Source organism: Lolium perenne, chromosome 3, assembly GCF_019359855.2.
Source record: "Lolium perenne isolate Kyuss_39 chromosome 3, Kyuss_2.0, whole genome shotgun sequence".
Taxonomy (NCBI): Eukaryota; Viridiplantae; Streptophyta; class Magnoliopsida; order Poales; family Poaceae; genus Lolium; species Lolium perenne.
In genome coordinates this window covers 228555105-228626820 of record NC_067246.2, presented here as the reverse complement: position 1 = coordinate 228626820, position 71716 = coordinate 228555105, and the positions used below count along the sequence as shown (strand labels likewise).

The 71716-nt window shown below is 42.3% G+C and overlaps 4 protein-coding genes across 6 annotated transcripts; all 4 read right to left on the bottom strand.

Moving 5' to 3' along the window:
- Positions 1–32106: 32106 nt before the first annotated feature.
- On the bottom strand, positions 32107–35358 carry LOC127343583 (uncharacterized). 2 transcript variants are annotated; one of them, XM_051369725.2, is made up of 5 exons: positions 34999–35358; positions 34136–34838; positions 33456–34044; positions 32889–33355; positions 32107–32799 (listed from the first exon to the last, which is right to left on the bottom strand). In XM_051369725.2, exons 2-3 carry the CDS (start codon positions 34822–34824, stop codon positions 33567–33569), a joined length of 1167 nt encoding a protein of 388 aa, XP_051225685.1. In that variant the 5' UTR covers positions 34825–34838; positions 34999–35358; the 3' UTR covers positions 32107–32799; positions 32889–33355; positions 33456–33566. The 2 variants fall into 2 exon arrangements, with proteins under 2 accessions (XP_051225685.1, XP_051225684.1); XM_051369724.2 differs by having other exon boundaries at positions 32109–32799; positions 32889–34044.
- On the bottom strand, positions 32175–32968 carry LOC139838107 (uncharacterized). Its single transcript, XM_071827459.1, has 2 exons — positions 32889–32968; positions 32175–32799 (listed from the first exon to the last, which is right to left on the bottom strand). The coding sequence occupies exons 1-2, from the start codon at positions 32966–32968 to the stop codon at positions 32175–32177; spliced, it is 705 nt and encodes a 234-aa protein (XP_071683560.1).
- A 2934-nt stretch (positions 35359–38292) lies between the features above and the next one.
- LOC127343582 (protein phosphatase 2C 50) lies at positions 38293–41453 on the bottom strand. Its single transcript, XM_051369723.2, has 4 exons — positions 40835–41453; positions 40396–40734; positions 40204–40309; positions 38293–38922 (listed from the first exon to the last, which is right to left on the bottom strand). The coding sequence occupies exons 1-4, from the start codon at positions 41192–41194 to the stop codon at positions 38579–38581; spliced, it is 1149 nt and encodes a 382-aa protein (XP_051225683.1). The 5' UTR covers positions 41195–41453; the 3' UTR covers positions 38293–38578.
- Positions 41454–61128: 19675 nt separating this feature from the next.
- LOC127343581 (B3 domain-containing protein LFL1) lies at positions 61129–65818 on the bottom strand. 2 transcript variants are annotated; one of them, XM_051369721.2, is made up of 7 exons: positions 65310–65817; positions 62901–62942; positions 62697–62783; positions 62503–62603; positions 62092–62138; positions 61925–62001; positions 61129–61828 (listed from the first exon to the last, which is right to left on the bottom strand). In XM_051369721.2, the coding sequence occupies exons 1-7, from the start codon at positions 65712–65714 to the stop codon at positions 61451–61453; spliced, it is 1137 nt and encodes a 378-aa protein (XP_051225681.1). In that variant the 5' UTR covers positions 65715–65817; the 3' UTR covers positions 61129–61450. The 2 variants fall into 2 exon arrangements, with proteins under 2 accessions (XP_051225681.1, XP_051225682.1); XM_051369722.2 differs by lacking the exon at positions 62901–62942 and having other exon boundaries at positions 65310–65818.
- Positions 65819–71716: the final 5898 nt, after the last annotated feature.

Below are 71716 nucleotides of genomic sequence, written 5' to 3'. Positions count from 1 at the left end.
GGGAGAGAAGAGATATTTTGTTTTAAAAGTCTTAGTGCGAGAATTTGAAGATATAGGTAAAGAAGCTAGAAAAGTTTTTATTAAGCATAATAGGCTTGGCTTTTATACCGACTTTAAAAGAACACTTGAAAAAATGGATACGGATAGAATTAAGTATACTAATAATGTTAATGATAGTGGGGAGATTAAGGCACCAATACCATGTAAGCTCCTAGCGATGCATGAAGCTCTAGATGATAATTATGCTTGACTTGTTCCTGAAAATTTGTTTGATGAGAGTAGCAAGCCCAAGACTAATGAAAAGGGAGCCGCTGAAACTTATGTATCCAACATACAATGCATGGTTGATAAAACTCCCAACACCCCGGGTTATGATGTTGATGTTTCATCTTTTGATAATACTTGATACACACTTTCTGCGCCTAGCTGAAAGGCGTTAAAGAAAAGCGCTTATGGGAGACAACCCATGTTTTTACTAGAGTACTTTATTTTATATTTGAGTCTTGGAAGTTGTTTACTACTATAGTAACCTCTCCTTATCTTAGTTTTGTGCATTGTTGTACCAAGTAAAGTCTTTGATAGTAAGGTTCATACTAGATTTGGATTACTGCGCAGTAACAGATTTCTTTGCTGTCACGAATTTCGACCTGCCTCTCTGTAGGTAACTCAGAAAAATATGCCAATTTACGTGCGTGATCCTCAGATATGTACGCAACTTTCATTCAATTTGGGCATTTTCATTTGAGCAAGTCTGGTGCCATTTTAAAATTCGTCTTTACGAACTGTTCTGTTTTGACAGATTCTGCCTTTTATTTCGCATTGCCTCTTTTGCTATGTTGGATGAATTTCTTTGATCCATTAATGTCCAGTAGCTTTATGCAATGTACAGAAGTATTAAGAATGATTATGTCACCTCTGAACATATAAATTTTTATTGTTCACTAATCCTCTAATGAGTTGTTTCGAGTTTGGTGTGGAGGAAGTTTTCAAGGATCAAGAGAGGGAAATGATGCAATATGATCAAGGAGAGTGAAAGCTCTAAGCTTGGGGATGCCCCGGTGGTTCACCCCTGCATATTTTAAGAAGACTCAAGCGTCTAAGCTTGGGGATGCCCAAGGCATCCCCTTCTTCATCGACAACATTATCAGGTTCCTCCCCTGAAACTATATTTTTATTCCATCACATCTTATGTGCTTTGCTTGGAGCGTCGGTTTGTTTTTGTTTTTGTTTTTGTTTGAATAAAATGGATCCTAGCATTCATTGTGTGGGAGAGAGACACGCTCCGCTGTTGCATATGGACAAATATGTCCTTAGGCTTTACTCATAGTATTCATGGCGAAGGTTGAATCTTCTTCGTTAAATTGTTATATGGTTGGAATTGGGAAATGCTACATGTAGTAATTCTAAAATGTCTTGAGTAATTTGATACTTGATACGTCCAATTTGCATCACTATTTTATATCATAATTTGCTGTTATTCATTGATATATTTCATATTTGGACACAATACTTATGTTATTTCATCTATTTTGCATGTTTCATCATTATTGGAGGATCAAGCACCGGAGCCAGGATTCTGCTGGAAAAAGCACCATCAGAACGCAATATTTCGGAAGATCAACTGTGGAAGGAAATTATACCAAAAATCCTATTTTTCAAGATGACGAAGGAAGCGGAAGGAGGAGGCGAGAGGGCCCAAGGTGGGGCCAGACCACAGGCCGGCGCGGCCCATGGCCTGGCCGCGCCACCATGTGGTGTGGGGGCCCCACAGCCCCTTTCGCCTCCTTTTCTTCGCGAAACCCTTCGTCCCGAAGACCTAAGCCACAGAGGGTACCTCACGAAGGGTTACAGCAGCCTCTACGGGGCGGAGAACACTGATACGTCCAAAACGTATCTACTTTCCCGAACACTTTTGCTATTGTTTTGCCTCTAATTTGTGTGTTTTGGATGCAACTAACACGGACTAACGCTGTTTTCAGCAGAACTGCTCTGGTGTCTCGTTTTTGTGCAGAAATCCAACTTTCGGGAAAATCCTCGGAATTTATGCAGAAGGCCCTATTTTCCCAGAATAATGACGGAGCAGAAGGACAAGTGAAGGGGAGGCCCGCGGGCCCCACACCCGAGGGCGGCGCGGCCCCCGGGGGCCCGCGCGGCCCCCTGCTGTGGCCCCCGCGGCCGGCCTCCGACGCCCTCCTTCGGACTATTTATCGGCCTCGACCTAAAACGCACGGAGAGAAGTCGAAGTCGCCGAAACCCTCCGAACGCCGCCACATCGCGAAACTCCGTCGCGGGAGCCAGAAGTCTCCGTTCTGGCACTCCGCCGGGACGGGGAATTGGAGGAGATCATCACCGCCATCACCGCCAACGCCTCTACATCAACCAGCCATGTTTCCCCCATCCATGTGTGAGTAATTCCCCCGCTGTAGGCCGAAGGGGATGGTAGGGATTGGATGAGATTGGTCATGTAATAGCATAAGATTGTTAGGGCATAGTGCCTAGTGTCCGTAGTTGGTACTTTGATGATATTGTTGCAACTTGTTATGCTTAATGCTTGTCACTAGGGCCCGAGTGCCATGATCTCAGATCTGAACATGTTATTGTTTCATCAAGATAATCATTGTTTATGGTCTTACCTATAAGTTGTATACACATGTCGCTGTCCGGAACCGATGGCCCCGAAGTGACAGAAATCGGGACAACCGGAGGGAATGGTAGCGATGTGAGGATCACATGTGTTCACGGAGTGTTAATGCTTTGCTCCGGTACTCTATTAAAAGGAGTACCTTAATATCCAGTAGTTTCCCTTGAGGCCCGGCTGCCACCGGCTGGTAGGACAAAAGATGTTGTGCAAGTTTCTCATTGCGAGCACGCACGACTATATATGGAACACATGCCTATTGATTGCTTTGTACTTGGACACCGTTTTATTATTATCTGCAAATGCCCTGCTATGATTGTTACATGAGTTTCTCTCATCCATGCAACGCCCGTCATCCGTCCCCGTGCCTACAGTATTTTAATCCTGCTGTTTACTAAAATCACTACTGCTGTCTCATTACTCTGCTGCTTTGTTATTTCACTATCGCATTGCTATAAACCTGTTACTACGATAAACCCTTGCGAGCAAGTCTGTTTCCAGTGCAACTGAATTGACAACTCCGTTGTTAAGGCTTCCAAGTGTTCTTTGTCTCCCCTTGTGTCGAATCAATAAATTGGGTTTTACTTCCCTCGAAGGCTGTTGCGATCCCCTATACTTGTGGGTCATCAAGACTATTTTTAAGCGCCGTTGCCGGGGAGCATAGCTTTATTTGGAAGTTCACTTGGATTAATATTGTTCGCTGCAAATTCTCCATCATGGGTAAACCTCGCGATACTAAGATCGCCATATTACCATCCACTACAAGAAAAGGTACAATTCTGAATACCTCTGCTGCTCTTGATTCACCATCTGTGATTGATAAACTTGTTTCACCGCCACATGCTTCGCATGCGGGTACATCTGCTGAATCTGAACACTCTCATAATATTGATAATGTTTCTGCTGTGCTTGATGATAGTGGTTCATTGGGATCTTTTCTAGATGCTACAATTGCTAGGTCTAGACAAATTGAAAATACTGAAACTCCTAATGCTACTACACCTGTTAGTTCACCTGAACTTGGTTATTTTAGTGATGATCCTGAGGAAGATTATGTGGAGCTTAATGATGATTTTATTGAAAAATGCAATGCTACTACTGATGCAAGAAAAATTAAAAAGTTGCTTGCAGAACATGCTTTGTTAGATATAAACTGTCTCCTGATCCTAAGTTTGCCACATCTCCTATAAACATTAGGGATAAAGATTATGATTTTTCTCTTGATCTATCTCATATAGCTATTGTTGAGAAAACACCCTTTTGTGGTACTGAAAAAGAAAGTGTTGTTGAACACATGGTGAGCTATCTACTCTTACTAGCTTGTTTTTACGATGATGTTAAGATGCGTACTTACTTTGTTGCTAAAATATTTCCATTCTCATTAAAGGATGACGCTAAAACTTGGTATAATAATTTGCCACCTAATTCTATTAAAAGTCCGAAAGAATTGCTTGATGTTTTCTTCCGCAAATACTTTCTGCTAGTGCTCAACATATTGCTTTGCAGAGAATTTATAATTTTAATCAGGGAGATGAAGAGAAATTGCCTGAGGCTTGGTCGAGATTCTGCTCTCTTATTAGAGCTCGACCTGAGCATGATTTGGAAAAGCATGATTTACTTGATATATTTTATAGTGGACTAACCATTGAGTCTAGGGCATACCTGGATAGTTGTGCTGGTTGTGTTTTCAGGAAAAGAACTCCAGGTGCATTTGAAGAATTATTGGCTAAAATAAGCCGGAATCATGATGATTGGACTACGCCTGAACCGACTCCAACTCCAATATTGAAGAAGCGGGGTTTAATTAAATTGAATGATGAAGATATGAGGGAAGCCAAGAAGTCTCTCAAGGAGAAAGGTATTAAATCTGAAGATGTGAAGAATCTACCTCCTATTGAAGATATATGTGAGATAATTCCCCCTTCATCCATGATTGAGGTAAACTCCCTTCAACGCTTTACTAGGGAAGATATTCCGTATTCAAACCTCCTGCACAATGCTTAGATGAGTTTGATAATTATATTGTTAAGCAAGAAAATTTTAATATGAGAGTAGAGAATCATTTAATGGAAAATTCTCAAGCTATTAGTGAATTGCATGATATTGTGGAGAGAACCTCCAATGATGTTAAGATGCTTGTTAAACATTTTCAAATGATTCAAACTCAAATTGATCAACTCACTAAAGTGCAAAATGACTTGTTAGGGAATAATTCTAAAGAGAAACATGCTTATGAAGTAACAACTAGAGGAGGTGTCTCTACCCAGGATCCTCTATATCCTGAAGGGCATCCCAAAAGAGTTGAACAAGATTCTCAACGCATTGAACCTAGTGCTCATTCTAGGAAGAAAAAGAAGAAGAAACATAAAAATGTTGTAGAATCCTCTGAACCTGTTAATGATCCTAATAGTATTTCTATTTCTGATGCTGAAACTGAAAGTGGTAATGAACATGATAATGATAATGATAATGATAAGAATGATACTCCTGATAAAGAAGAGGTTGAAGAAGAACCTGAAAAGCATGCTAAAAATAAAAAGTACACTAAAGAAGATTTTATTGCTGAGAAACATGGTAATGAAAGAGAACCTTGGGTGCAAAAGCAAATGCCTTTTCCTGCTAAGAAACTAAAATCAAAGGAAGAAGAACACTATAATAAATTTTGCGATTGGATGAAACCTTTATTCTTGCAAATCCCTTTGGTGATGCTATTAAATTGCCACCTTATTCAAAGTATATGAAAGATATTGTTACTAACAAAAGGAAAATCCCCAATGAGGAAATTTCCACTATGCTTGCTAATTACTCTTTCAATGGCAAAGTTCCAAAGAAGTTGGGCGACCCTGTATACCTACTATTCCTTGTTCTATCAAAAATAATTATGTTAAAACTGCTCTATGTGACTTGGGAGCCGGTGTTAGTGTTATGCCTTTTTCTCTTTATAAGAGACTTTACTTAGATAAGTTGATACCTACTGATATATCTTTGCAAATGGCTGATAAATCTACTGCTATTCCTGTTGGTATATGTGAGAATGTTCCTGTTCAAGTTACTACTAACTGCTTGATATTAACTGATTTTGTTGTGTTGGAAATGCCTGAAGATGATAATATGTCTATTATTCTTGGGAGACCTTTTCTTAACACCGCAGGGGCTGTTATTGATTGCAACAAAGGAAAGGTTACTTTCAATGTTGATGATAGGGAGCATACCGTTTATTTTCCCAAGAGGATTGAGAAAGCATGTGGAGTTAATACTATTTCTAATGTGAGAACTATCAAAGTGGGAACTATTGATTGTCCTATATATGAGCCTAAGGAAGAATATCAAACTCTCGTGATTGGATCCATATCAATACAATTCAAGGTAACATGATTGATTTGAGGTTTATTTCTTCTTATGATATGTAAAATTTATTTGGTGGCAAGACTTGATCAACCTTGTTAACGAATACCTTTTACATGCATAGAGAGGGTAAACAACATCTCTTTCTTCCTCCACTTGCTCTAGTTGCTGTAGCACTTTTAATTTGCAAAGTTCCTTAGTTATTTGGAGATTTCAAAAATTTTCCTGGCCAGTAATAATAAACTAAATACCCAGAAATGTGCGTTTTTCAAAGTTTTCAAAAATTCACAAAAATTATACCGTTGGTCCTATTTTTTGACGAGGCACCTGGGAGCACCAGAGGATGACCTGTGGGGCACCAGAGGGCGCCAAACCACAGGCCGGCGCGGCCAAGGAGGTGGCCGCGCCACCATGTGGTGTGGGCCCCCCTCTGCCCCACTTTGTCATCTCTTTCGCCCAGAACAGTCTCTCTCCCGAAAAAACTCGTACCAAGTTCCTCTCACTCGCGTTTTTGCTTCAGAACTCCAGATTTTTCGATCTCTTTGCTCAGCCCAGATTTCTGTCTGAAATTTGGCACATTTGCTCTTCGGTATGTGACTCCTCCACCCATCCAAGTAGAATTTCGTTTGGTTGAGTATATCTTGAATATTTTGCTGCTGTAGGTAACATGTTTAGTGAGCTTGCATGCTTGTTCTAAGTGGTAGAAACTAGTTTTGATGCATGATTAGTACTCTAGCAAGTTCCTATGGTAGTTTCCCTCAATTATATGTCACCAAATCAAATTTCTATATTGGTTGTTGAAATTTCAGAAAATGGAGTGGAATAGATATCACTTGAACCAGCAAGAATTGGAAGTCCAACAAGTTATGATAGTCAATCGTGAAGAGGGAGTTTACCCCTCTTACTACCCGTGCGCGGATTTCATGAGAAGCGCGGGGATATTTGAAGATGTTCAAACTCTAATTTCTCGTGCAGGGCTGAGTGACTTTGTTGAAGGAGAGCCAAGACAATATGTGAAATTAACTATGTCTTTTGTGCAGGACTTCAAGTTCAATTGGTCACGATCTAACCCCACGGTCCAGTATAAAATTTACAATAAAGCTGTCAACTTGCCATTTAGTGCTTTCTGTGCAGCAATTAGAGTACCGCAATGGGGATCATGTGAGAAGATAAAGGGATCGCCGCAAGAACTCTCGGATCTCTACAAGATGATTTGCGATGGAAGGAGTTTCTCAGGTGAAAGTGGTAAAATCACTAGTATTCAACTCCCGGCTATCCGCTACTTTGCCTATTTTATTACCAAGTGCGTTCTCGCTAAAAGGATTGGTGGTAAACTTTCTATCCCGGATTTGGCTTTTCTAGCTGCAGCACTGCAAAATAGTAGGTCTTATAATTTGGGGGCATTAATAGCTTATAGACTTGCTACTAACCGTGAGAAAGGTGGAATTTGTGGAGGTCTCATCGCCTCTCGTTTACTAGCTTTTCATAATGTAGAACCTCATCATTTTGATATTCCGTTCCCCATAGAAAAACTTGACATAGCCTCTATGATTAAACATGAATTTATTTCAGATTCCTCCAACTTGGGTAACCTGTATTATAAGATAATATTTTATAAGAAAGTTTGGAGAATAACTAAGAAAACTGAGAAACTAGTAAGATTGCCTGCGCCTGTTCTGTCTAACCTTGATTCCAGGGGAGATTGGTCGGTCACAGAAGGTGCACTGGATGCACACATAGAGAGAGGAGGCCATCATGCAAGAGACGACATAGAGGTCGAGGAGCACCTCGACTCATCATCCGATGCAGCAAGTTCCTCACATCAACATGGTGGATATGCGGAGCCTCCACGCTTTTCTTCTGCACAGGAGCTTTACTATGACTACTCCATGGACTACCCACCGGCGAGGAACAACGACCCTCGTTGGGGTTGAACTCCAATTAGGCCAAAAGCCTAAGCTTGGGGGGAGGTATACCGGCATCACTCATTCTTTGCATATTATGGTTGCTGGATACTTGTACATACTTGTTTTGTTCGTTTGAGTGGTTTTCTAATGAGAGGAAGATGATATTTGGGGAAGTGCTGCCTGAAAACAGATTCTGGAATGTTACCGTAAAAATTCTCAAAAATATCCAGAGCGTCATTTTGAGCTGCCAATTTTTGTGCAGGTTCCCCAGGTAGTTATCTAACTTTCATTAGTTGAACACTTTTCGAGCTGAGCAACGTAAGATTTTTGTAAAAATCGATTTCTGTACTGCTGTCAGGTTTTGGCAGATTTCTGTCGTCCTGCTGTTCTGTGTTTCTTCTAGTTTGCTATTTCTTGTTTTTGTTTTGTTTCTTTCCCATAACACAAAAAGACCAAAAATATTTCTGTTGTTTCTCTTCACCATTTGTTTGCTTTGGTTTCTTGCATTTGTTTCGCTTTATTTGCTATTGCTAGTTTGCTACAAGAAAACCCAAAAAGATTTTGCTTTGTTTGTTTCCTCTTGTTCTTGCTCTCAAATTCGAAAACACCAAAAATATTTGCTGTTCTTCTCTGGTTTGTAAAGTTCTTTATGAGTTCAATGGTCTTCGGTGGCTGGAGCGTGGTTTTCATTTCATATTATCCAAGCTGCACAAGTGAAAAGGCAATAATGACGATCTACGACAATCTGATTGTGGTGAGAGGCTGGTATGAACTCTATTTGTTTTCATTTTTGTACATATACTCATCCATGTGAGCATGCTTAGTTGGTTCATGTGAGGTATATGTTATTTGGGAAAGTCTAGTAGTTCATGACCTCTCATGTTTAGCTCCAATTTATTAATATGAGTAGCATGTCATGTATGTTTGTTTGCATTGTTTTATTCATAAGTAAGTATGGCATTGTGGTATCCTCCTCTGAATAATTCATTTATATCAACTTGGCACATGCTCACGCATGCATATGACTGAACAAAAAGTCAATTAAGCCTCGATGATTTATATTGCTTCAGAGTTCTTGTATCACTTTTATGCCTCCGTTAATTTATTTTGCCGCAAGCATGATTATGACGATTCTTTGCTCTCTTGATTTGTCGCTCCCTAGTCTATTGCTAGCCTTCACTTGTACTGAGCGGGAACGCTGCTCGTACTTCCAAACACATGAAAACCAAGTTATTCCAGAGTGTCCACCATAAATACCTATGCATGGCATTTCAAACCATTCCAAGTAAATTCTCATGCGCTACCTTTAAACCCTTCAAAATGCTTCTCAATTTGTGTTTATGTTTCATAGCTCATGAGGAAGTATGTGGTGTTTAACTTTCAACCTTGTCATTTACTTTTGACGGACTCTCATATGGACTAGTGGCACATCCGCTTATCCAATAATTTTGCAAAAAGAGCTGGCAATGGGATTCCCAGTCCCGAATTAATTAACTTAAATAGACACTCCTCCATGGTTTGTGATTGTTGGACGGCACCCGAAGGACTCGGTTAGCCATGGCTTGTGTAAGCAAAGGTTGGGGGGAGTGTCATCATCATAATAAAACTAAATAAAAAGGCACTCCTTCATGGTATGAGATTGTTGGCAGGCACCCGAGGATTCGGTTAGCCATGGTTTGTGAAAGAAAGGTTGGAAGGAGTGCCAAATAAATATGCAATAATTCATGGGAGCCGCTTGATACGTCTCCGACGTATCGATAATTTCTTATGTTCCATGCCACATTATTGATGTTATCTACATGTTTTATGCATACTTTATGTCATATTCGTGCATTTTCTGGAACTAACCTATTAACAAGATGCCGAAGTGCCGATTCTTTTTCTGCTGTTTTTGGTTTCAGAAATCCTAGTAAGGAAATATTCTCGGAATTGGACGAAATCAAAGCCCAGGGGCCTATTTTCTCACGAAGCTTCCGAAGTCCGAAGGAGACGAAGAGGGGCCACGGAGGGGCCACACCATAGGCGGCGCGGCCCCCTTGGCCGCGCCGGCCTGTAGTGTGGGGCCCCGTGCCGCCTCATGACCCGCCCTCCCGCCTATAAAAAGGCTCCGTGACGAAACCCCCAAGACGGAGAACCACGATACGGAAAACCTTCCAGAGACGCCGCCGCCGCCGATCCCATCTCGGGGATCCAGAGATCGCCTCCGGCACCCTGCCGAGAGGGGAATCATCTCCCGGAGGACTCTACGCCGCCATGGTCGCCTCCGGTGTGATGTGTGAGTAGTCTACCCCTGGACTATGGGTCCATAGCAGTAGCTAGATGGTTGTCTTCTCCCCATTGTGCTATCATTGTCGGATCTTGTGAGCTGCCTAACATGATCAAGATCATCTATCTGTAATTCTATATGTTGCGTTTGTTGGGATCCGATGAATAGAGAATACTTGTTATGTTGATTATCAAAGTTATGCTATGTGTTGTTTATGATCTTGCATGCTTTCCGTTACTAGTAGATGCTCTGGCCAAGTAGATGCTTGTAACTCCAAGAGGGAGTACTTATGCTCGAAATCTTTGGGTTCATGCCTGCATTGACACAGGACAGTGACAGAAAGTTCTAAGGTTGTGTTGTGCTGTTGCCACTAGGGATAAAACATTAGTGCTATGTTCAAGGATGTAGTCACTAGTTACATTATGCACCATAGTTAATGCAATTGTCTGTTGTTAGCAACTTAATACTGGAGGGGGTTCGGATGATAACCTGAAGGTGGACTTTTTAGGCATAGATGCAGTTGGATGACGGTCTATGTACTTTGTCGTAATGCCCAATTAAATCTCACTATACTCATCATGATATGTATGTGCATGGTCATGCTCTCTTTATTTGTCAATTGCCCAACTGTAATTTGTTCACCCAACATGTCGTTTCGTCTTATGGGAGAGACACCTCTAGTGAACTGTGGACCCCGGTCCAATTCTCTTTACTGAAATACAATCTACTGCAATACTTGTTCTACTGTTTTCTGCAAACAATCATCTTCCACACAATACGGTTAACTCTTTGTTACAGCAAGCCGGTGAGATTGACAACCTCACTGTTTCGTTGGGGCAAAGTACTTTGGTTGTGTTGTGCAGGTTCCACGTTGACGCCGGAATCCCTGGTGTTGCGCCGCACTACATCCCGCCGCCATCAACCTTCAACGTGCTTCTTGGCTCCTCCTGGTTCGATAAACCTTGGTTTCTTTCTGAGGGAAAACTTGCTGCTGTGCGCATCATACCTTCCTCTTGGGGTTGCCCAACGAACGTGTGAAATACACGCCATCAAGCTAAATTTCTGGCGCCGTTGCCGGGGAGATCAAGACACGCTGCAAGGGGAGTCTCCACTTCTCAATCTCTTTACTTTGTTTTTGTCTTGCTTAGTTTTATTTACTACTTTGTTTGCTGCACTAAATCAAAATACAAAAAAATTAGTTGCTAGTTTTACTTTATTTGCTATCTTGTTCACTATATCAAAAACACAAAAAAATTAGTTTACTTGCATTTACTTTATCTAGTTTGTTTTATTTACTGTTGCTAAAATGGCCAACGCTGAAAATACTAAGTTGTGTGACTTCACAACCACAAATAATAATGATTTCTTATGCACACCTATTGCTCCACCTGCTACTACAGCAGAATTCTTTGAAATTAAACCTGCTTTACTGAATCTTGTTATGCGAGAGCAATTTTCTGGTGTTAGTTCTGATGATGCTGCTTCCCATCTTAATAATTTTGTTGAATTATGTGAAATGCAAAAATATAAAGATGGTGATGGTGATATTATTAAACTAAAATTGTTCCCTTTCTTATTAAGAGGAAGAGCTAAAGATTGGTTGCTATCTCTGCCTAAGAATAGTATTGATTCATGGACTAAATGCAAGGATGCTTTTATTGGTAGATATTATCCCCCTGCTAAAATTATATCTTTGAGGAATAGCATAATGAATTTTAAACAATTAGATACTGAACATGTTGCTCAAGCTTGGGAAAGAATGAAATCTCTGGTTAAAAATTGCCCAACCCATGGACTGACTACTTGGATGATCATCCAAACCTTCTATGCAGGACTAAATTTTTCTTCGCGGAATTTATTGGATTCAGCTGCTGGAGGTACCTTTATGTCCATCACTCTTGGTGAAGCAACAAAGCTTCTTGATAATATGATGATCAACTACTCTGAATGGCACACGGAAAGGGCTCCACAAGGTAAGAAGGTAAATTCTGTCGAAGAAACCTCTTCCTTGAGTGATAAGATTGATGCTATTATGTCTATGCTTGTGAATGATAGGACTAATATTGATCCTAATAATGTTCCGTTAGCTTCATTGGTTGCACAAGAAGAACATGTTGATGTAAACTTCATTAAAAATAATAATTTCAACAACAATGCTTACCGGAACAATTCTAGTAACAACTATAGACCATATCCTTATAATAATGGCAACGGCTATGGTAATTCTTATGGGAATTCTTACAACAATAATAGGAGTTCACCCCCTGGACTTGAAGCCATGCTTAAAGAATTTATTAGTACACAAACTGCTTTTAACAAATCTGTTGAAGAAAAGCTTGGGAAAATTGATATACTTGCTTCTAAAGTCGATAGTCTTGCTGCTGATGTTGATCTTTTGAAATCAAAAGTTATGCCTAATGAGAATCATCATAATAAAATTGTTACTACAGCAAATGCCATTCAAGTTAGAATTAATGAGAATATAAGATTAATGGCTGAACTGCGTGCTAGGTGGGATAGAGAAGAAAATGAAAAACTAGCTAAAGAAAAGAATATAGCTAAAGTTTGGACTATTACCACCACTAGTAATGCTAATTCTACACATGTTGCTGCACCTCCTACTCATACTAATAAAAGAATTGGTGTTAGCAATGTTTCCACTTCTAATGCAAAGCGCGAAAAAGCTGCCTGAAATCGCTAAAAGCTGAAACTACTGTGATAAAGCTGCTGAAATTTTTTCCAACATTGGGGATGATGATCCCATTGCTTTAGATTATAATGGTTTGAATTTTGATGATTGCCACATCTCTGAAGTTATAAAGTTCTTGCAAAAACTTGCTAAAAGTCCTAATGCTAGTGCTATAAATTTGGCTTTTACACATCATATTACAAATGCTCTTATAAAAGCTAGAAAAGAGAAACTAGAGCGCGAAGCCTCTATTCCTAAAAAGCTAGAGGATGGTTGGGAGCCCATCATTAAGATGAAGATTAAAGATTTTGATTGTAATGCTTTATGTGATCTTGGTGCAAGTATTTCTGTTATGCCTAAGAAAATTTATAATATGCTTGACTTGCCACCGCTGAAAAATTGTTATTTGGATGTTAATCTTGCTGATCATTCTACAAAGAAACCTTTGGGGAAAGTTGATAATGTTCGCATTACCGTTAACAATAACCTTGTTCCAGTTGATTTTGTTGTCTTGGATATTGAATGCAATGCATCTTGTCCCATTATATTGGGAAGACCTTTTCTTGAACTGTTGGTGCTTTGTTATTGATATGAAGGAAGGTAATATAAAATATCAATTTCCTCTCAAGAAAGGTATGGAACACTTCCCTAGAAAGAGAATGAAGGTACCTTTTGACTCTATTATAAGAACAAATTATGATGTTGACACTTCGTCTCTTGATAATACTTGATACACACTTTCTGCGCCTAGCTGAAAGGCGTTAAAGAAAAGCGCTTATGGGAGACAACCCATGTTTTACCTACAGTACTTTGTTTTTATTTTGTGTCTTGGAAGTTGTTTACTACTGTAGCAACCTCTCCTTATCTTAGTTTTGTGTTTTGTTGTGCCAAGTTAAGCCGTTGATAGAAAAGTAAGTACTAGATTTGGATTACTGCACAGTTCCAGATTTCTTTGCTGTCACGAATCTGGGTCCACCTCCCTGTAGGTAGCTCAGAAAATTAAGCCAATTTACGTGCATGATCCTCAGATATGTACGCAACTTTCATTCAATTTGAGCATTTTCATTTGAGCAAGTCTGGTGCCATTTTAAAATTCGTCAATACGAACTGTTCTGTTTTGACAGATTCTGCCTTTTATTTCGCATTGCCTCTTTCGCTATGTTGGATGAATTTTTTTGATCCACTAATGTCCAGTAGCATTATGCAATGTCCAGAAGTGTTAAGAATGATTGTGTCACCTCTGAATATGTCAATTTATATTGTGCACTAACCCTCTAATGAGTTGTTTCGAGTTTGGTGTGGAGGAAGTTTTCAAGGATCAAGAGAGGAGTATGATGCAACATGATCAAGGAGAGTGAAAGCTCTAAGCTTGGGGATGCACCCGGTGGTTCACCCCTGCATATATCAAGAAGACTCAAGCGTCTAAGCTTGGGGATGCCCAAGGCATCCCCTTCTTCATCGACAACATTATCAGGTTCCTCCCCTGAAACTATATTTTTATTCCATCACATCTTATGTGCTTTTTCTTGGAGCGTCGGTTTGTTTTTGTTTTTTTTGTTTTGTTTGAATAAAATGGATCCTAGCATTCACTTTATGGGAGAGAGACACGCTCCGCTGTAGCATATGGACAAGTATGTCCTTGGTTTCTACTCATAGTATTCATGGCGAAGTTTCTCCTTCGTTAAATTGTTATATGGTTGGAATTGGAAAATGATACATGTAGTAATTGCTATAAATGTTTTGGGTAATGTGATACTTGGCAATTGTTGTGCTCATGATTAAGCTCTTGCATCATATGCTTTGCACCCATTAATGAAGAAATACATAGAGCATGCTAAAATTTGGTTTGCATATTTGGTTTCTCTAAGGTCTAGATAATTTCTAGTATTGAGTTTGAACAACAAGGAAGACGGTGTAGAGTCTTATAATGTTTTCAATATGTCTTTTATGTGAGTTTTGCTGCACCGGTTCATCCTTGTGTTTGTTTCAAATAAGCCTTGCTAGCCTAAACCTTGTATCGAGAGGGAATACTTCTCATGCATCCAAAATACTTGAGCCAACCACTATGCCATTTGTGTCCACCATACCTACCTATACTACATGGTATTTTCCGCCATTCCAAAGTAAATTGCTTGAGTGCTACCTTTAAAATTCCATCATTCACCTTTGCAATATATAGCTCATGGGACAAATAGCTTAAAAACTATTGTGGTATTGAATATGTAATTATGCACTTTATCTCTTATTAAGTTGCTTGTTGTGCGATAACCATGTTCACTGGGGACGCCATCAACTTTTCATTGTTGAATTTCATGTGAGTTGCTATGCATGTTCGTCTTGTCTGAAGTAAGAGAGATCTACCACCATATGGTTAAGCATGCATATGTTAGAGAAGAACATTGGGCCGCTAACTAAAGCCATGATCCATGGTGGAAGTTTCAGTTTTGGACAACAATCCTCCAATCTCAAATGAGAAAATTATTAATTGTTGTTATATGCTTATGCATAAAAGAGGAGTCCATTATCTGTTGTCTATGTTGTCCCGGTATGGATGTCTAAGTTGAAGAATAATCAATAGCGAGAAATCCAATGCGAGCTTTCTCCTTAGACCTTTGTACAGGCGGCATAGAGGTACCCCTTTGTGACACTTGGTAAAAACAATGTATTGTGATGACCCGGTAGTACAAGCTAATTAGGACAAGGTGCGGGCACTATTAGTACACTATGCATGAGGCTTGCAACTTATAAGATATAATTTACATGATGCATATGCTTTATTACTACCGTTGACAAAATTGTTTCATGTTTTCAAAATCAAAGCTCTAGCACAAATATAGCAATCGATGCTTTTCCTCTATGGAGGACCATTCTTTTACTTTCAATGTTGAGTCAGTTCACCTATTTCTCTCCACCTCAAGAAGCAAACACTTGTGTGAACTGTGCATTGATTCCTACATATTTGCTTATTGCACTTATTATATTACTCTATGTTGACAATATCCATGAGATATACATGTTACAAGTTGAAAGCAACCGCTGAAACTTAATCTTCTTTTGTGTTGCTTCAATATCTCTACTTTGAATTATTGCTTTATGAGTTAACTCTTATGCAAGACTTATTGATGCTTGTCTTGAAGTGCTATTCATGAAAAGTCTTTGCTATATGATTCACTTGTTTACTCATGTCATATACATTGTTTCGATCGCTGCATTCACTACATATGCTTTACAAATAGTATGATCAAGATTATGATGGCATGTCACTCCAGAAATTATCTGTGTTATCGTTTTACCTGCTCGGGACGAGCAGAACTAAGCTTGGGGATGCTGATACGTCTCCGACGTATCGATAATTTCTTATGTTCCATGCCACATTATTGATGTTATCTACATGTTTTATGCACACTTTATGTCATATTCGTGCATTTTCTGGAACTAACCTATTAACAAGATGCCGAAGTGCCGATTCTGTTTTCTGCTGTTTTTGGTTTCAGAAATCCTAGTAAGGAAATATTCTCGGAATTGGACGAAATCAAAGCCCGGGGGCCTATTTTCTCACGAAGCTTCCCGGAAGTCCGAAGGAGAGACGAAGAGGGGCCACGGAGGGGCCACACCATAGGGCGGCGCGGCCCCCCCCTTGGCCGCGCCGGCCTGTAGTGTGGGGCCCCCGTGCCGCCTCTTGACCTGCCCTTCCGCCTATAAAAAGTCTCCGTGACGAAACCCCCAGTACGGAGAACCACGATACGGAAAACCTTCCAGAGACGCCGCCGCCGCCGATCCCATCTCGGGGGATCCAGGAGAACGCCTCCGGCACCCTGCCGGAGAGGGGAATCATCTCCCGGAGGACTCTACGCCGCCATGGTCGCCTCCGGTGTGATGTGTGAGTAGTCTACCCCTGGACTATGGGTCCATAGCAGTAGCTAGATGGTTGTCTTCTCCCCATTGTGCTATCATTGTCGGATCTTGTGAGCTGCCTAACATGATCAAGATCATCTATCTGTAATTCTATATGTTGCGTTTGTTGGGATCCGATGAATAGAGAATACTTGTTATGTTGATTATCAAAGTTATGCTATGTGTTGTTTATGATCTTGCATGCTTTCCGTTACTAGTAGATGCTCTGGCCAAGTAGATGCTTGTAACTCCAAGAGGGAGTACTTATGCTCGATACTGGTTTCATGCTGCATTGACACCAGGACGATGTGAGAAAGTTCTAAGGTTGTGTTGTGCTGTTGCCACTAGGGATAAAACATTAGTGCTATGTTCAAGGATGTAGTCACTAGTTACATTACGCACCATACTTAATGCAATTGTCTGTTGTTAGCAACTTAATACTGGAGGGGGTTCGGATGATAACCTGAAGGTGGACTTTTTAGGCATAGATGCAGTTGGATGACGGTCTATGTACTTTGTCGTAATGCCCAATTAAATCTCACTATACTCATCATGATATGTATGTGCATGGTCATGCTCTCTTTATTTGTCAATTGCCCAACTGTAATTTGTTCACCCAACATGCTGTTCGTCTTATGGGAGAGACACCTCTAGTGAACTGTGGACCCCGGTCCAATTCTCTTTCTTGAAATACAATCTACCGTAATACTTGTTCTACTGTTTTTTACGCAAACAATCATCTTCCACACAATACGGTTAACTCTTTGTTACAGCAAGCCGGTGAGATTGACAACCTCACTGTTTCGTTGGGGCAAAGTACTTTGGTTGTGTTGTGCAGGTTCCACGTTGGCGCCGGAATCCCTGGTGTTGCGCCGCACTACATCCCGCCGCCATCAACCTTCAACGTGCTTCTTGGCTCCTCCTGGTTCGATAAACCTTGGTTTCTTTCTGAGGGAAAACTTGCTGCTGTGCGCATCATACCTTCCTCTTGGGGTTGCCCAACGAACGTGTGAAATACACGCCATCACCGCTCTTGAAAGTCCGGTTGGCGAGGTAGTTAGTGTACCCATTACCATTCGTTGACAACAACAAACACCTCTCAAAATAATTTTACTCCTGTCTTTATAAAAATGAAAAGCTCTAGCGCATGTTAATCCCTGCTTCCCTCTGCGAAGGGTCAATCTTTTACTTTTATGTTGTGTCTCCATTATTTCTTTGAGCACTATCTTGAGAGCACAACTGTCATTCTTAGTACAATATGCTTGTCTCAAAATATGATTGATTGTGGTATAACTTTGATGCATTTATCTTTTGACAATCACTACTTCTAGTCTTTCTATGAACTCCAGAGGTGCCCGGGCATTTATGTTTTGCCAACCAAATACAGGCCAGCGAGATACCACTTTATCATACTCTCTTATGAACATTGCAATCTTGCTTATATACATGATTCATGATGCTTCTTATTAATTGTTGGTACCTCTCCATGATTGACATAGCTGTTAGATGATCTTATTTGCATGTATCTCATTATGAACTGCTCGAGTATTAGCCATAGCATGAGAATATATACATCATATGAGCAAATGTGTTCGTGAAAGTTCTTTTATCGCTCAGTTGTTAACTGAATTGCTTGAGGACAAGCAATAAGCTAAGCTTGGGGGGAGTTGATACGTCCAAAACGTATCTACTTTCCCGAACACTTTTGCTATTGTTTTGCCTCTAATTTGTGTGTTTTGGATGCAACTAACACGGACTAACGCTGTTTTCAGCAGAACTGCTCTGGTGTCTCGTTTTTGTGCAGAAATCCAACTTTCGGAAAAATCCTCGGAATTTATGCAGAAGACCCTATTTTCCCAGAATAATGATGGAGCCAGAAGGACAATTGAAGTGGAGGCCCGAGGGCCCCACACCATAGGGCGGCGCGGCCCAGGGGGGGCCCGCGCGGCCCTGTGGTGTGGCCCCCTCGGCCGGCCTCCGACGCCCTCCTTCGGACTATTTATCGGCCTCGACCTAAAAACGCACGGAGAGAAGTCGAAGTCGCCGAAACCCTCCGGTAACGCCGCCACATCGCGAAACTCCGTCGCGGGAGCCGAAGTCTCGTTACGGCACTCCGCCGGGACGGGGAATTGGAGGAGATCATCACCGCCATCACCACCAACGCCTCTACATCAACCAGCCATGTTTCCCCCATCCATGTGTGAGTAATTCCCCCGCTGTAGGCCGAAGGGGATGGTAGGGATTGGATGAGATTGGTCATGTAATAGCATAAGATTGTTAGGGCATAGTGCCTAGTGTCCGTAGTTGGTACTTTGATGATATTGTTGCAACTTGTTATGCTTAATGCTTGTCACTAGGGCCCGAGTGCCATGATCTCAGATCTGAACATGTTATTGTTTCATCAAGATAATCATTGTTTATGGTCTTACCTATAAGTTGTATACACATGTCGCTGTCCGGAACCGATGGCCCCGAAGTGACAGAAATCGGGACAACCGGAGGGAATGGTAGCGATGTGAGGATCACATGTGTTCACGGAGTGTTAATGCTTTGCTCCGGTACTCTATTAAAAGGAGTACCTTAATATCCAGTAGTTTCCCTTGAGGCCCGGCTGCCACCGGCTGGTAGGACAAAAGATGTTGTGCAAGTTTCTCATTGCGAGCACGCACGACTATATATGGAACACATGCCTATTGATTGCTTTGTACTTGGACACCGTTTTATTATTATCTGCAAATGCCCTGCTATGATTGTTACATGAGTTTCTCTCATCCATGCAACGCCCGTCATCCGTCCCCGTGCCTACAGTATTTTAATCCTGCTGTTTACTAAAATCACTACTGCTGTCTCTGTTACTCTGCTGCTGTTATTTCACTACTGCTACTGCTATAAACCTGTTACTACTGATAAACCCTTGCGAGCAAGTCTGTTTCCAGGTGCAACTGAATTGACAACTCCGTTGTTAAGGCTTCCAAGTGTTCTTTGTCTCCCCTTGTGTCGAATCAATAAATTGGGTTTTACTTCCCTCGAAGACTGTTGCGATCCCCTATACTTGTGGGTCATCAAACACCAGAGAGAAAAGAGCTCTCCGGCGGGCAGGAATCCGCCGGGGAAATTCCCTCCCGGAGGGGGAAATCGACGCCATCGTCATCGTCATCGAGCTGGACATCATCTCCATCACCATCATCATCATCTCCACCATCATCACCGCCGTCTCCACCGCAGCACCTCGTCACCGCTGTAGCAATTTGGGTTTGATCTTGATTGTTTGATAGGGGAAACTCTCCCGGTATCTATTCCTACTTGTTGTTGATGCTATTGAGTGAAACCATTGAACCAAGGTTTATGTTCAGATTGTTATTCATCATCATATCACCTCTGATCATGTTCCATATGATGTCTCGTGAGTAGTTCGTTTAGTTCTTGAGGACATGGGTGAAGTCTAAATGTTAGTAGTGAACTATGGTTGAGTAATATTCAATGGTATGATATTTAAGTTGTGGTGTTATTCTTCTAGTGGTGTCATGTGAACGTCGACTACATGACACTTCACCTTTATGGGCCTAGGGGAATGCATCTTGTACTCGTTTGCCGATTGCGGGGTTGCCGGAGTGACAGAAACCTAAACCCCCGTTGGTATATCGATGCAGGAGGGATCGCAGGATCTCAGAGTTTAAGGCTGTGGTTAGATTTATTCTTAATTACTTTCTTGTAGTTGCGGATGCTTGCAAGGGGTATAATCACAAGTATGTATTAGTCCTAGGAAGGGCGGTACATTAGCATAGGTTCACCCACACAACACTTATCATAACAATGAAGATTATTTAGCCGTATGTAGCGAAAGCACTAGACTAAAATCCCGTGTGTCCTCGAGAACGTTTGGTCATTATAAGTAAACAAACCGGCTTGTCCTTTGTGCTAAAAAGGATTGGGCCACTCGCTGCAATTGTTACTCTCGCACTTTACTTACTCGTACTTTATTCAACTGTTACATCAAAACCCCCTGAATACTTGTCTGTGAGCATTTACAGTGAATCCTTCATCGAAACTGCTTGTCAACACCTTCTGCTCCTCGTTGGGATCGACATTCTTACTTATCGAAAATACTACGATACACCCCCTATACTTGTGGGTCATCAAGACTATTTTCTGGCGCCGTTGCCGGGGAGTGAAGCGCTATTGGTAAGTGGAATTGGTAAGGAAAACCTTTACTGTTTGTGCTGATTTTATTTCTGCCTGCTGCTATAAGTCATTATGGAGAGATCTTCTCTTCAATTTCTATTTGGGAAATCTACTACTACTGCAACGGTAGTGGATGAGGCGCCAGGTGAGGAAGTGATACCATATAAAATACCTATGAAAATTATTGAACGTGTTATGGATAACCGCTATGAAGGGGATGGAACTGTCCACCCTGGAGATCATTTATTGTTCTTGCATGAATTATGCGGTTTATTCAAGTGTGCAGGTATTGCTATGGATGAAGTGAGGAAGAAACTATTCTCTATATCGCTGTCTGGTAAGGCGGCGCATTGGTATAAATTACTGGATAATGGGGATTCTCTTGAATGGAATGATATTGTGCCCCGGTTTTATTCTAAGTTCTATCCTCCAAGTGAAATTCACAAGGATCGGAATCGCATATATAATTTTTGGCCTCATGATGGAGAGAGTATTGCCCAAGCTTGGGGGAGATTGAAGTCTTTAATGCTCAAATGCCCCATTCATGAGCTTCCTGATAATGTTATTATTGATAATTTCTATGCAAGACTTTCTTTTCAAGTCATGACCTTGCTTGGATACTTCTTGTTGGATCATTTACACGCAACAAAGAAGAGTTTAAAAGGGACCTTCTTGATCGGATCCAAGAAAATCTTTTGAAGGTTGGGAGAACGACAAGGATAGAGTATCAGGTATAATTTATGATTATAAATGCATTGAAGCTTTTATGGATACTGATAAATTTCGTAATATGAGTGCTACATATGGCCTTGATTCTCAAGTTGCTGCAAATCTTTATAAAGCTTTTGCCTCTCATTATGAATTGCCTAAGAAGAATTTTGATAAGTATCATGAACCGTATAAAGATAAAATTGATTCATCTATTAATAAATGCATTGTAGTTGAAACTGCTGATCATGTTATTCCTGAAGCTTATATTGAAAAAACTCCTTTCCCTGCTAAAATGAAGGAGTACTCTGTTATAAATAGTGCGGTTCATAAAAGTGAAAAGAAACCTGTAGAACCTGAAGAACAAATAAAAGTTGAACCTGCTGTTGCAATAGTTAAAGATCTTGTGACTGAAAATGTGGAGGATGGTCATATTATTTTCTGTGAAGATGCTTCTAATATTGTTTCACATCCTAATAAACCCAAACAAGTTAGTGTTCCTATGCTATCTGTTAGAATTGGTGATCATTGCTATTATGGTTTATGTGATATTGGTGCAAGTGTTAGTGCTATTCCTTATGAGCTTTACACGGAGATTATGCATGAAATTGATTCTTGTGAACTTGAAGATATTGATGTGGTTATTCAGATGGCTAATAGAGAAACTATTTCTCCAATTGGTATTGTTCGAGATGTGGAAGTTCTATGCGGTAAGATTAAATATCCTGCTGACTTTTTGGTACTTGGTTCTGCTGCTAGTGATTATTGTCCTATCATTTTTGGTAGACCTTTTCTAAATACTTGTGGAGCTATTATAGATTGCAAGAAAGATAAAATTTTGACTAAATTTGCTGGTGAATCTTATGAGTTTAACTTCTCTAAATTTACCAAAACTCCTTATAAAGCTGATTTGCCTAGTGATGATTTTAAAATGGAGCAGTGTGCATCTATTGTTCTTGTTCCTAATAATCCTTTGCAGCAACATTTGGAGAATAGCGAGAGTGAAGTTTTTAGGAAAGAAAGAGATGAGCTTGAGGAAATTTTTCTTCGCCAACCTATTCTCAAGCATGATTTACCGGTGGAAGATTTGGGTACAACACCGCCGCCAAAGGAAGATCCTGTTTTTGAATTAAAGCCTTTACCTGATAATTTTAAATATGCTCATATTGATGATAAGAAAATATATCCTGTTATTATTAGTTCTAAGCTTTCAGAGATTGAGGAAGAAAGGTTATTGGAAATATTGAAGAAACACCGAGGCGCTATTGGCTACACTCTTGATGATTTGAAGGGGATTTCTCCTTCTATTTGCCAACATGCTATTAATATGGAAGATGATGCAAAGCCTGTTGTTGAACATCAGCGTCGTCTAATTCCGAAGATGAAGGAGGTGGTAAGGAATGAGGTATTAAAACTTCTTGAAGCTGGTATTATATATCCTATTGCTGATAGTAGATGGGTTAGTCCTGTGCATTGCGTTCCCAAGAAAGGAGGAATGACTGTTGTGCCTGATGATAATGATGAGCTCATCCCTCAAAGAGTAGTTGTAGGGTATAGAATGTGCATTGATTTTTGAAAAGTTAATAAAGTTACTAAGAAAGATCATTACCCTTTACCATTTATTGATCAAATGTTAGAAAGATTGTCTAAAAATACTCATTTTTGTTTTCTTGATGGTTATTCTGGGTTTTCACAAATTGCTGTTAAAACTAAAGATCAAGAGAAAACCACTTTTACTTGTCCCTATGGAACTTATGCTTATAGGCGTATGCCTTTTGGTTTATGTAATGCTCCTGCTACTTTTCAAAGATGCATGTCTGCTATTTTTCATGGCTTTTGTGAGAGTATTGTGGAAGTATTCATGGATGATTTTTCCGTCTATGGGAATTCTTTTGATAGTTGCTTGCGAAACCTTGATAAAGTTTTGCAGAGATGTGAAGAAACTAACCTTGTTCTTAATTGGGAGAAATGCCACTTTATGGTTAATGAAGGAATTGTATTGGGACATAAAATTTCTGAGAAAGGTATTGAAGTTGATAGAGCTAAAGTTGAAGCAATTGAGAAGATGCCCTATCCGAGGGATGTTAAAGGTATTCGTAGTGTTCTTGGTCATGCTGGGTTTTATAGGAGATTTATTAAAGATTTCTCCAAGATTTCAAAGCCTCTTACTAATCTTCTTCAAAAAGATGTACCTTTTGTTTTTGATGATGATTGTAAGGAAGCTTTTGAAACTCTAAAGAAAGCCTTAACAACTGCTCCTGTAGTTGAACCTCCTGATTGGAATTTGCCTTTTGAAATTATGTGTGATGCTAGTGATTTTCTTTGTAGGCGCTGTTCTTGGACAGCGAGTAGATAAAAAACTGAATGTTATTCATTATGCTAGTAAAACTCTTGATGCTGCTCAAAGAAATTATGCTACAACTGAAAAAGAATTATTAGCTGTAGTCTTTGCTTGTGATAAATTTAGATCTTATATTGTTGATTCAAAAGTTACGATTCATACTGATCATGCTGCAATTAGATACCTTATGACAAAGAAAGATGCTAAGCCGAGGCTTATTAGGTGGGTATTTCTTTTGCAAGAATTTGATTTACATATTGTAGATAGGAAAGGTGCTGATAATCCTGTCGCTGATAATTTGTCTAGATTGGAAAATATTGCTTATGATCCTGTTCCTGTTAATGATAGTTTTCCAAATGAACAATTGGCTGTAATAAAGGTGAGCTCGCGAGACAGTCCTTGGTATGCTGATTATGCTAACTTTATTGTTTCCAAGTACTTGCCTCCAACCTTTTCAGCTCAGCAAAGGAGGAAATTCTTTTATGACTTGAGGCATTATTTCTGGGATGACCCACACTTATATAAAGAAGGAGTGGATGGTATTCTGCGAAGGTGTGTTCCCGAATATGAACAACAAGAGATATTGAGTAAATGTCATGGTAGTGCTTATGGAGGATATCACGCCGGAGAAACAACCGCGCAAAAGGTTCTACAATCAGGTTTTTATTGGCCAACTCTCTTCAAGGATGCGAGAAAGTTTATTTTATCTTGTGATGAATGCCAAAGGGTTGGTAATATCTCCAGACGTAATGAAATGCCTATGAATTATACTCTTGTTATTGAACCATTTGATTGTTGGGGATTTGACTTCATGGGACCTTTTCCATCCTCAGAAGGTAATACTCATATACTTGTTGCTGTTGATTATGTTACTAAATGGGTGGAAGCCATACCTACAAAAAGTGCTGATGGTGAGACCTCTTTAAGAATGCTTTTAGACATTATTTTTCCTAGATTTGGAGTGCCTAGATATATTATGACTGATGGAGGTTCTCATTTTATTCATGGAGGTTTTAGAAAAACTCTTGCTAGGTATGGTATTAATCATAGAATTGCTTCCGCTTATCATCCTCAAACTAGTGGTCAAGTAGAATTATCAAATAGAGAGATTAAATCTATTTTGGGAAAGACCGTTAATAAAACTAGAAAGAATTGGGCTAGTAAATTGAAGGATGCACTATGGGCTTATAGAACTGCTTATAAAAATCCCATGGGAATGTCACCTTATAAAATGGTTTACGGAAAAGCTTGTCATTTACCTTTAGAACTAGAGCACAAAGCTTATTGGGCAGTTAGAGAACTAAATAAAGATCCTAAACTAGCTGGTGATAAGAGGTTGTTGCAATTAAGTTCTCTAGATGAATGGAGAAGTGAAGCTTATGAAAATGCTAAACTCTTTAAAGAGAAAGTTAAGAAATGGCATGATAGGAGGATCATCAAAAGAGAATTTAATATTGGGGATAAAGTCCTATTGTATCGGTCTCGTCTCAGACTCTTTGCAGGGAAATTACTCTCGAAATGGGAAGGACCATATGTTGTTGAGGAGGTGTATCGTTCAGGAGCAATCAAAATTAGCTCTCTCCAAGGCAATGCCACGCAAGTGGTGAATGGACAAAGACTCAAGCATTATATCTCAGGTGATTCTTATAATGTTGATGTTGATATTATTCAAGTGGAAACACCGGAGGCTTTCATCAAAGGACAAATTGACAGTCCGCCAGAACTCGACTTTGAATAGGTAACAGTACTGGTAATGAAAAGTTCGCAATTTACTTTCCGAACAATATTTTTGCTGTTTTTGGAAAATATGAAAAATTACGAGTTCGAAATGGAGTGGAAAGGACGCACGAGGGCGTGCCACCATAGGCCGGCGCGGCCTGGCCAGGGCCCGCGCCGCCCTATGGTTTGGCCGCCTCGTCGCCCCTTTCCGACTCTGGTTCGATCTGGTACTTTCCGTTTGTCGTGAAATTTTTTGCTATATAATCCCCCGGACCCCTGGAGGTCCGTATATCATTTTCTCGACGTGTTTTGTTTCGAGCTGTTTCTGCCAGGATTTGCTTTGGATCTAGAGCCATCATGTCTTCGTCGGAAACTCCGAAGGACAGCTCCTGCGAGGATGTTGGTAACTTGTACATGGAGGAGCTGAAGATGCACCCCAAGGAGTTGCTGCTCGTTGAAGGAGAACTGCAGATCAAGGATGTCCAGGGTCCTAAAGGAGAAGGAAGCTTGGAAGACAGGATGGAGAAGCTAGAACAAGAGGTTTTCAAATACAAGAAGATGGCTGAGCGTGAGGTGGATATCTTCCACAGGATTGTGTCTGAACTCATTGCTGAACATGAGAAGGAAACTGCAAAGCTTTGGGGCGACATCCTCTCACTTCACGACACCACCAACAAGCTCCAAGCACAACTCTATGACGTTCGAGAATCGAATCGTGAGTATGAAAACAGGTTTAAATACATAAGCCGTGCTGCTAGTTTCAGGATTCCCGAGACCAAGATGTCGTTTCTTGATGGAGAGCCTCTTCCTTGGAAGTTTGATGACGGGAGTTCATCACCACCATCGCCGCAGGAGTAATTCATCATCGGTATTGGCATCCCCTTGGTTTGTTCCAAGCTTGGGGAGTGCCAGGTATCACATCATCGCTACCTTTTACTTTTTATTGTCAAGTAGTGTCATATCATGAGTAGGGAAGTTATCATATAAGATGGGTTGCAGTTTGGAAGTATCTCTCCTTTAGTTGGTTATCTATGTATCCCTTGGTGTGAGTTATCGTTATGAAATATTAATGAGAAGTCTTATCATTTACATATTGCACACCTTATTTTAGTTTGCAATTTCTACTATATGATTGATCTTGATTTTAGTATTGGTACCACTTTGGGAGCATTGAGTAAATCTATTTGGTTTTGGAAAACTTAGCAATGGTCAATAGCAACAACACTTTGAGTTCAAGAAGAATAGAGGAAATACATGTAGAAGATGTTATTATCTTTCTTATCAGTTCTTAGCTTAGTATTCTGAAGTTAAAACTATTTGTACTTACAAGGAAGATGCATGATTGTTTCTATCACATGTATATTTGTTTGTTTCCTTCAACGCTTATGCTTGCTAATTAGCCTTGCTAGCCAAAAACTTGTACTGAGAGGGAATACTTCTCGTGCGTCCAAGCCTTAGCCCGAACCTATGTCATTTGTGTCCACCATACCTACCTACTACATGGTATTTTCTGCCATTCCAAGTAAATACTTCGTGTGCTACCTTTAAACAATTCAAAACTTATTATCTCTTATTTGTGTCAATGTTTTATAGCTCATGAGGAAGTATGTGGTGTTTTATCTTTCAATCTTGTTGGGCAACTTTCACCAATGGACTAGTGGCTTCATCCGCTTATCCAATAATTTTGCAAAAAGAGCTGGCAATGGGATTCCCAGTCCCAAATTAATTAAACTAAATAGACACTCCTCCATGGTATGTGATTGATGGACGGCACCCGAAGGATTCGGTTAGCCATGGCTTGTGTAAGCAAAGGTTGGGGGGAGTGTCATCATCATAATAAAACCAAGATAAAAAGGCACTCTTTCATGGTATGAGATTGTTGGCAGGCACCCGAGGATTCGGTTAGCCATGGTTTGTGAAAGAAAGGTTGGAAGGAGTGCCACACAAAATAAAAATAAAATGGGAGCCGCTCTTTGAAGGTTTGTCTGGCAAGGGGGTTAGAGTACCCGCTACCAGTCGTTGACAACAACAAACACCTCTCAAAATGTTACTTTTATTATCTCTATATGATTTCAAAACTGAAAAAGCTCTAGCACATGATTTAATCACTGCTTCCCTCTGCGAAGAGCCTGTCTTTTACTTTATGTTGAGTCAGTAAACCTATTTCCCTCCATCTCAAGCAAGCATTTGAGTAGTTGTGATCAAACCATTATATTGTGATTTGCTTCATCATGTCCTTTATTCTTCCTTGTTTAGTACAAGTTTTATCTGAATGAATATAGCTTTGCAAGTTATCAATGATCATGAGGACCATTATGATTGAGTATGCAAGTTGTGCCTTATAAACTTTAACATGAGAGTGCTGCTCAATGAGATAAGTATAATCTGTTAATTGTTCTCTGACCAAGAACGAAGTTTGCCATCACCAACTATGATTTCTTATGCACCTTTATTTGTGATTACCTTATACTTGTTTCAAGTTGAATTATATGAGGAAGTTGTTTACTAGAATGTCTTGTGTGAATGAATATGATGCTTCTTGTCCGTATTTTATTTATCGACTCTTCACTCCATAAACATGTGGTCCTGTTTACTGAGTTCAGTTTCGCTTGGGGACAAGCGAAGTCTAAGCTTGGGGGGAGTTGATACGTCCAATTTGCATCACTATTTTATATCATAATTTGCTGTTATTCGATATATTTCATATTTGGACACAATACTTATGTTATTTCATCTATTTTGCATGTTTCATCATTATTGGAGGATCAAGCACCGGAGCCAGGATTCTGCTGGAAAAAGCACCGTCAGAACGCAATATTTCGGAAGATCAACTGTGGAAGGAAATTATACCAAAAATCCTATTTTTCAAGATGACGAAGGAAGCCAGAAGGAGGAGCTGAGAGGGCCCAAGGTGGGGCCAGACCACAGGCCGGCGCGGCCCATGGCCTGGCCGCGCCACCATGTGGTGTGGGGGCCCCACAGCCCCTTTCGCCTCCTTTTCTTCGCGAAACCCTTCGTCCCGAAGACCTAAGCCACAGAGGGTACCTCACGAAGGGTTACAGCCGCCTCTGCGGGGCGGAGAACACCAGAGAGAAAAGAGCTCTCCGGCGGGCAGGAATCCGCCGGGGAAATTCCCTCCCGGAGGGGGAAATCGACGCCATCGTCATCGTCATCGAGCTGGACATCATCTCCATCACCATCATCATCATCTCCACCATCATCACCGCCATCTCCACCGCAGCACCTCGTCACCGCTGTAGCAATTTGGGTTTGATCTTGATTGTTTGATAGGGGAAACTCTCCCGGTATCTATTCCTACTTGTTGTTGATGCTATTGAGTGAAACCATTGAACCAAGGTTTATGTTCAGATTGTTATTCATCATCATATCACCTCTGATCATGTTCCATATGTTGTCTCGTGAGTAGTTCGTTTAGTTCTTGAGGACATGGGTGAAGTCTAAATGTTAGTAGTGAACTATGGTTGAGTAATATTCAATGGTATGATATTTAAGTTATGGTGTTATTCTTCTAGTGGTGTCATTTGAACGTCGACTACATGACACTTCACCTTTATGGGCCTAGGGGAATGCATCTTGTACTCGTTTGCCGATTGCGGGGTTGCCGGAGTGACAGAAACCTAAACCCCCGTTGGTATATCGATGCAGGAGGGATCGCAGGATCTCAGAGTTTAAGGCTGTGGTTAGATTTATTCTTAATTTACTTTCTTGTAGTTGTGGATGCTTGCAAGGGGTATAATCACAAGTATGTATTAGTCCTAGGAAGGGCGGTACATTAGCATAGGTTCACCCACACAACACTTATCATAACAATGAAGATTATTTAGCCGTATGTAGCGAAAGCACTAGACTAAAATCCCGTGTGTCCTCGAGAACGTTTGGTCATTATAAGTAAACAAACCGGCTTGTCCTTTGTGCTAAAAAGGATTGGGCCACTCGCTGCAATTGTTACTCTCGCACTTTACTTACTCGTACTTTATTCAACTGTTACATCAAAACCCCCTGAATACTTGTCTGTGAGCATTTACAGTGAATCCTTCATCGAAACTGCTTGTCAACACCTTCTGCTCCTCGTTGGGATCGACATTCTTACTTATCGAAAATACTACGATACACCCCCTATACTTGTGGGTCATCAATACTTGGCAATTGTTATGCTCATGTTTAAGCTCTTGCATCATATACTTTGCACCTATTAGTGAAGAAACACCTAGAGCTTGCTAAATTTGGTTTGCATATTTGGTCTCTCTAAAGTCTAGATAATTTCTAGTATTGAGTTTTGAACAACAAGGAAGACGGTGTAGAGTCTTATAATGTTTACAATATGTCTTTTATGTGAGTTTTGCTGCACCGGTTCATCCTTGTGTTTGTTTCAAATAACTTTGCTAGCCTAAACCGTGTATCGAGAGGGAATACTTCTCATGCATCCAAAATCCTTGAGCCAACCACTATGCCATTTGTGTCCACCATACCTACCTACTACATGGTATTTCTCCGCCATTCCAAAGTAAATTGCTTGAGTGCTACCTTTAAAATTTCCATCATTCGCCTTTGCAATATATAGCTCATGGGACAAAATAGCCTGAAAAACTATTGTGGTATTGAATATGTACTTATGCACTTTATCTCTTATTAAGTTGCTTGTTGTGCGATAACCATGTTTCTGGGGACGCCATCAACTACTCTTTGTTGAATATCATGTGAGTTGCTATGCATGTCCGTCTTGTCTGAAGTAAGGGAGATTTACCACTCATTTAAATGGTTAGAGCATGCATATTGTTAGAGAAGAACATTGGGCCGCTAACTAAAGCCATGAATCATGGTGGAAGTTTCAGTTTTGGACATATATCCTCAATCTCATATGAGAACATTAATTGTTGCTACATGCTTATGCATAAAAGAGGAGTCCATTATCTGTTGTCTATGTTGTCCCGGTATGGATGTCTAAGTTGAGAATAATCAAAAGCGAGAAATCCAAATGCGAGCTTTCTCCTTAGACCTTTGTACAAAGTGACATAGAGGTACCCCTTTGTGACACTTGGTTAAAACATGTGTATTGCAATGATAATCCTGGTGATCCAAGCTAATTAGGACAAGGTGCAGGCACTATTAGTATACTATGCATGAGGCTTGCAACTTGTAAGATATAATTTACATGATACATATGCTTTATTACTACCGTTGACAAAATTGTTCATGTTTTTAAAACCAAAGCTCTAGCACAAATATAGCAATCGATGCTTTCCTCTTTGAAGGACCCTTCTTTTACTTTTATGTTGAGTCAGTTCACCTATCTCTCTCCACCTCAAGAAGCAAACACTTGTGTGAACTGTGCATTGATTCCTACATACTTGCATATTGCACTTGTTATATTACTTTACATTGACACTATCCATGAGATATACATGTTATAAGTTGAAAGCAACCGCTGAAACTTAATCTTCCTTTGTGTTGCTTCAATACCTTTACTTTGATTTATTGCTTTATGAGTTAACTCTTATGCAAGACTTATTGATGCTTGTCTTGAAGTACTATTCATGAAAAGTCTCTGCTTTATGATTCAGTTGTTTACTCATGTCATTACCATTGTTTTGATCACTAAATTCATTACATATGCTTACAATAGTATGATCAAGGTTATGATGGCATGTCACTCCAGAAATTATCTTTGTTATCGTTTACCTGCTCGGGACGAGCAGGAACTAAGCTTGGGGATGCTGATACGTCTCCGACGTATCGATAATTTCTTATGTTCCATGCCACATTATTGATGATATCTACATGTTTTATACACATTATATGTCGTATTTATGCATTTTCCGGCACTAACCTATTAACGAGATGCCGAAGAGCCAGTTGTTGTTTTCTGCTGTTTTTGGTTTCAGAAATCCTAGTAAGGAAATATTCTCGGAATTGGACGAAATCAACGCCCAGGGTCCTATTTTTGCACGAAGCTTCCAGAAGACCGAGGGAGAGACGAAGTGGGGCCACGAGGTGGCCAGACGCCAGGGCGGCGCGGCCCAGGCCCTGGCCGCGACGGCCTGGTGTGTGGGCCCCTCGTGAGGCCCCTTTACCTGTCCTTCCGCCTACAAATAGCCTTCGTCGCGAAACCCCCAGTACCGAGAGCCACGATACGGAAAACCTTACTGAGACGCCGCCACCAATCCCATCTCGGGGGATTCAGGAGATCGCCTCCGGCACCCTGCCGGAGAGGGGAATCATCTCCCGGAGGACTCTTCACCGCCATGGTCGCCTCCGGAGTGATGAGTGAGTAGTTCACCCCTGGACTATGGGTCCATAGCAGTAGCTAGATGGTTGTCTTCTCCAGGGGCGGATCCAGGATTTGAGCATAGGGGGGGGCCAGGCGACGAAAACATTGACCATAAAATAAAAATAACACGAAAAATAGCAATTCTTATAAGTGTATACTATGGATATTAAAATGTAACAATATACTGAAAAGAGAACTACATTTCTACTAGTTTGAATGTGGATCTACGACCCGGCCTATCAAACAAATCAATAATCTCATTAACATCGATTTTTGCAGCTATGTCTTTTCCAATATACACCACCATGTAGTGCCGAAGAAAGTCGTCACCCATTTTATTTCGAAGACGTGTCTTGATAAGCTTCATTGCTGAAAATGCTCGCTCTGTGGTTGCAGTTGACACTGGGAGAGTGATGACCAAACGCAACAACCTATCAACCATTGAATACATAGAAACTTTACCCGTCTTGACTAGTCCGGCTGTCAAATCAGCAAGTGATGGCAACGACTTCAGATCTGGATGGTTGCAAACATCTAACTGAAAATGTGGAAGTTCTGACTCCAACTGAGCCCGTTCTTGATTAGAAAAATCTGCCGGATAGAATTTTTCTGCAAGCGTGCAAATCTTTGACATGTCAAATGACTCATGTCTTGGATCCAATGATGCACAAAGTGTAAGAAGCTCTGCAGTTTGAACACCAAATCGCTCATTTAGCTCAACCAATTGTTGATCAATCGCCACATTGAACACATCTGCTTTATAATGATGATTCATTGTGGTGTTATCATGTTTGTTCCGAGACTTAGTAACATCAACATACCTACAAATATTAAAAATACAATGCATGTTAGAGAATAGTTTTGATCAGGCATTACTGTACTCTAGATAATATAGAAAGACGGAACTTACTTGAGAGTCATATCAGGGATCTCAATTTCATGTTTCACACAAAAAGCGTTAACCTCCACTAAAAAGAGGTTCCCAACCATCTTCTCTCAGATTGCCCAATAGTATTTTTGTGTTTGAAACTGATTCTAATGCATTTAAAATATCCAATGATTTCCTCTGGAGTGTCTGACACAAGACATCGGTGATTTTCATAATTTTCTCCATGAGGTGCATAATAAATACAAAATCAAAAGAGATGATTATCTTTAATGCGCCTCCAGCATCTCCTCGGGAATATCTTGAGACCGAACGGTCGGTTGCTATACTTCGCAAGACAGAAATTGTAGCACCAAACATCCTCTTCAAGCTCTGAATTGACTTAAAGTGGGAACTCCATCTAGTGTCTCCTGGCCTCTGTAAAGATCCTATCTGATTTGCCCCTTTTCCAGTATCCAAATCCCCCAATTCAATTTCACGTGCAATTTTGGCTGCTTGATTTGCTAGCAACTCATCATTTCGTTTAGATGATGCACTAACAACATTTATAATGAAAATTGCATGCTGAAAAAAATTATGCACTTCCTGTACCTCTCTTGATGCTGCAACAAGAGCCAATTGTAATTGATGAGCCATACAGTGAATGTAATATGCATAAGGGCAATCCTTCAAAATCAAAGCCTTCAGACCATTCCACTCCCCTCACATATTACTTGCCCCGTCATAGCCTTGGCCTCTAATATCTTGCACACTTAAATTATTATCCGCTAGAATAGCGTAAATTGACTGCTTGAGAGTCAATGCAGCAGTGTCACTGACATGAACGACATCAAGGAAACGCTCCATTATAATCCCTTCATTATTGACAAAGCGCAGTACCAATGCCATTTGCTCCTTCTTAGATTCATCACGGGCTTCATCAACCATTATACAAAATTTGCTATTACCAATTTCTTCTCTAATTATTTTTTGTACCTTCCGAGAAAGTAAATCAAGAATCTCCTGCTGAACCGAATGAGCAATGTATTTTGCATTTCCAGGAGCATTATCCAAGACAACACCATTCACCTCCTTATTGTAAGAAGCCAGAAGCTTTACTAGTTCGAGGAAATTTCCCTGGTTTATGGATCCTGAAGATTCATCATGGCCTCTAAAAGCACAAGCCTGAAATGTTAACCACCTGCATCATGTCACAAAAAAGTGTGTTAAATGCGACAACATATACAATACTGTTAATATTGTAATAGAAGATGAAATAAATTATTGCTTACCTGATGGAATCAATTGTAACTTTGAGTCTTAATCTTGCATCTGCAATTGTTTTTGCGGATGATTTCTCAATCACCTTGTCGATATGAGTGGTGCCATCTTTAAAATTCTCAAAACACCGAGTTGAGTAGTTATGGGCTGAACTAGCATCTTTACCCATGTGAGTTAAGAAAGCACAATCTTTTCCACTATTTACCTTCTTCCACCTATCGAAGCCCACAACCGTGAAAGTATCTGAGCCACTCTTTCCAACTGGCTTTTTTGAAAAGAGAAAACAAGGCAAGCAGTATGCGCGCTTTGAAAAAGGTGAATACTCTAGCCAAGGGAATTGCTTGAACCAACTAAATTGGAACCGGCGACGATGTTTTGGTTCATCAGTGTTATATGGATACTCTCTCATATATGGCTGGTATGGCCCCTCAGAAACATAGAACTGACGTGCTTCCACTTGCTTATCAATAGGCAGATCCCAAATCTGTGGACGTTTTCCCGGGTCTCGCTCATATGCTGTGCTTCCAACTCTAGCTTGTTCTGAGACTACGACAGATGACTCAATATTTTTATCCGGCGTTTGCGCATCAACTGCTGTAATCTCCGTCTCCTTGGGTGGATTAGCATCTTCAGCTGTAGAGTTGCAAGTCGAACCAACAGGCTTGAAAAAACTACTAATTGGCGGTGTCTTCCTCTTCATGACAGGCAACTCCACTAGTAAAAATAATTAGTAAACTATTAAAACTGGCAAACATACTAGCAGTAGCACATAGTAGTGATTGGATTTATTTAGTGATCAAACTAGAACATCAGATCCTGTAGAACATGATCTAGTAATACTGCCAATACGTCCAGAGCCTGAATACGTCAATACCTTGGTTTGGCGACGCGGCGCGCGGGACGGCAGAAGTTCCCGTCAGTTATCAGAGGAGATGAAGAGGAAGTCGGCGGCGGCTAAGCAGTGGCGAAACAAGCAGATTGGATCTCGTACAGCTGGGAAACTGAATCGATCGATGAGGAATACGTACCGTGCATCCGTGCATCAGCATGAAGCGATCGCTTCTGTTTTGCCTAGGCCCTAGGCTATTACGTACGTGCCAATGTGGGCTTTAACCATTGACTAATTGCTTTGGGCTGAGTTGGATTAAGAAATTAGTATTAGGCCTTGGGCTAATGGCCGGAGTATTAAGCCTAATGCATGTATATACCTAGTGGCCCCTGCTAAATTACGTTGGGGGGGGGGGGGGGGGGGGGCGAAGCATAGGGGGGCCTGGCCACCGCTCGCCCCCCTGCATCCGCCTCTGGTCTTCTCCTCATGTGCTTCGTTGTCGGATCTTGTGAGCTGCCTAACATGATCAAGATCATCTATCTGTAATGCTATATGTTGTGTTTGTCGGGATCCGATGGATAGAGAATACTATGTTATGTTGATTATCAATCTATTACCTATGTGTTGTTTATGATCTTGCATGCTCTCCGTTATTAGTAGAGGCTCTGGCCAAGTTTTTGCTCTTAACTCCAAGAGGGAGTATTTATGCTCGATAGTGGGTTCATGCCTCCATTAAATCTGGGACAGTGACAGAAAGTTCTAAGGTTGTGGATGTGCTGTTGCCACTAGGGATAAAACATTGATGCTATGTCCGAGGATGTAGTTATTGATTACATTACGCACCATACTTAATGCAATTGTCTGTTGTTTACAACTTAATACTGGAAGGGGTTCGGATGATAACCTGAAGGTGGACTTTTTAGGCATAGATGCATGCTGGATAGCGGTCTATGTACTTTGTCGTAATGCCCAATTAAATCTCACAATACTCATCATATCATGTATGTGCATGATCATGCCCTCTCTATTTGTCAATTGCCCGACTGTAATTTGTTCACCCAACATGCTATTTATCTTATGGGAGAGACACCTCTAGTGAACTGTGGACCCCGGTCCATTCTTTTACATTGAATACAATCTGCTGCAATACTTGTTCTACTGTTTTCTGCAAACAATCATCATCCACACTATACATCTAATCCTTTGTTACAGCAAGCCGGTGAGATTGACAACCTCACTGCTTCGCTGGGGCAAAGTACTTTGGTTGTGTTGTGCAGGTTCCACGTTGGCGCCGGAATCCCTGGTGTTGCGCCGCACTACATCCCGCCGCCATCAACCTTCAACGTGCTTCTTGGCTCCTCCTGGTTCGATAAACCTTGGTTTCTTTCTGAGGGAAAACTTGCTACTGTGTGCAACATACCTTCCTCTTGGGGTTCCCAACGAACGTGTGTGTTACACGCCATCAATCCCATTGCCTTGCATTATGCCACTGAACAATCATTGGCCATAGCACAAACAACAGAACAATCACATATATGGCCTCAAATCAAATGACACCACGATTGATGCTATTCAACCAAGTACAAGGCACATTGAGTTATGTTTCTGCTTCGTACATGGTTGGATACCATCAATTGTGGTGTCATTTCATTCACACATCATATCATTGGCCTAAAACACATCATGGCATCTTGGCATCATAGAACAGATCATAGACATACATGGATCTGAGTTCATACAAATCTTAATTATCCAATATTACATGCCACTAAATCTTTCATCACTCATCACATATAGCCCTAATCCTCTGAAGCTCCGCCTTATGTGCAAAGTCCTGCTTTAGGAGATCAAATATCGCATACTATAACTTTTTCTTATCCTGCTTAAGACCCTCAATTTGTTCCCTCAATGCCTCTCTTTCTCCCTCCCACTCTTCCTTCCTAGACCCCAACACTTGTGCTTGCGTTCGCTGCACATTCTTCAACATAGCCACCTCATCTTTGAGTGCATGCAGTTCATCTTGGCCTCGGTTCTAAACAAACTATAGTACAATCAGGCCTCGTAAATCGTAGCACTAACTAGTGGAAGAGATGCTTGATCAGAATCTTATGCAATATCAAACAACGGACTTCGATCATGGCAGTAGGTTATGAAGAAACATCTCTCCAGGGACTTAGCGCTACCATGTAATCATCGGGATGAACACTGAAACCCCAATCTGCCACAATGTCAACCTAAAACCTAGATCTAGCCAGAACATCATGTTCATTACTGCCAAAACAATGTGCAAGAACACCACTCTACCGATTTGAAGCAAGTAATCTAGCTAGACAAAAATAAGAACGAACTACAACCCAAATCAGAGCAGATCTAATATGCATGCGGCGAATAACCGTAGATCGAACACCAGATAACAGCAGATCTATGAACTATCAAGCCTAAAAGCTTTGGATTAGGGTCTTACCACCATGGAGGTCATCGCCGAGCAGATCTTGAACTGGTAGAAGAAGCGGGCCGTCTATGCGACGACATGATGGTGTCCCCGAATGTCCTCTCCTCAGGCCTGCTTGCGGCGGTCTTCGATCTACCGGCGGCAGTAGAATCGTCGGTGGCGACATGAGAGAGAAGGGAGAGGAGAGGGTGAGTGAGAATTGCCGAGAGTGAGAGGGGAGATGAGCGGTGAGAGGAATTATGGCGCGCCCTCTCGAGGCGCGGCGGCGTCTCCCGTGCTTCCCGACGCGGGCAACATTCACATCTTCCGCGCTCGCCAGCGCCTGACCACGGGAAACCGGCCGAATCGAGCGTTCTTGTTAGGCCAAGTTTTTCATGCATCTGGCCTGCTTTAAGAACCGTGTTGTGCAGGGAATCTTCTGTCTGGGCTACCAAACACGCGAATTTTGGCCCAACTCATGCGAGGCAGGTCGTTATTGGCAACCAATCACGCTCCTAAATTTTGCATGCGTTTTACTATATTCTTTTGTTTAGACGCTGTTAGCGGATCAGAGTGCTGCGAATTTTCTCCCAAGGCTGAACAATGAATTCAATTAAATGAATATACTCATTGACATAATCAAATAGTATGCAAAGTTTCTCGAAAAATGTTTTTAAAGCAAATTCAGTGCTCAAAAACCAAATTTTAAAGTAACAATATATGTCAGACATTCAACCATGTTGAGAGCAGCCATAAAGGGGGTCCGGACATTTTCATCAGCATCCATCTTCTTCATTTAATGATCTCATGTCAAAAAGAACGAAGGTAGTGATCAGAGAAAGCAACACCTATAAGGCTATAAGCACATTCCCTGCTACATATGTAACTTCCGAGTTCCGACAATCATATCAGTCTTTTGCAAGGCTCAATTATTATGCAGATAACATAACATTTACAGGATGTTCCGAAAACAAATGCGAACAGCCCCAAAGCACAAGGGCAAGGGGGTATACATGGACACACACCCCGCACATCAGATCGTTGGAACCACACCTATTAGCATATACACATACAACTCTTGCAGACATCTGAAGAAGAAAAAATGGAGCCATGACGTCTTGCAAGGAAGGCAGACTAGCAGAGGAAACTCTGGTCGCAGACCACGGTCAGCTAGTCAGGTGAGTTAGGAGCATGTTAGGATTTGCCCTTAGGCTTCTTTCGTGATTTCAGGTCAATAACAATGACACTAATGTTGTCATTGCTCCCTTTCATCAGCGCTAGCCTCACGAGACAATCAGCAGCTGCTTTTGCAGCAGGGTTCATGGTGGGTTCGCCGCCGCCCTCATCAGAATATGCACCATCGTTTTTATTCTTGTGCCAAAGAAGGATCTGCCGTCGTGCAATTTTGCATGCGTCCTCATTTGACATGACATCCCATAGACCATCGCTCGCTAGAATGAGGCAGTCATCATCTTTTGCCCGAGGAACAACAGTGACTTCCGGTTTTGGAATCACAAATGGTTTCAGGTATCGGTCCCCTGCAAGAAGAATGTTGAGTTCCGCTTCAAACTGATAAACCAAAGGGAACTTCAGACAGGCAAACAAATGCATAGAGAAATTGGCTGGTTTAATATCTTAGTTTAGTTAACTTCTCACATGGACAGGGAAAACAGAGTTGTCCAAGTTTTAATAACGGAACTATTCAGACGGTGCCAACCGGAAGAAACAACTAATATCTAATATTAGCCATGGCCATAGTTCACAACTATCCGAGGCACTTGCACAGATAACAACATAAGTATATATAGGGTACCTTTGTTCCTTCAGTAAGGGGGACATTTTACTTTGGCCTTCTTAAGGACATCTGCATCCTAATCCGAACACTTTCACAAGAACATATTGAAGTCCACAGACAACTTCATCCCCATCCCCGTATTTCCAGGTAAGGAACCAAGATAAAAATGAGGAACACAGACTAATAGTAGCCATGATTTTTCCCAGATGGGAAAATGAGGAGTTGCAAGTCACTAGTACATGAAATGGATCATTTACAGTTATAATTTACTGCTTGAAATGAGCTAATGTGGTAACGTGATAGCAGATGATCTCATATATTGAAATAGCACCTGAAAGGGAAATTGGCACAGTTTGTACAGAAAAAAACATCCAAGATGTATGATCAAAATTGTGGTGCCAATTCAATTTTATGTATTCACAGGTTCATATGGAGAATGACAAATATTACCTAGATGTTTCACACAATGACCTAGTACCAGCGACTTAAGATGATTGCAAATATTAAGATAAAGGTGATAGGTTTTCTTTTTCTTTTGACAGCACAAAGGCTGATGGTTTCATATAGGCTTCCAGTGATTCAAGTATCCTTGTTTACTGAAATCACAGATGACATATGCAGGCATGCAGCAATACCCCGATAAGGCCATAGGACTACTACTATTGTAATTATATGGATGTTTGGCTGTGCCGATTAAATTAATGCCATATATGCTGCATAGGCAGAAGCAGAACACTTCAAGAGCATATCCTCGTATGATCCTACTTGTTCTGGAGCTTTTTTTTTTTGTCTGGCGTAGCTTACAAAGAGATGCCTCCTAGAGGTTACTAAAGAGCCTTCTAGAGATCATGATAGCAACGGTACATGTTGGGCTACCAAATTTCTATATTTTAAATTTTAAATTGGTCAAAAAGTAACAACAAACATGCTTAGACCTTAATCTTATTTGAAACATTTTTTGTACAGCCAGCTTGGCATCATCAATAATTTCATACATATAATAGACTGGACATGAAAAACTTACCGATTGACCGTGACATTGCGAGTATACCAGAGACACGATAGCCATTCCAGTCAATGACCTTCCCACCTGCGGCCTCAATCCTGGCGAGCTCATCTTTCCTATCAGGCTGGAACATGGAAGCATGATCAGATAAAATTTTATAACTTACCTGGATTAATAAACTTAGCTGAGTGGTAAATTTCCAGTTTGTACTTTGTGATCAATCGAGAGAGCAATCGGCTCCTTCCCGCGGCAGAGCACGACGCGTGAATCTCCACAGTTTGCAGCAATGACATGAGATGAACAGACAATCGCAACAACAGCGGTGGAACCCACGTTATCGGCGGCAACGGGTTCCGCACGGGGCTCCCTGGAGCAATCGGAAAACATGCCGGACACCTCATCGTCGACCTTCTGGAAAGAATCGCCGAAAACCTTCTCCCATGGTTCCTTCACATCCACCTCCCCTAATTCTACTTCCCCCAGCCCCTTGCCGGCTCGCAGCACGTCTCGTAACACGACGTGGATCTTGTCCCGGCAGTAGTTTGCCACCTGCACCAGACAACATGAAGCATGAGCAACAGAGCAAGAGAGGCCTCACGGTCAAATGTGTTTCGTCAGGGCCAAGAATCAGAAAATGAGATAACTTCACCTCCGAGCCGCCGTGTCCATCGTACACGCCGAAGAGGTGCGCCGGCAGCCGGAGCTCGGAGGCGTCGAAGTCGACCCCGATCCCGCCCAGCTCCCGGCTGGTCGCGAGCATCCGCACTGGCACGTCGGCGAAGCGCGGCACGGCGGCGCACGCGTCCTCCATCTCCGCGGCGTGGCCGCGCGTCGCGGCGCAGCCCCACAGCGGCACGCACTCCATGAGGTACACGCTCCTCTTGCCGCAACCGTCCCCGCCGCGCTCCCGGCTCCCAAGATCCGGCGGCAGCTCGCTCCCGGTGGCGCATTCCGCCGAGCAGCCGCCGCGCGCGGCGGCCCCTTCCCCGGCGAACACCGTCGCCGCCATCACGAGTTCACTGCGGTCACAACCAAGAAACTGCGCCACGCGCCTGACTGAGCCACCCACCACCGTAGCGCGCGCGAATCAGGGGGGCAGCAATGGAGAAAGGCAGAAGAAAAGTAAGCGTGGCGAGGAGGGTGGGTGTCGGGTTCGGGAGTACGTGTACCAGGTGGGCGAGCGGCGTGGGAGGTGGTGAGTGGTGGGCGACGGTGTTGCGTGTTCCGGCGCGGAGGAGGGGATGCCGGCGACCGGGACTTGTGAGGGAGCAAGGCACGAGCGACAAGGAAGCGAGGTGGAGGAATGTGATTGGGCGTGCCGTAACGGACAGGTGTCGCTTCTAGGCTCTACCGCAAGTCTGCTGCTGATGACCGTTTTGTTGTTTTAGCTCTGCTTCCTCACTCAAGATATTGGTCCTCGATTTTTCGAGATTTGACTATGGCCATGGTTTTACCAATTAAATGTTAGTTAGTGCTAAAGAACACATTTTTCATCTGAAGTTTATTTGAATGATATGAACTTATCCAAACCAACTTTGGAGTAGTGTTTTCGCAAAAAAAAAAAAAAGCTTTGTAGTAATGAAAAGATCAATTCTTTATGATTTGGGTAAGATTGTAATTGTGACGAATGACACGGTCAAATTTTAGGGTCAGTTGCTTTTACAACAACCCATCTTTTGCATCTACCCGCGTAGGTTGATTCTATTCTTTTGCGCTCCATTCAGGAAATTGTTTGTATAACTTCTCACTGATTTGTAGTTCTTGTTTTGTACTAACATTTTTTTTAAATTTTAAATCCTTTTAATATCCACACGGTTTCCATTTCCGTGATCAAAACATACTCTTGTTGATGGTGTGAATCTGCAACAACAAAAATGCTACTTTGGCCAACAAATATTTCCTCAATGAAATTCTCAAGCGGTGAGCGTTTAGTAGGATCCCATGCATGCTTCTTGTATTATCTCATAGAAATTAAGTGTTATTCAGGAAACCGGACCCGCCATAAAGTCGCGTTAGGTTTGAAAGAAGATACATATATCTTCGCCCTGCTACGTATGTCTGCATGAGAAAGATAATGTGGATCACATTTCGGTTTAGTGTGCTCCATTTCAAGTTGTGCCTTAGGCTAGAGCCGAAGTAGATGGAGTCTTCTATAGTAGTGTGAGATATAGTAGTAGCTTAAGGAGATGGTGTTTTGGCTCATAGTTCTAAATGCACCTATCAAGAAAAATGCATTTAAAGTTTATCCTAAAATGTCAAAAAATTATGAAGAAAAGTCCCGGATGTACATTTGAACATTATATGTTCACCTGCAAAAGTTTGTGGAAAAGGGACATTTTGTGTGGCCTACGTAAAAAAGATAAAAGCATGTCACGTAAAAGCTATTTTGAATCACCGAAAATTGTCTTTTTACAGAGCCTATAAAAAATGTCATTTCTTTGTGAAACTTAGTGTGTGAATATAGAATATCAAGATGTACACCTATAACTTTTTTTTATAGAATTTTTATACATTTTAAAATATACTTTTTACTAAAAAGTTTTTAGACAATGGGTGCAGCTACACCTATGGGTCAAAGAGGATTTCGATTTAAGTTTTGAGTTGTATGGTGTTCTTTCTTCCCTGTCATTCTCGACAGGAGTATGATCCTGTAAATACCTTTGCCTTCAAAAAAAAATGTCACAGCGCTCAGCATACTCTTAAAAAAACATTTGGAAAGTTACTTATGGCGAGAGCACTCTCGCTCCCGTCGCCTCCCCCGTGGGCGACCGGGGCGTCCCCGCCCTCCCCACCCTCCTCGCTCCTCCCCCCCGCCGCCGCCGGCGGGAGCCACCGGGAAAAGCCCGGGCGGTGCTGGCGGCGGCGGTTCCTCTCTCTCCCGTGCGTCTGGGAGGCCCGACGGGGCGGGTCTGACCAGGCGGCGTTGGAGGACGCCGGCTCCGGCCCAGGCCGGCGTGGATCCGCCGTGGTTGGCGGCGAGGCGTGCGCTCGCGGCGGTGGTGCCCTTCGCCTCCGTCAGCCGACGCTGTGCTGTTCCTGGTGGCGGCGGCCGATCTGGGCCCGCGGGCCTAGATCTGGGTCTGGAGGGCCCGGCCGATTTGGGTGGTCTTCTGCTCGTGCGCTGCACGCAGGACCTCCTCTGCTACCTTCCGTCGTGGCTGGTGGTCGTGCCCGGATTGGACCGGCAGCGCTGGTTTTCGCGATCCGCCCGTTCGGGCTTGTCGGAGCTCGGTTGAGCTTCCGGCGGTGGGGTGTCGTTGGGGCTACGTCCCCACATTCTGGAGTCGTTGGGGCGACGTCCTTGCTAGCCATCTGGGACGTGGTCCTTGGGCTGGCTCAGTACTGCAGCTTCTCCGGCGGCTGCGGTCTGTTCTCCCTCCGACCAATTTGGTCGTGCTTGTGCAGGTGTGCTCCCGCGCTGGGGATGGTGGACTTCGTGGTGCCGCCAATCTAGGGTCTTGGACGCCTAGAGCAGGGTCTGGCCGAACCCTCCACCAGCCAGCACGTGTTTCCTGCGGTTGAGTCGAGTTGGGGCTAGCTCATAGTGCGACTTAGGTTAGAGGCGCGGCAGTGATCTCCGCCTTGTTCGCTCTACGTCCTCGCGACGGCGTCCGGATTTTCTATCCAGGTTTGGACCTCGGCGAAAGCTGCATATGGCTCTGGCCTGTGCCGGCGACGGCGTCACCTGCGGGTGTCGTTCCCTTGTTGAAGGCGTCCCGATGATGGTCCTCCTGTTCGAAATGATGGATTCCATCCCTCCGCCTCAATCTGCTCCTCTTGGAGGCCTCGCTTCGTGTAAGCTTCTCTGGTAGTGCCTTGTGGAACACTGTGTGACCTCTCGATGGTGTCGCAGCCCTCTCACAACGTCGGCCTGGCTGCTTTTACACGGCTTGCTGCGGTAGCTGATTTCCTTCCTAGCGCCTTGGGGGGCTTTGCTAGGTCGGCGTCTGGTCGCAGCTCTTGCCGGTGTGCCTATCCCAATGCCGGGGGATGATGTTGTGTGTTTGGTCTGGACCTAGCCTGAGCTCCATGGGTGGTGGCTCTCGGGTCTGGGTGAAAACTTTGCAGGTCCTTCTCTGCCGACGACGATGATGCACTCTTGCGCCATTCACCTTCTTGGAGACGTCGCCGCAAGACCCCCCCTTCTTTGGTTCCTCAAGCTCTGCCAGGTGGCCGGCCCGTCGCTGAGTTCCCCCTTGAGTTGCAGTCTTGGTGCGGTGGAGGTTTGTTGGCGTGGACACGGTCGCGATCCCTCCGGTGCAACAGAAGACAAGGCTCCCTCTTCCTGGATCATATGGCGCTTCGGCTTGCTTTTCTGTGTTGTCTTTTGTTGCGGTTTGGGTTGTGCGCTTGGCGCGTGTGTGTTGTAATCTTGGTGTAACTCCTGGCCGGTTGATGGCTTCGTTAATTCAAAGCCGGGCTCACTTCGAGCCTTCCGTCTAAAAGAAAGTTACTTATGGCCATTGCCAACTATATGTGTCTAATCATCTATGAAACACATTTTCATAATTTGTTTGTACACTTCTCTTGCGAGGTTATTTCCTTGTGGATATATAGTATCGGTCCATTTTGAATTACAGTATAAAATGTTGTACCTTTTTTAATCACATGTATCTAGATGTATTTCAGCGTGCCTATTCTATTTACTCATCCCAGTCTCTATGTAGTTCATATTAAAATATTCAAACGTAGTTTGGAACGGAGGGAGTGGTGTAGTATATGATGGTATAAATCATAAATCCTACCTACACTTCCATTATATTTTATTTCTCTTAGCAAAATTAGATTAATAAATATCTACGTTTGTCATAATTGTGCAAACGTATGTGTCAAGAGAATGCGTGCTCTAGCTAAGTGGAACCATTGGTGCAACCACTATTTTCCTCATGTCCATAGAAAATGTGCACTCCCGTTGGACTTGTTGTGTTGTGTCGTAAAGCTGGTGAATGTGAAGTTGTCGGAGATATTTCCAATCAATATTCCATCATTCATCTGAAGTTTCTTCTGTTTGACCCCGCCAGTGGCGTGCCGAAAGCACAGTGGCTTGGAACTTGGGAGGGACGTGTGTCCCGTCCTGCGAGAAAAACTGGCGCGCTCGAGTCTCCAGCCCCGTGTCCGAGTCGTATTTCGAGAAATATTTGCATCGTTTTTCTGCCTGCGGCTACGCGCAATACGCCGCGTGGTGCCGGCAGAGTCTAGTGTGACACGAAGGTGGGGCTCTGTCGCCGAAGCCAACCATGGCGTGACTCGTAGCGCTAGCTCACTATTTATAATCCTGGACGACAGATTCTGCTTGCAACGAGCGCACGGCATGTACGTTGTCGCGTTCCATTCCATGCAGAACTTTATAGCGGTTCAGCAAGCTAGCCACTTTGGTGGCCTCGGTCGCATGCCAGGCCAAGTGTCGCTCCGGCGCACGCGTGGCCGTTGCAGCGTCGCCGTCCCGTCACAAACCAGGGACCACCGACCCTCCACATATGTTTTCTGGCAGTCACGTTTTTTGAGTAATTTGACGATCAGATGATTTTCTGGTTCGTGAGATCTTTTGCTGATCAGACTTTGCGTCATTTTTTTATCATGTGCCTGCCACGTGGTGGCTATTCTGATTTTTTAAGTTAATTTATCATAGGTACTGACGCATACCCCTTGTTCCCGTAAGAGACATAAGGCGACTAGGGTATTACTCTCTTCCGTCGACGTAGCCACCGATCTACCACGTCTCCTGTGGCCTCAGGTCATAGAGGCACGGTGGATTCCGATCCTTGTAGTTGTAGGCGGGATGACTCCACATTTTGTTATCTTTTAAATTCGTTTAGGGTTTGTGTCCTACTAAAAAAATGTGGCGGTGATGACTCCATGAAGATGGAATAGGGTCCTCCCCATATACCCTCTATTTCGGTGACACATCTAGCTTCATCGAAGGGCGTGTGAAGGTTTGTCTTCGGCACATCTCGTTGGATTCCGTATTCCTTCTGATCTACGATTCTCTTCATCGACCGCTACTCTCTCGCGTTGTTCATTTGGGACCTTAGCACGATGAGACTTTTCATCTATCTACTAAAATAAGCTCTCATAAGATAAGCTTTGCATGGCTAACAATGACGAAGGGACGAGGATGATGGCGCGCCTTCGGCTTGTTCGATGCTTGTAGTCGTCACTATGTGCTCCAAATACTTCAATTTATAATTTTTAATACTTTTAGGTTTTCTTGTGTTTTTGTTGAAGATTATGAATAGATCCAAAAAAAAAACCAAAAAAGGTCTAATGCACTTTGGATTTCATGACGCTAGACATTTTTATATGCCCCTTAGTAGGTCTTACACTCTTACTAGCTCACTAATTGCATAATTTGATTCCCTAGGAACATCAAACCGGACTTTTACTACTCCCTACGGACCGACTTAACATGCGCGCACGTAGTTCAAAAAATTGCCTTAACCATTATTTTATTCAATAAAATATAGAATATATGTTACAAAAATTATATCATTGGAAACCTTATTTGAATACGAATCTAATTGTATAAACTTTGTAGATATTTAATTTATATTTCATTGACCAATTCAACGGTCAAACTTTATCTTAAATTGCGTGCGCGCCTGTTAAACCGATCCGGAGGAAGTACCCATAGTGCCTCTTAGAAGACCATTGTCTAAGGATGAATCGACATTGACCTTGACATAATCCTACAAAAAAATTGCTTTCCTTTGTTTCAACCCAGAAACTATTTAAGCACATTCATGTGTTCCGATATCTTGCAGGATTATGTGACAATACACCTGAATCATAATTCTCTATTTTCTCGACTTAAAAAACCCGGCCTACAAACTAAAAAGATCCTTCGGAAAATTTTCAGTGAACCAGACCTGGCAGCGGGAATTTCTAGGTGTTCATGATATCAGTACTCATTTGTTCAGAATTTCAGATATCTCCATAGGACTAGCTATGATCAGCAAAGGATCGTATCGTCATGCCTTGCGTAGATCTCATGACCATTGACAATGATTTGCAAAATTCGTTTTGTTGCGTGTGAAACAATGGGCTGCTCGATGGCACGCCTTCTCTCCCTCTGTTTCTATTTATATGCACAAGGACTTGAGGTACAAGTCAAGTTTACAAGTATTGTTACACAAGATATATCCCTAACTAATCTTGGTTAGCCGCACGGGAGGATGTCTCCCTAACACGCCCCCGCAGTCTGAACTCGGTGCTTCGCCGACGTGAAGACTGGATCGAAATTCATGAAATAAGACAGATGGTAGTCCCTTAGTGAAGATGTCAGCAAACTGGGAACTGGAGGGTACATGTAGCACTCGCAGAGCCCCAAGAGCCACCTTCTCACGCACAAAATGTATATCAAGTTCAATGTGATTGGTACGCCGATGCTGAACTGGGTTGGCCGAGAGATAAACAACGCTCACGTTATCACAGTAGACAATCGTGGCGCTGTGAAGAGGACGCCGGAGCTCCTGCAGAAGATTACGGAGCCAACAAGTCTCAGCAACGGCAGTGGCAACAACACGGTATTCAGCCTCAGCACTAGAGCGTGACACGGTGGGTTGTCGGCGAGATGACCAAGAGACCAGGTTGTCACCCAAGAACACACAGTACCCTGACGTAGACCGGCGAGTATCTGGACATCCTGCCCAATCAGCATCCGAGTAGGCAATGAGAGAGTGAGAGGTGGAGGATGATGACCCACAAGTATAGGGGATCGCAACAGTCTTCGAGGGAAGTAAAACCCAATTTATTGATTCGACACAAGGGGAGACAAAGAACACTTGGAAGCCTTAACAGCGGAGTTGTCAATTCAGCTGCACCTGGAAACAGACTTGCTCGCAAGGGTTTATCAGTAGTAACAGTTTTATAGTAGTAGCAGTAGTGAAATAACAGCAGCAGAGTAACAAAGACAGCAGTAGTGATTTTAGTAAACAGCAGGATTAAAATACTGTAGGCACGGGGACGGATGATGGGCGTTGCATGGATGAGAGAAACTCATGTAACAATCATAGCAGGGCATTTGCAGATAATAATAAAACGGTGTCCAAGTACAAAGCAATCAATAGGCATGTGTTCCATATATAGTCGTGCGTGCTCGCAATGAGAAACTTGCACAACATCTTTTGTCCTACCAGCCGGTGGCAGCCGGGCCTCAAGGGAAACTACTGGATATTAAGGTACTCCTTTTAATAAAGTACCGGAGCAAAGCATTAACACTCCGTGAACACATGTGATCCTCACATCGCTACCATCCCCTCCGGTTGTCCCAATTCTTGTCACTTCGGGGCCATTGGTTCCGGACAGCGACATGTGTATACAACTTATAGGTAAGACCATAAACAATGAATATCATGATGAAACAAAAACATGTTCAGATCTGAGATCATGGCACTCGGGCCCTAGTGACAAGCATTAAGCATAACAAGTTGCAACAATATCATCAAAGTACCAATTACGGACACTAGGCACTATGCCCTAACAATCTTATGCTATTACATGACCAATCTCATCCAATCCCTACCATCCCCTTCGGCCTACAGCGGGGGAATTACTCACACATGGATGGGGGAAACATGGCTGGTTGATGTAGAGGCGTTGGCGGTGATGGCGGCGATGATCTCCTCCAATTCCCCGTCCCGGCGGAGTGCAAGAACGGAGACTTCTGGCTCCCGCGACGGAGTTTCGCGATGTGGCGACGTTCTGGAGGGTTTCTGGCGACTTCGACTTCTCGCCGTGCATTTTTAGGTCGAGGCCGATAAGTAGTCCGAAGGAGGGCGTCGGAGGCCGGCCGAGGGGGCCACACCACAGGGCCGCGCGGGCCCCCCCTGGGCCGCGCCGCCCTATGGTGTGGGGCCCTCGGGCCTCCACCTTAATTGTCCTTCTGGCTCCGTCATTATTCTGGGAAAATAGGGCCTTCTGCATAAATTCCGAGGATTTTCCCGAAAGTTGGATTTCTGCACAAAAACGAGACACCAGAGCAGTTCTGCTGAAAACAGCGTTAGTCCGTGTTAGTTGCATCCAAAATGCACAAATTAGAGGCAAAACAATAGCAAAAGTGTTCGGGAAAGTAGATACGTTTTGGACGTATCAACTCCCCCCAAGCTTAGCTTATTGCTTGTCCTCAAGCAATTCAGTTAACAACTGAGCGATAAAAGAACTTTCACGAACACATTTGCTCATATGATGTATATATTCTCATGCAATGGCTAATACTCAAGCAGTTCATAATGAGATACATGCAAATAAGATCATCTAACAGCTATGTCAATCACGGAGAGATACCAACAATTAATAATAAGCATCATGAATCATGTATATAAGCAGGATTGCAATGTTCATAAGAGAGTATGATAAAGTGGTATCTCGCTTGCCTGTATTTGATTGGCAAAACATAAATGCCCGGGCACCTCTGGAGTTCATAGAAAGACTAGAAGTAGTGATTGTCAAAAGATAAATGCATCAAAGTTATACCGCAATCAATCATATTTTGAGACAAGCATATTATACTAAGAATGACAGTTGTGCTCTCAAGATAGTGCTCAAAGAAATAATGGAGACACAACATAAAAGTAAAAGATTGACCCTTCGCAGAGGGAAGCAGGGTTTAACATGCGCTAGAGCTTTTCATTTTTATAAAGACAGGAGTAAAATTATTTTGAGAGGTGTTTGTTGTTGTCAACGAATGGTAATGGGTACACTAACTACCTCGCCAACCGGACTTTCAAGAGCGGCTCCCATGAATTATTGCATGTTTATTTGGCACTCCTTCCAACCTTTCTTTCACAAACCATGGCTAACCGAATCCTCGGGTGCCTGCCAACAATCTCATACCATGAAGGAGTGCCATTTTTTTAATTTTAGTTTTATTATGATGATGACACTCCCCCCAACCTTTGCTTACACAAGCCATGGCTAACCGAATCCTTCGGGTGCCGTCCAACAATCACAAACCATGGAGGAGTGTCTATTTAAGTTAATTAATTCGGGACTGGGAATCCCATTGCCAGCTCTTTTTGCAAAATTATTGGATAAGTGGATGTGCCACTAGTCCATATGAGAGTCCGTCAAAAGTAAATGACAAGGTTGAAAGCTAAACACCACATACTTCCTCATGAGCTATGAAACATAAACACAAATTGAGAAGCATTTTGAAGGTTTTAAAGGTAGCGCACGAGAATTTACTTGGAATGGTTTGAAATGCCATGCATAGGTATTTATGGTGGACACTTTTGGAACAACTTGGTTTTCAGGTGTTTGGAAGCACGAGCAGCGTTCCCGCTCAGTTCAAGTGAAGGCTAGCAATAGACTAGGGAGCAACAAATCAAGAGAGCAGTAACTGTCATAATCATGCTTGCGGCAAAATAAATTAACGGAGGCATAAAAGTGATACAAGAACTCTGAAGCAATATAGATCATCGAGGCTTAATTGACTTTTTGTTCAGTCATATGCATGCATGAGCATGTGCCAAGTCGATATAAATGAATTATTCAGAGGAAGATACCACAATGCCATACTTACTTATGAATAAAACAATGCAAGCAAACATCCATGACATGCTACTCATATTAATAGATTGGAGCTAAACATGAGAGATCATAAACTACTAGACTTTCTCAAATAACATTTACCTCACATGAACCAACTAAGCATGCTCACATGGATGAGTATATGTACAGAAATGAAAACAAATAGAGTTCATACCAGCCTCTCACCACAATCAGATTGTCGTAGATCGTCATTATTGCCTTTTCACTTGTGTAGCTTGGATAATATGAAATGAAAACCACGCTCCAGCCACCGAAGACCATTGAACTCATAAAGAACTTTATAAACCAAAGAAGAACAGCAAATATTTTTGGTGTTTTCGAATTTGAGAACAATAACAAGAGGAAACAAACAAACAAAGCAAAATCTTTTTGGGTTTTCTTATAGCAAACTAGCAATAGCAAATAAAGTGAAACAAATGCAAGAAACCAAAGCAAACAAATGGTGAAGAGAAACAACAGAAATATTTTTGGTCTTTTTGTGTTTTGGGAAAGAAACAAAGCGAAAACAAGAAATATCAAACTAAAAGAAACACATAACAGCAGGATGGCAGAAATCTGCCAAAACCTGACAGCAGTACAGAAATCGATTTTTACAAAAATCTTACATTGCTCAGATCGAAAAGTGTTCAACTAATGAAAGTTAGATAACAACCTGGGGAACCTGTACAAAAATTGGCAGCTCAAAATGATGCTCTGGCTATGTTTGAGAATTTTTACGGTAACGTTCCAGAATCTGTTTTCAGGCAGCACTTCCCCAGATATCATCTTCCTCCCATTAGAAAACCACTCAAACGAACAAAGCAAGTATGTGCAAGTATCCAGCAACCATAATATGCAAAGAATGAGTGATGCCGGTATACCTCCCCCCAAGCTTAGGCTTTTGGCCTAAGTGGAGTTCAACCCCAACGAGGGTCGTTGTTCCTCGCCGGTGGGTAGTCCATGGAGTAGTCATAGTAAAGTTCCTGTGCAGAAGAAAAGCGTGGAGGCTCCGCATATCCACCATGTTGATGCGAGGAACTTGCTGCATCGGATGATGAGTCGAGGTGCTCCTCAACCTCCGTGTCGTCTCTTGCATGTTGACCTCCTCTCTCTATGTGTGCATCCAGTGCACCTTCTGTGACCGACCAATCTCCCCTGGAATCAAGGTTAGACAAAAGCAGTAGCAGCAATCTTACTAGTTTCTCAGTTTTCTTAGTTATTCTCCAGACTTTCTTATAAAATGTCATCTTGTAAAACAGGTTACCCAAGTTGGAGGAATCTGAAACAAATTCATGTTTAATCATAGAGGCTATGTCAAGTTTTTCTATGTGGAATGGAATATCAAAATGATGAGGTTCTACATTATGAAAAGCCAAGAACGAGAGGCGATGAGACCTCCACAAATTCCACCTTTCTCACGGTTAGTAGCAAGTCTATAGGCTATCAATGCCCCCAAATTATAAGTCTTACTATTTTGCAGTGCCGCAGCTAGAAAAGCCAAATCCGGGATAGAAAGTTTACCACCAATCTTTTTAGCAAGAACGCATTTGGTAATAAAATAGGCAAAGTAGCGAATAGCCGGGAGCTGAATACTAGTGATTTTACCATTATCCCCTAAGAAACTCCTTCCATCGCTAATCATCTTGAAGAGGTCCAAGAGTTCTTGCGGCGATCCCCTTATCTTCTCACATGACCCCCATTGCGGTACTCTAATTGCTGCACAAAAAAACACTAAATGGCAAGTTGACAGCTTTATTGTAAATTTTATACTGGACCGTGGGGTTAGATCGCGACCAATTGAACTTGAAGTCCTGCACAAAAGACATGGTTAATTTTACATATTGTCTTAGCTCTCCTTCAACAAAGTCACTCAGCCCTGCACGAGAAATTAGACTTTGAACATCTTCAAGTATTCCCGCGCTTCTCATAAAATCCGCGCACGGGTAGTAAGAGGGGTATACTCCCTCTTCACGATTGACTCTCATAACTTGTTGGACTTCCAATTCTTGCTGGTTCAAGTGATATCTACTCCACTCCATTTTCTGAAATTTCAACAAATGATATAAAAATTTGATTTGGTGACATATAATTGAGGGAAACTACCATAGGAACTTGCTAGAGTACTAATCATGCATCAAAACTAGTTTCTACCACTTAGAACAAGCATGCAAGCTCACTAAACATGTTACCTACAGCAGCAAAATATTCAAGATATACTCAACCAAACAAAATTCTACTTGGATGGGTGGAGGAGTCACATACCAAGGAGCAAATGTGCCAAATTTCAGCAGAAATCTGGGCTGAGCAAAGAGATCGAGAAACTGAGCTCTGAGCAAAACCACGAGAGAGAGGAACTTGGTACGAGTTTTTTCGGGAGAGAGAAGGTGCTGGGAGAAAGAGATGACAAAGTGGGGCAAAGGGGGCCCACACCACATGGTGGCGCGGCCACCTCCTTGGCCGCGCCGGCCTGTGGTTTGGCGCCCTCTGGTGCCCCACAGGTCATCCTCTGGTGCTCCCAGGTGCCTCGTCGAAAAATAGGACCAACGGTATAATTTTTGTGAATTTTTGAAAACTTTAAAAAATGCACATTTCTGGGTATTTAGTTTATTATTACTGGCCAGGAAATTTTTTGAAATCTCCAAATAACTAAGGAACTTTGCAAATTAAAAGTGCTACAGCAACTAGAGCAAGTGGAGGAAGAAAGATATGTTGTTTACCTCCTCTATGCATATAAAAAGTATCCGTTAACAAGGTTGATCAAGTCTTGTCACCAAATAACTTTTTCATAGCATAAGAAGAAATAAACCTCAGATCAATCATGTTACCTTGAATTGTATTGATATGGATCCAATCACGAGAGTTTGATATTCTTCTTTAGGCTCATATATAGGACAATCAATAGTTCCCACTTTGATAGTTCTCACATTAGAAATAGTATTAACTCCACACGCTTTCTCAATCCTCTTGGGAAAATAAACGGTATGCTCCCTATCATCAACATTGAAAGTAACCTTTCCTTTATTGCAATCAATAACAGCCCCTGCGGTGTTAAGAAAAGGTCTCCCAAGAATAATAGACATATTATCATCTTCAGGCATTTCCAACACAACAAAATCAGTTAATATCAAGCAGTTAGTAGTAACTTGAACAGGAACATTCTCACATATACCAACAGGAATAGCAGTAGATTTATCAGCCATTTGCAAAGATATATCAGTATGTATCAACTTATCTAAGTAAAGTCACTTATAAAGAGAAAAAGGCATAACACTAACACCGGCTCCCAAATCACATAGAGCAGTTTTAACATAATTATTCTTAATAGAACAAGGAATAGTAGGTATACCTGGGTCGCCCAACTTCTTTGGTATTTTGCCATTGAAAGAGTAATTAGCAAGCATAGTGGAAATTTCCTCATTGGGGATTTTCCTTTTGTTAGTAACAATATCTTTCATATACTTTGAATAAGGAGGCAATTTAATAGCATCAGTCAAAGGGATTTGCAAGAATAAAGGTTTCATCCAATCGCAAAATTTATTATAGTGTTCTTCTTCCTTTGATTTTAGTTTCTTAGCAGGAAAAGGCATTTGCTTTTGAACCCAAGGTTCTCTTTCATTACCATGTTTCTCAGCAATAAAATCTTCTTTAGTGTACTTTTTATTTTTAGCTTGCTTTTCAGGTTCTTCTTCAACCTCTTCTTTATCAGGAGTATCATTCTTATCATTATCTTTATCATGTTCATTACCACTTTCAGCCAAAGATCGTAAATAGAAATACTATTAGGATCATTAGCAGGTTCAGAGGATTCTACAACATTTTTATGTTTCTTCTTCTTTTTCTTCCTAGAATGAGCACTAGGTTCAATGTGTTGAGAATCTTGTTCAATTCTTTTGGGATGCCCTTCAGGATATAGAGGATCCTGGGTAGAGACACCACCTCTAGTTGTTACTTCATAAGCATGTTTCTCTTTAGAATTATTCCCTAACAAGTCATTTTGCACTTTAGTGAGTTGATAAATTTGAGTTTGAATCATATGAAAATGTTTAACAAGCATCTTAACATCATTGGAGGTTCTCTCCACAATATCATGCAATTCACTAATAGCTCGAGAATTTTCCATTAAATGATTCTCTACTCTCATATTAAAATTTTCTTGCTTAACAATATAATTATCAAACTCATCTAAGCATTGTGCAGGAGGTTTCGAATACGGAATATCTTCCCTAGTAAAGCGTTGAAGGGAGTTTACCTCAATCATGGATGAAGGGGGAATTATCTCACATATATCTTCTATAGGAGGTAGATTCTTCACATCTTCAGATTTAATACCTTTCTCCTTGAGAGACTTCTTGGCTTCCCTCATATCTTCATCATTCAATTTAATTAAACCCCTCTTCTTCAATATTGGCGTTGGAGTTGGTTCTGCGTAGTCCAATCATCATGATTCCGGCTTATTTTAGCCAATAATTCTTCAAATAATGCCCTGGAGTTCTTTTCCTGAAAACACAACCAGCACAACTATCCAGGTATGCCCTAGACTCAATGGTTAGTCCACTATAAAATATATCAAGTAAATCATGCTTTTCCAAATCATGATCAGGCTGAGCTCTAATAAGAGAGCAAAATCTCGCCCAAGCCTCAGGCAATTTCTCTTCATCTCCCTGGTCAAAATTATAAATTCTCTGCAAAGCAATATGTTGAGCACTAGCAGGAAAGTATTTGCGGAAGAAAACATCAAGCAGTTCTTTTGGACTTTTAATAGAATTAGGTGGAAAATTATTATACCAAGTTTTAGCGTCATCCTTTAATGAGAATGGAAAGATTTTAGCAACAAAGTAAGTACGCATCTTGACATCATCAGAAAACAAGCTACTTAGAGTAGATAACTCAGTCATGTGTTCAACAAGACTTTCTTTTTCAGTACCACAAAAGGGTGTTTTCTCAACAATAGCTATATGAGATAGATCAAGAGAAAAATCATAATCTTTATCCCTAATGTTTATAGGAGATGTGGCAAATTTAGGATCAGGAGACAGCTTTATATCTAATAAAGCATGTTCTCGCAAGCAACTTTTTAATTTTTCTTGCATCAGTAGTAGCATTGCATTTTTCAATAAAATCATCATTAAGCTCCACATAATCTTCATCAGGATCATCACTAAAATAATCAAGTTCGGGTGAATTATCATGTGTAGTAGCATTAGGAGTTTCAGTATTTTCAATTTGTCTAGACCTAGCAATTGTAGCATCTAGAAAAGATCCCAATGAACCACTATCATCAAGCACAGCAGAAACATTATCAATATTATGAGAGTTTTCAGATTCAGCAGAAGTACCCGCATTTGAAGCATGCGGCGGTGAAACAAGTTTATCAATCACAGATGGTGAATCAAGAGCAGCAGAGGTATTCAGAATTGTACCTTTTCTTGTAGTGGATGGTAATATGGCGATCTTAGTATCGCGAGGTTTACCCATGATGGAGAATTTGCAGCGAACAATATTAATCCAAGTGAACTTCCAAATAAAGCTATGCTCCCCGGCAACGGCGCCAGAAAATAGTCTTGATGACCCACAAGTATAGGGGATCGCAACAGTCTTCGAGGGAAGTAAAACCCAATTTATTGATTCGACACAAGGGGAGACAAAGAACACTTGGAAGCCTTAACAATGAGTTGTCAATTCAAGTGCACTGAAACAGACTTGCTCGCAAGGGTTTATCAAGAGTAACAGCTTTATAGTAGTAGCGATAGTGAAATAACAACAGAGTAACAAAGACAAGCAGTAGTGATTTTAGTAAACAGCAGGATTAAAATACGTAGGCACGGGGACGGAAGATGGGCGTTGCATGGATGAGAGAAACTCATGTAACAATCATAGCAGGGCATTTGCAGATAATAATAAAACGGTGTCCAAGTACAAAGCAATCAATAGGCATGTGTTCCATATATAGTCGTGCGTGCTCGCAATGAGAAACTTGCACAACATCTTTTGTCCTACCAGCCGGTGGCAGCCGGGCCTCAAGGAAAACTACTGGATATTAAGGTACTCCTTTTAATAAAGTACCGGAGCAAAGCATTAACACTCCGTGAACACATGTGATCCTCACATCGCTACCATCCCCTCCGGTTGTCCCAATTCTTGTCACTTCGGGGCCATTGGTTCCGGACAGCGACATGTGTATACAACTTATAGGTAAGACCATAAACAATGAATATCATGATGAAACAAAAACATGTTCAGATCTGAGATCATGGCACTCGGGCCCTAGTGACAAGCATTAAGCATAACAAGTTGCAACAATATCATCAAAGTACCAATTACGGACACTAGGCACTATGCCCTAACAATCTTATGCTATTACATGACCAATCTCATCCAATCCCTACCATCCCCTTCGGCCTACAGCGGGGGAATTACTCACACATGGATGGGGGAAACATGGCTGGTTGATGTAGAGGCGTTGGCGGTGATGGCGGCGATGATCTCCTCCAATTCCCCGTCCCGGCGGAGTGCCGTAACGAGACTGCTCCCGCGACGGAGTTTCGCGATGTGGCGGCGTTCTGGAGGGTTTCTGGCGACTTCGACTTCTCGCCGTGCATTTTTAGGTCGAGGCCGATAAGTAGTCCGAAGGAGGGCGTCGGAGGCCGGCCGAGGGGGCCACACCACAGGGCCGCGCGGGCCCCCCCTGGGCCGCACCGCCGTATGGTGTGGGGCCCTCGGGCCTCCACCTTAATTGTCCTTCTGGCTCCGTCATTATTCTGGGAAAATAGGGCCTTCTGCATAAATTCCGAGGATTTTCCCGAAAGTTGGATTTCTGCACAAAAACGAGACACCAGAGCAGTTCTGCTGAAAACAGCGTTAGTCCGTGTTAGTTGCATCCAAAATGCACAAATTAGAGGCAAAACAATAGCAAAAGTGTTCGGGAAAGTAGATACGTTTTGGACGTATCAGAGGAGTGAAGAGTGAGACCATGATCAAGAGTCCCTTTGAGGTAGCGAAGGATTCGTTTGACAATGAGAAGGTGAGGTTCACGGGGATCGTGCATGTGAAGACAAACTTGTTGAACAGCGTAGGAGATTTCGGGCCGAGTGAGAGTCATGTATTGAAGAGCGCCGGCTAGACTGCGATAGAGAAATGGATCGGCCACAGGAGGACCGGTAGAGGCAGGAAGCTTTGCTTTGGTATCAACAGGTGTGGAGGATGGATGGCAGTCACTCATGCCGGCACGGTGGAGGATGTCTAGGATATATTGTCATTGAGATAGGTGAAGAGAATGGGGTTGGCGGGTGACAGAGATACCGAGAAAATGATGAAGGGGTCCGAGGTCTTTCATGGCAAACTCGCGGCTGAAAGTGGTGATGATAGAATGGAGAAAGGAAGTGGTGGATGTGGTTAGGACGATGTCATCAACATAGAGAAGTAGGTAAGCGATGTCAGAACCGCGATGAAGGGTGAAAAGAGAGTTATCAGATTTGGATTCAAGGAAGCCAATGGAACGAGCAAAGGTAGCAAAGCGTTGAAACCAAGCCCGAGGAGCCTGTTTAAGACCGTAGAGTGATTTGAGGAGACGACAAACATGAGTGGGACGAGAGGGATCGATGAACCCCGAGGGTTGTTGGCTGTAGACTTCTTCGGAAAGATTGCCGTGAAGAAAGGCGTTTTTGACGTCGAGTTGATGGATGGGCCAATTTTGAGACACGGCGAGAGAGAGAACAACACGGATGGTGGCTGGTTTGATGACGGGGCTGAAAGTCTCGTCGAAGTCAATGCCATGTTGTTGTGTGAAACCACGAACGACCCAACGTGCCTTGTGACGAGCAAGAGATCCATCAGAATTGAACTTGTGACGAAAGATCCATTTGCCACTGACGATGTTGGCACCGGGAGGGGGAGGGACGAGAGTCCAGGTTTGGTTATGGAGAAGAGCATCATATTCGTCCTGCATGGCTTGGCGCCAGGAAGGATCACGAAGAGCAACTAGATAATTGTGAGGAATAGGGGAAGAGACGGTGGCGGAGAGGTTGAGTTTATCGATGGGAGGTGGGAGTTTACCGGTGGTGCTACGAGCGCGATGGATGATGGGTGGTGGTACCGAAGGGCGGCGAGTGTACACATGGGTAAAGCTGGGCCGCGGCGCTGCCACGGCAGGAGACAGAGCGGCGGCAGGCTGCCGTGGAGGTGAGTCAGGGGAAAGAGCTGCCACGGCAGGGGAAGAGGCTGCCGCGGCAGGAGAAGAGATGGCGGCAGGCTGGCGTGGGCTCGCGGCAGCAGAATTCTCTGCCGCGGCAGGGGGTGGAGTGGGAGGTGGTGGCGCCGACGTGGGTATGGTGGGAGGGTTTGGTAGGAAGTGGGGGTCTATGGGGTCGATGATGGCAGGCGGTGTAGATGTTTGTGTGGTGGAGGCGTAAGGAAAAGTATGTTCATCGAACGTAACATGTCGGGAGATTAGGATGCGTCGGGAGGACACGTCGAGACACCTATAGCCTTTGTGGCGGGATGGATAACCGAGAAAAATACATTTGGTGGCGCGTGGGGCTAGTTTGTTGGGACTGGTGGAGGAGACGTTGACATAGCAGAGGCAACCGAACACGCGTAGGTGATCATAGGATGGATGTGTGCCGTACAAGGTGAAGTGTGGGGTTTGTCGACGGAGGGCTGCGGTGGGACGAAGGTTGAGAAGATGAGTGGCGGTGTGGAGGGCCTCGGCCCAAAAATTGGGAGGCAGGGAGGCTTGGAAGAGAAGGGTGCGGATAACATCATTGATGGTGCGAATTGCTCGTTCGGCTTTGCCGTTTTGTTGAGAAGTGTAGGGGCATGAGAAGCGAAAAAGGGTTCCATGGGATTGAAAGAAGGAGTTTAGTTTAATGTTATCAAATTCTTTTCCATTGTCGCATTGGATGGTTAGAATAGGGAGGTTGAAGTGGGTGGTGAAAAAGGCATGAAAAGTAACGAACGTGGCAAAGACATCGGATTTCTTACGAATAGGAAAGCTCCAAAAGTAATGAGAAAAATCATCGATAATGACTAGATAATAGGCAAAACCAGACATGCTAGGGACTGGGGAGGTCCATAGATCACAATGTAAAAGTTCAAACGGTCGAGTAGTAGACGATTGCGACAAAAGTCCATGCACTAGCCACTTGAACCAAAAGTCCGAACTGATGGAAAGGGTTAGGCAATCTACTTATACACGTTAACACCCCCTCTCACGTGTGACGGCAAGACGAGAAGACAAGTCAACACGTGTAGAGAGGAAAAGAGGCATCGAGAGGTCGGAACCGCACGGCAGGAGGCAAAGAGGCAGCGGGAGGCCGGGACCACACGGCAGGAGGTTGCGGGAAATTTTAGAATAAATTGTGAAAGCCAGGATTTGAACTCGAGACCTGGGGCTCTGATACCATGAAACAATAGGCTGCTCGATGGCACGCCTCCTCTCCCTCTGTTTCTATTTATATGCACAAGGACTTGAGGTACAAATCAAGTTTACAAGTATTGTTACACAAGATATATCCCTAACTAATCTTGGTTAGCCGCACAGGAGGATGTCTCCCTAACAGCGTGCTTCCCCGTCATAATCTACGCGGTGTTGTTGGGTCAGCGTCTTGACACTTGGCGAAGCTATTTATTCTCTCTGTCTGCAAGGTGTCCAATCCGTAAGTATTTGATCGACCTTCACCCGTAAGCTAGCAACTGGTGTCAAGGTCCTCTTGGTCAGTTTGCTGTCCGTTTGTCGTTGCCAACTACCGGCCACACTCCACGATCTTTTGGCTTACTGGTACTCATGGTTGCCGTGTTTATTAGGCTGTGATCAAGGTCGAGGAAAATTCTCTACTCCAGAATTATTAAGTGGGCCAAAAGGACTGTCCAAGTGTCCCGGACTACAATTTCCTGACACATCTCCCCTCCTTTCCCTTTGAGTGATGGTTGATGATACTATGACTTTGATAGCTTTAGGGGTTGATAATACTAGTTGATTAACTATAAAGCTTCTATCGGATCTTTTAAGTCAACAATCAGTGCCTTTTCTGACGTAAATAATTTGCCACATCTAACGTATAGTTTCAGTTTGAAAGGTAGCATGGCGTGGTGGAGGCAAACGGAGAAATCGTAAAAATGGCATACCCGGTGTTAAAAGCTCTCACACATTGTAGGATTTGGGGAAAGGTATTTTTAGACGGTCTGGTGGAGGCAAACTCAGAAATCGTAAAAGAAGGGGAGAAAAACAAAAATTATAAGTACTACCAGAGAACCAGTCAATCGATCAAACCAAAAGACTTACTAGAAACTTGGCGTACTGGAGAGGTATTGTGCTTATGGAAGTATCAGAAAAGAAATGGCAACAAGTCTGTACTATGTACGTGGCAAAGGTTAAGCCCAACCGCATCGAGCTTTCCATAACTCCAAGCAGCATAATAGTAAAAGAACATACGAGTACCCAATTTTATGCCCTCCCTTACCAGGCAGAGGTAACCTAGTTGAATGCACACCTCATCTTTCGTGTATGTATTTGCACGTTCAGGAGCAGGGAAACATCAGAACAACACTTGTGCGCTGAGCTGAAACAACCTTACATCTGATGAAACCTTCAGTTCAAACAGAAAATTAGGCCTTCTACACATAAACGACCGGCTGCAGTTAAGCATATACTACATACAAAATGAGGACACCAATTATTTGGATGTACAGCAATGGCGTCAAGGCTGGTGATTATGAGCCTCACGTAGGGCTATACTGCATCTCACATGAGAGGCCCAGACTTTGAGTTGGGAAACAAGGAAAGCCCAGCCCTCTCGTCATGGAAATGAGTAGTGAGGTTGACTGAGGTGTTGGCATTCAGGCCGGGATTTGACATGTCCATACAGTCAGTAAATGGATCGAAGAAGTCCGAGTACCTCACGTTGGCTGCTGGTATCTCTGGCAGAGAGTTCAGAATCCCATCGAATATCTCATAATTCTCATCAGCTTGTGGTAGAAAGGCAGAGATGTCAGATGCTGATGGAATGAGAGACATGTAGTCATCAATTTCTGGTATTGGCAGAATGTCAGAGATATGCTCATCGAGTTGTAGTGGTACAGTAGCAAGTTGATCATCTCCCGCCTTCTTTGCTCGGATGACCTTTGTATGACACAAGTACAGCAAAGACTAAGCAACTACTAACTGCATGCAAAAAGGAGTGAAGTGCTTAAAGAACCAGGAAGAAAGATGGAGTACAAATCTGTTCTTATCATCATCTCTGTATATCATGATGAAGTCTCCTACTCGAAGGTTGTGAGTTCTGACATAACTCCCTGGGATGTTTAAGAGAGGGCACAGAAAATGTAAGAACATTGGTCAACATATGTAACAGATAATAAAAAGTATTAAAAGAAGGTATTCACCAGTATTCTCAAGTACATACATCCTGCTCTTGTTGTTTGGCCAGTATCTGTATGGGAGATCACAAACTGCATCATTGCACAGGACATGCTAGACCAAATTAAACATAAATGCACGGAATGAAGCTGCAACTAAGATCATCTTTAATAGGAATAATATTCACATGTTGTCATTCTAATGGTTTTACAAATACCCACCGCCCCTGTAATTAATTTCTTGTTAGACATGACAGGTTTTTTAAATAATGTCCAACATCAAAACAATGCGATTTTGCTTCTTTTACAGGAAATACCGACAAACTTATCCAAGTGTATGGCTCAGAGATAGTAAAAGTGAAGTATGACAAAGATTATATTGTTGCTGCAACTCATAGCAGAAAATGTTAAAGTCAAAAAGACTACAACTTGTCCAACCTGTACTTGAAGGTCCACAGTTCTGCATTTAGCAAATCGTGCATACATAAACTTCTGCCTTCCTTTGATGTCAGATTTGGTAGGTACGCCTCCGCCTCTTTCTGAGACAAATGTCAACAGTTAGAGAACACGGTCTATGGAATAAAATGTGGGGTAAAATTAAGTTTGTAAATTCTGTTTAAACAAGAACTCACCTTCGGGAGAATAATTCTCCCAAGCTGGCTTATGTCACTATTTCGGAGCTCCTTCTGCAGAACTACTCGCAACCCAGTCATTTGATGCTACATAAACATTGTAGAATCTTTTAACCCGAGAAATGTGAACCAGTTTGATTAACTATGTTTTCTTTTCTTTAACATAAAAATAAATACTTTCAATATATTTTGCATAAATCTTACATCTGGATCAAGAACAGCTCTATTCAAATCCAGCACATCTGCCTATCATGAAAAGAAGAATTCATTTAGAGAGCAGGCAGGGAAAACACGAAGTGCCACATATAATTTCACAAAACCAGATATAGGTGAGCAAATCTTAGTCCCATTGAACCTACTAGAAAAGATTAAGGAGGACGTGTTTTCTTGTACTGCTGCCAAAGCTACTCAGCGAGCAACCTTTTGTGCAGCTAGGGTTTTTTCGCGAAAACGGAAAAGCCTTGCATTTCGATGCATTGATAGAAAAGGAAGTTGTATTTACAAGTCCAAAGAAGGACCAACACCGCGCCATACAACTCGACCCAAAAGACCTAATCTAGGGGAGAAGCTGGCAAAGACCCCGAGCCCCCGCATCCGCCCATTGTCCTGCCTCGGTCCAAGTCATCGAATAAGGAAGCCACCGAAGGACGCACATTGTCAAAGACTGCAGCGTTTCTATGTTTCCATATCCACCATGCGGTGAGCATGATCAGTGATGAGGTGCCCTGTGCAGCTAGGACTTTACCTGTTGCTTTTTTATTCTGTAAGTATTCAACTTTATTTCTATTTTATCTTCATTTTACTGTCAATATAATAGGCACTCCTTCCTGTTTATTCTAAATAGGCAATTTATATACTGTAGGAGAAAGCAAAGGCAGTGACCTAACGGTTCTTATGAAGGGAGAAAGGACATATTTGCAACAATGTTCTCTCCATTTGCAATTGATTTCACTGCTCTTGCTTGTATTGTAATTATGCAGAATAATATAATCTTTAGCTGATCACTTGCTTGTATTGTAATTATGCAGAATAACATAATCTTTAGCTGATCACAGAAGTGTAAATAGAAAGTGTTCTATTATTCTACTACAAATGCCCTCCTACACCACTACAACAGTTGTATCAATCATAATAAATAGTACTCCCTCTGATCCATAATAAGTGTCGCTGATTTAGTATGTACTAAATCAGCGACACTTGTTATGGATCAGAGGGAGTAACAGAAATGATGCTACATAAGTAATTTCGTAACAGAGGTAATAGTTTAAGAAGAGGGGAGATATTTGTTCTAACTTCCACTTGAAACAGTAGATGTATCACATAGCAAAAAAGTCCAAATCAAACATGGAAACAAAAACTAGCACCTTTAGATTGTAGTTAGCAAAAAAAAAAAATCCTGACCTAAGAACTACTGGTTAATTCACACCAGATGGTGTACTACCCTCACAATAAGTACACTGGTAACATAACTAATTTTTTGGCCCATGTTCTGGAACAGGCAGTGTGAAAAAAAAAAGATTCACTGGAATGAAAAATTCTTTGAGTTTATCTGACATGTACTGCTATTCCCTACCAATTTTGGGCTGCTACTGAGAAAACACACTCGTACGGACAGTTTCTACGTACGGACAGTTGCTACCAACTTTGCAGTGCCTCCCAGAAGTAACAATAACAAAACATGTTTGGCCATAGAAAATGTGCACTGCACATAACGACGTCGATGAAAGTGACGTTTACAGTATGTGATGGGCTAAATCATACAGTTGGAACTAATGCTGAGTGTAACTTCTATATAATATCCATAAGTAGGCAGAGCTCTTCCCTATATATATGTCCCTCCAAACAAAAATCAAAGTCTCATCAGTGTGTAATTCTACCATTGCACGTAACCACATTGGCAATGTGATGCATGTGAAGTTGCGAACCGCTAAGTTGTGGACTTGCAACCAATAGAAAAGTGTTCTTGTTTACTGAAACCGCAAGATTGGACCTACAGGGCGTATTCTATTCATGTGTCCCATGACGGCAAGTGAATTAATTAAGACATCTTACTCTGGTTAGTCCCAAGACATACGGAGTAGATAATTACTTTATGATGATAACTGACCAAAACTGTCCAAGAAAAAGGGTATCACCGTCGCAAAATCCGACAGAACACTAGAACTATCATACCTTACCATAACCTACGACCTAGGAATAACTATGACGCCTGAGAAAAAATCAATTAATTGATGATCACATTCACACCTAGACACAAATCCGTACGCTAGGCCGGTGAGATCTGATCGCGGGGTTGGAAAGAACACCTGCTGGTGAGATTTGCTATAGTCGCAATAATGCGGCAAACAGAGCAGCAATCCGACGGATCGGAGTTCCAAATCAACTGAAAATGTCAACAACCGCAAGCATCTCGATCGCAATCAACCGAAGTTGTGAGCAGGATGAGGAAGGAAAGTCCCCTTCCTCTGGGCCTCCAGCCCACCGCACCTCCCCGCCACCGCGGCCCACCACCGCCTTGGCGGAGATCATCATCAATATATACGGAGGAGCGGAGCCAAGCCAAGGACCAACAGGTAAATGGTAGGGCGAGTCCGTGAGTTCCGAGACACTCACAGGTCGGGTCGCCGGCGGCCTCCTGACGCGGCCGCCGGACCTGCGCTTCCGGGTGACGAGCTGCGGCCGCGGCGCGAACATTCCGTCGCCGGAGGGGGAGCGGCGCTTGCCGCTGACGCCGGCCATGTCGACGGGAGGACGGGATGAGGAGGAGGAGGATGTCGGGGCGGCGGCGGCGGCTAGGGTTGGTGCCGCGCGGGGCGCATTTATAGGCGGGGTGGCGGAGAATCGGAGACGGGGGCGCGGCGCCAAGTGGCGGGCGAGCTCTGAGGCGGGCGCAGGTGGGGAGCCAACGCCCGGCGGGCCGGTGGCGAGGGCGCGCGGGCGCGGCCAACCGCGGGGGCGCAAGGTGGCAAGCGACGGGTGGGCGGCGCGGGGAGGCTGCGGCTGGCGTTTTTTCCGCATCGGGATTCCCCGCGGGACGCCGGGACGGACAAATATGGCGATGTAAAAACTTTTGAAATCCGGGGGCTCGCTCGGCCTCTGCCTCTGCCTGGTTTTGGTTGGGTTCCGTTCCGTGTGTAGCACCTCGCTTCTCTCTCCTTGCGACCTTGCCCACTACTGCCGCCCCGCGAGAGCTCTGCTCAGTCACTGGTGCTAGGCTGCGGTGAAGCTTGAAACATGGGGCAGCTTGACTAAATATAGCCCTAGTTAATGAATATGCTGTTGTTTTAGGAGCGAAAAATTCTGCAGGATAATATGTTTGTACTATACTTGAGAATTGAGCTAGTTACTACAATTCGCTAGTAGAAAACATGGCTTCTATTTGGAGGCCCTGAACAAACAGTTCACGGTGACCCAGCATAGCACTGTATGGTGTAGTACGTAAGTCGTTGATATAATACAAGTGAAACACCGTTCCACTCCCCTCATATTACATCCCTTAAAGTGGTATAACAGAAACATATGCGAGTTCAAGTATACACGAACTGTTTACAGAAGATCAACACAGCCTCCTACTTTACAGTGAGGCAAATCTGTAAATAAAGCTTCAAATTAATTGAATTTAATTTTGACAACAAACTTCATACTATATTTTTATTGGATATAATTTATTTTTGTAAGTATTTTGATATCTTATTTGTATTTTTATGAATTGAAATGAATTTTATAAATTTGGGCAAATTTTTAGTATTTTTTGGGTTTTGAATTAAGTGGAAATAGTAAACGTACCGCTTCGTTTCTACCTACTGTCACTGACCAGTGGGGCCATTGACTAGGTCAAAAGCCACGGAGGCAAAGACCAGTCAACAAGTGCCTAGGACCTCACCGCCACGTTGGCTCCATCGACGGCTTGAAGCCGGCAACCTGGAGACGACGGCGCCGCTGATTTACTGCTCCCGGGGACGCGAGGCTAGGCTTAAATGAATAAGGACGACGAGGAGATCTTACCGGTGGTGGTGCTTTTCTCAGGGGATCACCGGAACATTGCCGGCGGCCACGTGTTGCAGCGGCGCTCACCGACGAACTAGCTAAACGGGATTGCAGATGGTCCTAGGAAGCAAGAGTAATGTCTATCAACGCGGAATCATACCCTGAGGACGATGGTGTGGTCGGCGATGTGGATCGTCGACGGAGACGAGCTCGATTTCACCGTTCCCGGCGATGACCTGAGAAAGAGAACGACCAAATTTGCCATGCTCCGAGCTCCCCTTGATGTTTACTTGCGTCCTGATACGTCTCAAACGTATCTATAATTTCTTATGTTCCATGCTACTTTTATGATAATACTCACATGTTTTATACACACTTTACATCATTTATATGCATTTTCCGGCACTAACCTATTAACGAGATGCCGAAGAGCCAGTGGCTGTTTTCTGCTGTTTTTGGTTTCAGAAATCCTACAAAGGAAATATTCTCGGAATTGGACGAAATCAACACCCAGGGTCTTATTTTTCCACGGAGCTTCCAGAAGACCGAAGAGCATACGAATTGGGGCCACGAGGCGGCCAGACCATAGGGCGGCGCGGCTAAGGAGGGGCCCGCGCCGGCCTATGGTGTGGGCCCCTCGTCAGCCCTCCGACTCTGCCCTTCCGCCTACTTATACTCTCCGTCGCGAAAACCCTATTACCGAGAGCCACGATACGGAAAACCTTCCAGAGACGCCGCCACCGACAATCCCATCTCGGGGGATTCAGGAGATCGCCTCCGGCACCCTGCCGGAGAGGGGAATCATCTCCCGGAGGACTCTTCATCACCATGATCGCCTTCGGACTGATGTGTGAGTAGTTCATCCTCGGACTATGGGTCCATAGCAGTAGCTAGATGGTTGTCTTCTCCTCATTGTTCTATCATGTTAGATCTTGTGAGCTGACTATCATGATCAAGATCATCTATTTGTAATGCTACATGTTGTGTTTGTTGGGATCCGATGAATATGGAATACTATGTCAAGTTGATTATCAATCTATCATATATGTGTTGTTTATGATCTTGCATGCTCTCCGTTGCTAGTAGAGGCTCTGGCCAAGTTGATACTTGTGACTCCAAGAGGGAGTATTTATGCTCGATAGTGGGTTCATGCCTCCATTGAATCTGGGACAGTGACAGAAAGTTCTAAGGTTGTGGATGTGCTGTTGCCACTAGGGATAAAACATCAATGCTTTGTCTAAGGATATTTGTGTTGATTACATTACGCACCATACTTAATGCAATTGTCTGTTGTTTGCAACTTAATACTGGAAGGGGTGCGGATGCTAACCCGAAGGTGGACTTTTTAGGCATAGATGCATGCTGGATAGCGGTCTATGTACTTTGTCGTAATGCCCAATTAAATCTCATATTACTCATCATGATATGTATGTGCATTGTTATGCCCTCTTTATTTGTCAATTGTCCAACTGTAATTTGTTCACCCAACATGCTATTTCTTATTGGAGAGACACCACTAGTGAACTGTGGACCCCGGTCCATTCTTTTACATCTGAATACACCCCTCGCCTGCAATCATTGTTCTCTACTGTTCTTCGCAAACAAACATCATTTTCCACACCATACATTTAATCCTTTGTTTACAGCAAGCCGGTGAGATTGACAACCTCACTGTTAAGTTGGGGCAAAGTATTTGGATTGTGTTGTGCAGGTTCCACGTTGGCGCCAGAATCCCTGGTGTTGCGCCGCACTACACTCCGTCACCAACAACCTTCACGTGGTCCTTGACTCCTACTGGTTCGATAACCTTGGTTTCTTACCGAGGGAAAACTTGCTGCTGTACGCATCACACCTTCCTCTTGGGGTTCCCAACGGGCGTGTGCTTGATGCGTCATCAAGACTGTTTTCTGGCGCCGTTGCCGGGGAGATCAAGACACGCTGCAAGGTGAGTCTCCCACTTCCAATCTCTTTACTTTGTTTTTGTCTTGCTTTACTTTATTTTATTTACTGCTTTGTTTGCTTTCTATATCAAAAATACAAAAAAAATAGTTACTTGCACTACTTTATTTACTGTCTTGTTTGCGTTCTCTATATTAAAAACACACAAAAATTAGTTACTTGCATTTACTTTATTTAGTTTGCTTTATTTACTATTGCTAAAATGGGTACTCCTGAGAATACTAAGTTGTGTGACTTCACAAGCACAAATAATAATGATTTCCTATGCACACCTATTGCTCCACCTACTGCTACAGCAGAATTTTATGAAATTAAACCTGCTTTACTAAATCTTGTTATGAGAGAGCAATTTTCTGGTGTTAGTTCTGATGATGCTGCTGCCCATCTTAATAATTTTGTTGAAATTTGTGAAATGCAAAAGTATAAGGATGTAGATGGGGACATTATAAAATTGAAATTATTTCCTTTCTCCTTAAGAGGAAGAGCTAAAGATTGGTTGCTATTTTTGCCTAAGACTAGTATTGATTCATGGACTAAATGTAAGGATGCTTTCATTGGTAGATATTATCCTCCCGCTAAAATTATATCTTTGAGAAGTAGCATAATGAATTTTAAGCAATTGGATAATGAGCATGTTGCTCAAGCATGGGAAAGAATGAAATCTTTGGTAAAGAATTGCCCTACCCATGGACTGACTACTTGGATGATCATCCAAACCTTTTATGCAGGATTGAATTTTTCTTCGCGGAACCTATTGGATTCAGCTGCTGGAGGTACTTTTATATCCATCACCTTAGGCGCCGCAACAGAGCTTCTTGATGATATGATGATCAACTACTTTGAATGGCACACCGAAAGGGCTCCACAAGGTAAGAAGGTAAATTATGTTGAAGAAACCTCCTCCTTGAGTGATAAGATTGATGCTATTATGTCTATGCTTGTGAATGGTAGATCTAATGTTGATCCTAATAATGTTCCTTTAGCTTCATTGGTTGCTCAAGAAGAGCATGTTGATGTGAACTTCATTAAAAATAATAATTTCAACAACAATTCTTATAGGAATAATATTGGTAACAACTATAGGCCATATCCTTCTAATAATGGTAATGGTTATGGTAATTCTTATGGTAATTCTTACAATAATAATAGGAGTGTATCCCCTGGTCTTGAAGCCATGTTTAAAGAATTTATTAGTACACAAACTGCCTTTAACAAATCTGTTGAAGAAAAGCTTGGTAAAATTGATATTCTTGCTTCTAAGGTTGATAGTCTTGCTGCTAATGTTGATCTTTTAAAATTGAAAGTTATGCCTAATGAAACTAAAGATATTAAGTCATTTTCTACAGCAAACGCTATCCAAGTTCGAATTAATGAAAATATTAGATTGATGGCTGAATTGCATGCTAGGTGGGAAAGAGATGAAAACTTTGCTAAAGAGAATAATGTAGCTAAAGTTTGGACTATTACCACCACTAGTAATGTTGATTCTTCACATGTTGCTAAACCTTCTACTATCAATGGTAAAATAATTGGTGTTAGCAATGTTTCTACTCCTAATGCAAAGCGTGCAAAACTGCCTGAAACTGCTAAAACTGCTGAAACTGCTTGTGATAAAACTGCTGAAATTTTTCAAAATATTGGGGACAATGATCCCATTGCTTTAGATCATAATGGTTTAGATTTTTATGATTGTCATATCTCTAAAGTTATTAAGTTCTTACAAAAACTTGCTAGAAGTCCTAATGCTAGTGCTATAAATTTGGCATTTACAAAACATATTACAAATGCTCTCATTAAAGCTAGAGAAGATAAATTAAAACTTGAAATTTCTATTCCTAGAAAGTTGGAAGATGGTTGGGAGCCCATCATTAATATGAAGGTCAATGATTTTGATTGTAATGCTTTATGTGATCTTGGTGCAAGTATTTCTGTTATGCCTAAGAAAATCTATAATATGCTTGACTTGCCACCATTGAAAAATTGTTATTTGGATGTTAATCTTGCTGATAATTCTACAAAGAAACCTTTGGGGAGGATTGATAATGTTCGCATTACGGTTAACAATAACCTTGTCCCCGTTGATTTTGTTGTCTTGGATATTGTATGCAATGCATCTTGTCCCATTATTTTGGGAAGATCTTTTCTTCGAACTGTTGGTGCTATTATTGATATGAAGGAAGGGAATATTATGTATCAATTTCCTCTTAAGAAAGGTATGGAACACTTCCCTAGAAATAGAATGAAGTTACCTTATGATTCTATTATTAGAACAAATTATGATGTTGATGCTTCATCTCTTGAAAATACTTGATACACACTTTCTGCGCCTAGCTGAAACGCGTTAAAGAAAAGCGCTTATGGGAGACAACCCATTATTTTACTTCTGAAATTCTGTTTTATATTTGAGTCTTGGAAGTTGTTACTATTGTAGCAACCTCTCCTTATCTTTATTTTATTGCATTGTTGTGCCAAGTAAAGTCTTTGATAGTAATGTTGATACTAGATTTGGATTACTGCGCAGAAACAGATTTCTTGCTGTCACGAAATTGAGTAGCCCCCTATGTAGGTAACTCAGAAAAATCTGCCAATTTACGTGCGTGATCCTCAGATATGTACGCAACTTTCATTCAGTTTGAGCGTTTTCATCTGAGCAATTTAAGTGCCTCTAAAAAATTTGTCTTTACGTACTGTTCTGTTTTGACAAATTCTGCTTTTTATTTTGCATTGCCGGTTTTGCTATGTTTGATGGATTTCTTTGTTCCATTAACTTTCAGTAGCTTTGTGCAATGTCCAGAAGTGTTAAGAATGATTATGTCACCTCTGAACATGTGAATTTTTAATTATGCACTAACCCTCTAATGAGTTTGTTTTGAGTTTGGTATGGAGGAAGTTTTCAAGGATCAAGAGAGGAGGATGATACAATAGGATCAAGAAGAGTGAAAACTCTAAGCTTGGGGATGCCCCTGTGGTTCATCCCTGCATATTTCAAGAAGACTCAAGCATCTAAGCTTGGAGATGCCCAAGGCATCCCCTTCTTCATCAACAACTTATCAGGTCACCTCTAGTGAAACTAT

Coding starts and splice junctions, on each gene's coding strand:
- LOC139838107 (XM_071827459.1), bottom strand. CDS start 32,968: ATGGTTGGGAACCTCTTTTTAGTGGAGGTTAACGCTTTTTGTGTGAAA. Junction 32,800..32,888: donor ATCCCTGATATGACTCTCAA/GTAAGTTCCGTC, acceptor TAATATTTGTAG/GTATGTTGATGTTACTAAGT.
- LOC127343583 (XM_051369725.2), bottom strand. CDS start 34,824: ATGAAGAGGAAGACACCGCCAATTAGTAGTTTTTTCAAGCCTGTTGGT. Junction 34,045..34,135: donor GTTACAATTGATTCCATCAG/GTAAGCAATAAT, acceptor GACATGATGCAG/GTGGTTAACATTTCAGGCTT.
- LOC127343582 (XM_051369723.2), bottom strand. CDS start 41,194: ATGGCGGCGACGGTGTTCGCCGGGGAAGGGGCCGCCGCGCGCGGCGGC. Junction 40,735..40,834: donor ATGGACACGGCGGCTCGGAG/GTGAAGTTATCT, acceptor TGTCTGGTGCAG/GTGGCAAACTACTGCCGGGA. Junction 40,310..40,395: donor CTCTCTCGATTGATCACAAA/GTACAAACTGGA, acceptor TCCATGTTCCAG/CCTGATAGGAAAGATGAGCT.
- LOC127343581 (XM_051369721.2), bottom strand. CDS start 65,714: ATGCGGAAAAAACGCCAGCCGCAGCCTCCCCGCGCCGCCCACCCGTCG. Junction 62,784..62,900: donor GAGCTGTTCTTGATCCAGAT/GTAAGATTTATG, acceptor ATGTTTATGTAG/CATCAAATGACTGGGTTGCG. Junction 61,829..61,924: donor ATGATGATAAGAACAGATTT/GTACTCCATCTT, acceptor TGTCATACAAAG/GTCATCCGAGCAAAGAAGGC.